General features: G+C 47.8%; 2 protein-coding genes across 5 annotated transcripts in view; both read left to right on the top strand.

The window, feature by feature from the left end:
• The first annotated feature begins 18,012 nt into the window (after nucleotides 1-18,012).
• tcf20 (transcription factor 20) lies at nucleotides 18,013-49,084 on the top strand. Of its 4 annotated transcripts, XR_010907812.1 has the most exons (7): nucleotides 18,013-18,339; nucleotides 37,185-44,641; nucleotides 44,727-44,820; nucleotides 44,910-44,959; nucleotides 48,108-48,448; nucleotides 48,530-48,628; nucleotides 48,760-49,084. XR_010907812.1 is itself a non-coding variant. In XM_067453630.1 (5 exons), exons 2-5 carry the CDS (start codon nucleotides 37,961-37,963, stop codon nucleotides 48,162-48,164), a joined length of 6,882 nt encoding a protein of 2,293 aa, XP_067309731.1. In that variant the 5' UTR covers nucleotides 18,013-18,339; nucleotides 37,185-37,960; the 3' UTR covers nucleotides 48,165-49,084. The 4 variants fall into 4 exon arrangements, 1 of the variants encoding a protein (XP_067309731.1); XR_010907811.1 differs by having other exon boundaries at nucleotides 48,530-49,084; XR_010907809.1 differs by having other exon boundaries at nucleotides 48,108-48,628.
• Nucleotides 49,085-65,756: 16,672 nt separating this feature from the next.
• Nucleotides 65,757-72,089, top strand: part of LOC137049690 (germ cell-specific gene 1 protein-like) — a 10,985-nt gene continuing 4,652 nt past the window's right edge. Inside the window, exons 1-2 of the mRNA XM_067428303.1 lie at nucleotides 65,757-66,085; nucleotides 66,247-66,533. Of these exons, the coding sequence (XP_067284404.1) occupies nucleotides 66,051-66,085; nucleotides 66,247-66,533 (322 nt within the window). The 5' untranslated portion in view covers nucleotides 65,757-66,050. The remainder of the gene's footprint in view (nucleotides 66,086-66,246; nucleotides 66,534-72,089) is intronic.

Genomic DNA, 72,089 nt, shown 5'->3' with positions numbered 1-72,089 from the left:
TCATCTTGATTGTAATTTTGCCACCCTCCCCTCCCTTAAACTTGCAGTAACCTACTGGCCCTGACGCCCCGAATGCGACCTCTGTCCTCTCTCTTCCTATTTCTCAATCTCCCCCTGTCCACTCTTTCTCTCTTTTTCTCTCAATGTTGAGTGCTTACAATGTTTTGTTCACTATGTTTCGTCTATGTTTTGTTTGCGTGTATGTACTGTTTGTTTGTGTTCATTATGACTGTAGGCTGAACTTCAATTGTGATCCTTGTGCTCTGAATACTAAACAAGAAATGCGGACGCCACTCCAGAACCAGAGTCATACCTCTTCATTCACGGTACTACCCTACCCTGCATCCTGTATAACTCACACACATACCATATCACACACCTATTCATCTCCCTCCTTATCCCCCTCTCTTCGTTGAGTCATATACACAGCTGCGCACACCCTCACACACACACTGCCCATATCGCCATCATACATTTTCATAACTCCTCAATCACAATATGGCACCACTTACGTTTCTGACTTGGAACATTCGTGGGGTTGGATCTCAGGCAAAGAGGATCAAAGTCTTTAAACATTTGGATAATTTAAAAGCTGACATATGTCTCCTACAAGAAACTCACCTATCAGAATCAGACTACGCCCGCATCAAATCAACAGAATTCAGTCACCTATTTTCAGCACATTACAACACAAAACAAAGGGGAGTTTGTATTTTGATAAGAAAAAGTATCTCAATCACTCATAACACCACCATCACTGACCCAGAAGGACGTTTTATCATCATAAACATCTCAATCAACAGCACCCCTGTTACAATTGCAAATGTTTATGGCCCCAATACAGATCTTTCAGAACCTTTTTTCCTCCATCTCAACTCTATCCGACGGCCATATCATAATCGCAGGTGACTTCAATACCGTTTTAGACCCCACAATAGACAGATCTGATCACTCAAAAAACAAACGAATATGGCAATCCACAAAAACAATAAAACAGTTCATGAGCGATGTTGGCCTTGGCGATGGTTGGCGGCTAAAGCACCCGAACTCCAAAGACTACACTTTTTTTTCTCCAGTCCACCACTCTTATTCCCGTATTGATTATTTTCTAACCAGCAAATCTATCATGCCGAATATTTCTGATTCAACAATACATCCTATAGTCATTAGTGACCATGCTCCAGTTACAATCAAATGGAACATAATTAACCTACAGAAACCCATTAGCAGATGGCGTTTCAACACATCTCTCTTGCAAGACCCAAAATTCATCAGTTTTATTAGGAGAGAGTGGGCTTTCTTTCTAGAAGTGAACGATTCCCCTGGAACCTCTCCATCCCTTCTGTGGGAAACAGGAAAAGCAGTGATTAGAGGAAGAATTATTTCATATTCGGCATATAATAAAAAGAAGGAAAAAGAACAGGAAGTAGAACTAAATAACAAAATCAAACAATTGGAAGAAATCAATGCAAACAACCCAACAGAAGAAACGTGGTCGGAACTAAGAAAACTAGGGCTGCACGTTTTCAAGTTCTTCATTAACCGTTAACCGAGGCCCTTAGCGGTTAATACTCGGTTAACAATAACCATAACCCTGTGCGTCAGGGTTATTTTTAGTTTATTAATATGACGACCACCATCTCCGTAGTGAACGCGCCTATAGAGAGAAATGCACATCATGAGTAGCCTATTTCTTTTAGTTTTAAATTGTTAAAAGACATTTCAAGCTTTCTTAAGATCTATTTCATGTCTGCGAGGCGTACGCTGAGTTTCGTTAAATTAGGATGAGATGCGCGCACCAGTTCACGAGCAATGCACGTGGCCGCGAATACAGTAAGCACTGCATCGCAATACTTGCATTTTGCCCCGTCACTCTCATTTTTAAAGTGCTCCCACGCTTTCTTTGCCCGCTTAGAAAGCTGGTCATGACTTCTTCTTGTGGATATTACAAATGTAGCACAAATATATTACAACTAAATTCAAAGCATGACGCCACTTAACCGAGCAAAATGTTTCACTCGGTTACGCAATTTTTAACGGTTAATTGGTTAACCATGGACACCCCTAAAGAAAACATAAATTCAAACTCAATGAAATTCTCAACAAACGCACTCAGTGTATCATCCATCGTTTGAGGCAAGAAAACTTCCACCATAGCAATATATCAGGTAAATACTTAGCAAATCAAATTCAACGGAACAAAGAAAAAGCAACAATCTCAGTCATAAAAAACGCAGCAGGGAAGCCAACCAGCTCACCAGAAGAGATAAATCAGGTTTCTTACAATTTTTACAATAAACTATATTCTTCAAAAAATAACCCCAATCAGGAATCCATCGACTCATTTCTAAATAGCATCAAATTACCACAACTCAGTGAAAATCAAACAAATAATTTAGAGTCACCAATAACTCAACAAGAACTGTATGTTGCTCTTAAACATATGCCTAATGATAAAGCACCAGGTCCGGATGGCTTCCCTGCTGAGTTCTACAAACAATTCTGGCCCATCTTAGCTCCACTTTTCATCAGAATGTTTAATGAATCAAAACAAAAAGGAAGACTTCCAGCTAGTTCCACCACAGCATCAATTTCACTCCTCCTTAAGCCCAATAAGGACCCAACAATGCCATCCAGCAACCGGCCAATCTCTCTTCTCAATGTTGACAATAAAATAATCGCCAAAACATAAGCCCGTAGACTAGAAGAGGTATCTCCATCCATTATCCACCCAGACCAAACTGGCTTCATTAAAGGCAGAATTTCATCTTCCAACACCTGCAGACTGTTTAATGTTATGTACCACTCCTCAACTCTTCAAAAAAATACTATTATAGCAACTCTTGACGCAGAAAAAGCTTTTGACAGGGTAAACTGGAATTTCCTGTTTTCCACTATGAGGCGGTTTGGTTTCGGGGAATCGTTCATTAAATGGGTTAAACTTCTTTACAATTCACCTTCAGCCACAGTGATCACCAATGGACTAACATCACAAAGTTTCACTCTATACCGGGGAACTAGACAGGGATGCCCACTCTCCCCTTCTTGATTTACCATCTTCATTGAACCTCTAGCAGCCGCCATCCGTCAGAACCCCCGCATCAAGGGAGTTCAGACTCCAACTATGGATCATAAAATCAGTCTCTACGCCAACGCAACCCGATCACACATAAATGCGTATAAATAGTACGAGTGTGCAATGTCGTGGAATGTATACGCCAAAACTCATTTTGCTGTGTATATGATACGCTGTTTTTCATAAAATGCTATTTATACGCATTTTTGTGAGAATACCCTGGCCGACGACATCCTTCTCTTTCTTCAAGACCCCAGAGCATCAGTACAAGAAACAATTAAACTCATTGACACATTCTCTAATATTTCTGAATACTCAATCAATTGGAATAAGTCTGCAATTCTCCCCTTACACCCGAACAGCTGGGAAGTGACAGCACACTCTTCACCGATCCCACTCTGCACTAATTATATTACATATTTAAGGATAAAGGTCTCTGCCAGGCTGTCCCACTACTTAATTCAATAGTTGATGACCTGCAGCGCTGGATTAACCTCCCACTATCCATCATGGGCAGGATATCAAAATGACAATATTACCCAAAATAAATGATTTATTCTCAATGATTCCCACTCAGCCCACCTCAATCTGGTTTAAGACTCTCGACTCAACAAATACTCAATTCTACTGGAAAAATAAGACACCAAGAATCAAACTGACCACTCTACAAAAACCTAAAGCACTCGGAGGACTAGAGGCTCCACACTTCCAGCACTATGCACTGGCCAACCAGCTTCAATACATCTACAAATGGTTACATCCCACTCCCTCAGACCACACCTGGTTAGACTTAGAACAAACCATCTGCAAGGGTATTCAGATCTCAGACCTCCCATTCTGCAGTCAGTCAATCAAAAAACATCCTTCCTTCAAAGCACCAACAGTATCGTCCAGTCTGACAGCCTGGTGGCAATTCTATCACATTACTGGTTCACCTGTAGCACCATCAATTCGCACCCCAAGAAGCATGGTCCAGAAGCATGGCATCGAGAGTAAACACTTCTTAGAATACCTACAAATTAAATTATCTATTCAAGCAAAAATTAATATTCAAACCGCTAACCTGGACATCCCTCCGCCAATCTTGGAGCTGATCAACATTCCCTCACCCAAAAAAATTCTCTCCAAAATGTACAAAATTATATTTCATTCTGAAAAAACATTAACCCTGCCACAAATGGGAATCAGACTTGTCCATTACTCCCGGTGCCGACTTCTGGACCCAAATCTGTAAAAACATCTACCTAATAAAAAAAAAGATAGTAATCTACAACTAATACAATACAAGGAACTTCACAGATTTCACTTCACTGCACAGAAATTGTCTAAAATGGGGTTTGGTTCTGATTTATGTTCTCACTGCATGCAAAATAACCAAGACACACACATTCATGCTGTCTGGCAATGCCCTCCAGTCAGCCGTTTTTGGGGAAGTGTCACAGAATCACTCTCTTCTATCTTTGGCTGTCACATCCCAGCAACCCCTTCCCTGTGTATTCTTGGTGATACTACCACAATCAACTTAAGCACCTCGTGCAATAAAACACTGCTAGTAGCATTGACTAACGCCAAGAAAACAATACTCATGAACTGGAAATCAAGGAACAATCTACATATTACTCACTGGAAAAACTTGTTAACAGATTATATATCAATGGACACTATATCATCTCCAAAATTCATCAATACTCAAGATTCACCCTCCCTTTGGTCACCCTTCATCACCTACTTACAGTCCTGACACTCTCTCCCTGAGATCCAAACCACAACGTCAGATCCACACATTTCTTCATATTCACATGTCAATAGCCACAAACACTAGGGCAGAGGATGGTAGCTGGAACAATCATCACTGATGGTGATGATAACAATGATGGTGATAATAATAATAATAATAGTATTGTTATTATTAATTAAATATCAATATAATCTCCCCCTCCCCTCTCTCTCTCTCTCTCTCTCTCTCTCTCTACTCGTCTCTATTGTGCCTGGGCCCCATGGATGGCTCGGACGGCCCGGTCCTGTGGGGTTGCCATGTTGGTTTGGTGTCGGCCAGTCCGGCGGGGTATCTGTGGGTTCTGGGGCCCCCATGGGGCCCTCCTCCCCACTCAGGCATGCGCGCCACACCCTGGTAGCACTCAACACGCCTTACTCTCTTTTAAATGCTCTACACATTAGGCTGCACACATCATATTTCTACCAATAACAAGAACAATGTGCTGGGGGCCTGATGGCACGCAGGGCCTCCCCTCTGCTGCCCCACCATGGTATACCTTGTGCGGGGACCGGAGAGCACTGTGGCTTTGTATGGGTGCCCAGGCAGTCCTGTCCTGTCCAAAAAAGTATTGATAAATAAATACATTCAAAAAATAAATACATTAGGCTAAATAATAATAATTTGGGTTGTTGTTATTGTTGCATTTAGGCTACATGCATTTAGAAGAAGAGGAGCAAAGAAATGAAAAGTCAGCACTCTAATATTGGGGGTCGCGGTCTGAAAAGTTTGGGAACCTCTGTGTTATGCAACTAAATATACAAATAAAATGAATTTATTAGGTCTTATTTAATTCTATAACTATAATACTGATCTGCCAACATTGTAGCTCTATGATCAATTAAAATAAGCTGATTTTACTACTTTTTAGAAGTAGTAACGGGTACTTCCGGTTATGGATAGAAATGTAGTGGAGTAAAGAGTGCAATATTTGCCTCTCAAATGTACTTGAGTAAAGTCATGAGTACTCCCCAAAAACGGTACTCGAGTAAAGTACAGATCCCACAAACTGGTACTTAAGTACTGTCCTCAAGAAAATGTGCTCAGCTACCGTCCGGCTCTGGCCATTTCTAATTATCGTTTGATTATTCTACACCCCCTCAATGTCTCTGGTGGCTACGGCCCGGGTGTTTTTACAATGCCCTGCTGTTAAAAATAAAAGCAGACTGAAGAACGGGCATTTATACCTCAAACCGCCAGCAGGTCAAGTGTGCCCCAAACTCATAAACCTTGGATTGAAAAATGGGCATTTAACGCACGTTCAACTGAAATCTTCAAACGTCGGATTAATTATTATTTTGTTTTTCCCCATTTCTATAATGTATTGTTTGCTACTTATTTAAGATTCCTGAAAAACAATATGTCCGATCTATGATGCAATGAATAAGACAATTTTGAGGTACTTTAGTCATTTAATAATGGGTTATCTGACATTTTATTATAATATTACACCACCCAAATATGTATTTATATCCCTCTTATTCTCGTTGTCATGGCAGGCTGGTTTAGCCGATATTCAGTGATTAGTGTAGCTGCTTAAAATAGCACATGACTAAAAATATATATACTAAAAATAAGTGGCATAATATGTTTTTAAGCCATATCGAAACAGCAATCATGTGCATGGGTAAATCCCCCCCGCTGGCGGATCCAGTGTTAAACTATCACATCATGAACGAGTGATGGAAACACCAGCATCATCTCAGGAGAATCTCATATTAGGTGGCCTAACTACTATTTACCAACATTTACATTAATCGTTTGATTCCATGCACTTATGTGTTTACATTGTACTTACATTTTAACACTTTAAAACTTTTTAAAAAAGTGTGAATGTGAACGTCTCTCTAGCCGGGGCTGAAAGCGCAGCTAACACGTGCTAAACGTCTCTCTAGCCGGGGCTGAAAGCGCAGCTAACACGTGCTAAACGTTTCTCTAGCCGGGGCTGAAAGCGCAGCTAACACGTGCTAAACGTCTCTCTAGCCGGGGCTGAAAGCACAGCTAACACGTGCTAAACGTCTCTCTAGCCGGGGCTGAAAGCGCAGCTGACACGTGCTAAACGTCTCTCTAGCCGGGGCTGAAAGCGCAGCTAACACGTGCTAAACGTCTCTCTAGCCGGGGCTGAAAGCGCAGCTAACACGTGCTAAACGTCTCTCTAGCCGGGGCTGAAAGCGCAGCTAACACGTGCTAAACGTTTCTCTAGCCGGGGCTGAAAGCGCAGCTAACACGTGCTAAACGTCTCTCTAGCCGGGGCTGAAAGCACAGCTAACACGTGCTAAACGTCTCTCTAGCCGGGGCTAAAAGCGCAGCTAACACGTGCTAAACGTCTCTCTAGCCGGGGCTGAAAGCGCAGCTGACACGTGCTAAACGTCTCTCTAGCCGGGGCTGAAAGCACAGCTAACACGTGCTAAACGTCTCTCTAGCCGGGGCTGAAAGCACAGCTAACACGTGCTAAACGTCTCTCTAGCCGGGGCTAAAAGCGCAGCTAACACGTGCTAAACGTCTCTCTAGCCGGGGCTGAAAGCGCAGCTGACACGTGCTAAACGTCTCTCTAGCCGGGGCTGAAAGCGCAGCTAACACGTGCTAAACGTCTCTCTAGCCGGGGCTGAAAGCGCAGCTAACACGTGCTAAACGTCCCTCTAGCCAGGGCTGAAAGCGCAGCTAACACGTGCTAAACGTCCCTCTAGCCAGGGCTGAAAGCGCAGCTAACACGTGCTAAACATCTCTCTAGCCGGGGCTGAAAGCGCAGCTAACACGTGCTAAACGTCTCTCTAGCCGGGGCTGAAAGCGCAGCTGACACATGCTTAACGTCCCTCTAGCCGGGGCTGAAAGCGCAGCTGACACGTGCTAAACGTCTCTCTAGCCGGGGCTGAAAGCGCAGTTAACACGTGCTAAACGTCTCTCTAGCCGGGACTGAAAGCGCAGCTAACACGTGCTAAACGTCTCTCTAGCCGGGGCTGAAAGCGCAGCTGACACGTGCTAAACGTCTCTCTAGCCGGGGCTGAAAGCGCAGCTGACACATGCTTAACGTCCCTCTAGCCGGGGCTGAAAGCGCAGCTGACACGTGCTAAACGTCTCTCTAGCCGGGGCTGAAAGCGCAGCTAACACGTGCTAAACGTCTCTCTAGCCGGGGCTGAAAGCACAGCTGACACGTGCTAAACGTCTCTCTAGCCGGGGCTGAAAGCGCAGCTGACACGTGCTAAACGTCTCTCTAGCCGGGGCTGAAAGCGCAGCTAACACGTGCTAAACGTCTGTCTAGCCGGGACTGAAAGCACAGCTGACACGTGCTAAACGTCTCTCTAGCCGGGGCTGAAAGCACAGCTGACACGTGCTAAACGTCTCTCTAGCCGGGGCTGAAAGCGCAGCTAACACGTGCTAAACGTCTCTCTAGCCGGGGCTGAAAGCACAGCTGACACGTGCTAAACGTCTCTCTAGCCGGGGCTGAAAGCGCAGCTGACACGTGCTAAACGTCCCTCTAGCCAGGGCTGAAAGCGCAGCTAACACGTGCTAAACATCTCTCTAGCCGGGGCTGAAAGCGCAGCTAACACGTGCTAAACGTCTCTCTAGCCGGGGCTGAAAGCGCAGCTGACACGTGCTAAACGTCTCTCTAGCCGGGGCTGAAAGCGCAGCTAACACGTGCTAAACGTCTCTCTAGCCGGGGCTGAAAGCGCAGCTGACACCTGCTAAACGTCTCTCTAGCCGGGGCTGAAAGCGCAGCTGACACGTGCTAAACGTCTCTCTAGCCGGTATAAAAGCGCAGCTAACACGTGCTAAACGTCTCTCTAGCCGGGGCTGAAAGCGCAGCTAACACGTGCTAAACGTCTCTCTAGCCGGGGCTGAAAGCGCAGCTGACACGTGCTAAACGTCTCTCTAGCCAGGGCTGAAAGCGCAGCTAACACGTGCTAAACGTCCCTCTAGCCGGGGCTGAAAGCGCAGCTAACACGTGCTAAACGTCTCTCTAGCCGGGGCTGAAAGCGCAGCTAACACGTGCTAAACGTCTCTCTAGCCGGGGCTGAAAGCGCAGCTGACACGTGCTAAACGTCTCTCTAGCCGGGTATAAAAGCGCAGCTAACACGTGCTAAACGTCTCTCTAGCCGGGGCTGAAAGCACAGCTGACACGTGCTAAACGTCTCTCTAGCCGGGGCTGAAAGCGCAGCTAACACGTGCTAAACGTCCCTCTAGCCGGGGCTAAAAGCGCAGCTAACACGTGCTAAACGTCTCTCTAGCCGGGGCTGAAAGCGCAGCTGACACGTGCTAAACGTCTCTCTAGCCGGGGCTAAAAGCGCAGCTAACACGTGCTAAACGTCTCTCTAGCCGGGGCTGAAAGCGCAGCTAACACGTGCTAAACGTCCCTCTAGCCGGGGCTGAAAGCGCAGCTAACACGTGCTAAACGTCTCTCTAGCCGGGGCTGAAAGCGCAGCTGACACGTGCTAAACGTCTCTCTAGCCGGGGCTAAAAGCGCAGCTAACACGTGCTAAACGTCTCTCTAGCCGGGGCTAAAAGCGCAGCTAACACGTGCTAAACGTCTCTCTAGCCGGGGCTGAAAGCACAGCTGACACGTGCTAAACGTCTCTCTAGCCGGGGCTGAAAGCACAGCTGACACGTGCTAAACGTCTCTCTAGCCGGGGCTGAAAGCGCAGCTAACACGTGCTAAACGTCTCTCTAGCCGGGGCTGAAAGCGCAGCTGACACGTGCTAAACGTCCCTCTAGCCAGGGCTGAAAGCGCAGCTAACACGTGCTAAACGTCCCTCTAGCCGGGGCTGAAAGCGCAGCTGACACGTGCTAAACGTCTCTCTAGCCGGGGCTGAAAGCGCAGCTGACACGTGCTAAACGTCCCTCTAGCCGGGGCTGAAAGCGCAGCTAACACGTGCTAAACGTCTCTCTAGCCGGGGCTGAAAGCGCAGCTGACACGTGCTAAACGTCCCTCTAGCCGGGGCTGAAAGCACAGCTGACACGTGCTAAACGTCTCTCTAGCCGGGGCTGAAAGCGCAGCTGACACGTGCTAAACGTCCCTCTAGCCAGGGCTGAAAGCGCAGCTAACACGTGCTAAACGTCCCTCTAGCCGGGGCTAAAAGCGCAGCTAACACGTGCTAAACGTCTCTCTAGCCGGGGCTGAAAGCGCAGCTAACACGTGCTAAACGTCTCTCTAGCCGGGGCTGAAAGCGCAGCTAACACGTGCTAAACGTCCCTCTAGCCGGGGCTGAAAGCGCAGCTAACACGTGCTAAACGTCTCTCTAGCCGGGGCTGAAAGCGCAGCTGACACGTGCTAAACGTCTCTCTAGCCGGGGCTGAAAGCGCAGCTAACACGTGCTAAACGTCTCTCTAGCCGGGGCTGAAAGCGCAGCTAACACGTGCTAAACGTTTCTCTAGCCGGGGCTGAAAGCGCAGCTAACACGTGCTAAACGTCTCTCTAGCCGGGGCTAAAAGCGCAGCTAACACGTGCTAAACGTCTCTCTAGCCGGGGCTAAAAGCGCAGCTAACACGTGCTAAACGTCTCTCTAGCCGGGGCTGAAAGCACAGCTGACACGTGCTAAACGTCTCTCTAGCCGGGGCTGAAAGCACAGCTGACACGTGCTAAACGTCTCTCTAGCCGGGGCTAAAAGCGCAGCTGACACGTGCTAAACGTCTCTCTAGCCGGGGCTAAAAGCGCAGCTGACACGTGCTAAACGTCTCTCTAGCCGGGGCTGAAAGCACAGCTAACACGTGCTAAACGTCCCTTTAGCCGGGGCTAAAAGCGCAGCTAACACGTGCTAAACGTCTCTCTAGCCGGGGCTGAAAGCGCAGCTGACACGTGCTAAACGTCCCTCTAGCCGGGGCTGAAAGCACAGCTAACACGTGCTAAACGTCTCTCTAGCCGGGGCTGAAAGCGCAGCTGACACGTGCTAAACGTCTCTCTAGCCGGGGTTAAAAGCGCAGCTGACACGTGCTAAACGTCTCTCTAGCCGGGGCTGAAAGCGCAGCTAACACGTGCTAAACGTCTCTCTAGCCGGGGCTGAAAGCGCAGCTAACACGTGCTAAACGTCTCTCTAGCCGGGGCTGAAAGCGCAGCTAACACGTGCTAAACGTCTCTCTAGCCGGGGCTAAAAGCGCAGCTGACACGTGCTAAACGTCTCTCTAGCCGGGGCTGAAAGCGCAGCTGACACGTGCTAAACGTCTCTCTAGCCGGGGCTAAAAGCGCAGCTGACACGTGCTAAACGTCTCTCTAGCCGGGGCTGAAAGCACAGCTAACACGTGCTAAACGTCTCTCTAGCCGGGGCTGAAAGCACAGCTAACACGTGCTAAACGTCTCTCTAGCCGGGGCTGAAAGCTCAGCTAACACGTGCTAAACGTCTCTCTAGCCGGGGCTGAAAGCGCAGCTAACACGTGCTAAACGTCTCTCTAGCCGGGGCTGAAAGCGCAGCTAACACGTGCTAAACGTCTCTCTAGCCGGGGCTGAAAGCGCAGCTAACACGTGCTAAACGTCTCTCTAGCCGGGGCTGAAAGCGCAGCTGACACGTGCTAAACGTCTCTCTAGCCGGGGCTAAAAGCGCAGCTGACACATGCTAAACGTCTCTCTAGCCGGGGCTGAAAGCACAGCTAACACGTGCTAAACGTCTCTCTAGCCGGGGCTGAAAGCGCAGCTAACACGTGCTAAACGTCTCTCTAGCCGGGGCTGAAAGCGCAGCTGACACGTGCTAAACGTCTCTCTAGCCGGGGCTGAAAGCGCAGCTAACACGTGCTAAACGTCTCTCTAGCCGGGGCTGAAAGCGCAGCTGACACGTGCTAAACGTCTCTCTAGCCAGGGCTAAAAGCGCAGCTGACACATGCTAAACGTCTCTCTAGCCGGGGCTGAAAGCACAGCTAACACGTGCTAAACGTCTCTCTAGCCGGGGCTGAAAGCACAGCTAACACGTGCTAAACGTCCCTCTAGCCGGGGCTGAAAGCGCAGCTAACACGTGCTAAACGTCTCTCTAGCCGGGGCTAAAAGCGCAGCTAACACGTGCTAAACGTCTCTCTAGCCGGGGCTGAAAGCGCAGCTAACACGTGCTAAACGTCCCTCTAGCCGGGGCTGAAAGCGCAGCTAACACGTGCTAAACGTCTCTCTAGCCGGGGCTGAAAGCGCAGCTAACACGTGCTAAACGTCCCTCTAGCCGGGGCTGAAAGCACAGCTGACACGTGCTAAACGTCTCTCTAGCCGGGGCTAAAAGCGCAGCTGACACGTGCTAAACGTCTCTCTAGCCGGGGCTGAAAGCGCAGCTAACACGTGCTAAACGTCTCTCTAGCCGGGGCTAAAAGCGCAGCTAACACGTGCTAAACGTCTCTCTAGCCGGGGCTGAAAGCGCAGCTGACACGTGCTAAACGTCTCTCTAGCCGGGGCTAAAAGCGCAGCTAACACGTGCTAAACGTCCCTCTAGCCGGGGCTGAAAGCACAGCTGACACGTGCTAAACGTCCCTCTAGCCGGGGCTGAAAGCACAGCTGACACGTGCTAAACGTCCCTCTAGCCGGGGCTGAAAGCGCAGCTGACACGTGCTAAACGTCCCTCTAGCCGGGGCTGAAAGCACAGCTGACACGTGCTAAACGTCCCTCTAGCCGGGGCTGAAAGCGCAGCTGACACGTGCTAAACGTCTCTCTAGCCGGGGCTGAAAGCGCAGCTAACACGTGCTAAACGTCTCTCTAGCCGGGGCTGAAAGCGCAGCTAACACGTGCTAAACGTCTCTCTAGCCGGGGCTGAAAGCGCAGCTAACACGTGCTAAACGTCTCTCTAGCCGGGGCTGAAAGCGCAGCTAACACGTGCTAAACGTCTCTCTAGCCGGGGCTGAAAGCGCAGCTAACACGTGCTAAACGTCTCTCTAGCCGGGGCTGAAAGCGCAGCTAACACGTGCTAAACGTCTCTCTAGCCGGGGCTGAAAGCGCAGCTAACACGTGCTAAACGTCCCTCTAGCCGGGGCTGAAAGCACAGCTGACACGTGCTAAACGTCTCTCTAGCCGGGGCTGAAAGCGCAGCTAACACGTGCTAAACGTCTCTCTAGCCGGGGCTGAAAGCGCAGCTAACACGTGCTAAACGTCTCTCTAGCCGGGGCTGAAAGCGCAGCTAACACGTGCTAAACGTCTCTCTAGCCGGGGCTAAAAGCGCAGCTAACACGTGCTAAACGTCTCTCTAGCCGGGGCTGAAAGCGCAGCTAACACGTGCTAAACGTCTCTCTAGCCGGGGCTGAAAGCACAGCTAACACGTGCTAAACGTCTCTCTAGCCGGGGCTGAAAGCGCAGCTAACACGTGCTAAACGTCTCTCTAGCCGGGGCTGAAAGCGCAGCTAACACGTGCTAAACGTCTCTCTAGCCGGGGCTGAAAGCGCAGCTAACACGTGCTAAACGTCTCTCTAGCCGGGGCTAAAAGCGCAGCTAACACGTGCTAAACGTCTCTCTAGCCGGGGCTGAAAGCGCAGCTGACACGTGCTAAACGTCTCTCTAGCCGGGGCTAAAAGCGCAGCTAACACGTGCTAAACGTCTCTCTAGCCGGGGCTAAAAGCGCAGCTAACACGTGCTAAACGTCTCTCTAGCCGGGGCTGAAAGCGCAGCTGACACGTGCTAAACGTCTCTCTAGCCGGGGCTGAAAGCACAGCTAACACGTGCTAAACGTCCCTCTAGCCGGGGCTGAAAGCGCAGCTAACACGTGCTAAACGTCCCTCTAGCCGGGGCTGAAAGCGCAGCTAACACGTGCTAAACGTCTCTCTAGCCGGGGCTGAAAGCGCAGCTGACACGTGCTAAACGTCTCTCTAGCCGGGGCTGAAAGCACAGCTAACACGTGCTAAACGTCCCTCTAGCCGGGGCTGAAAGCACAGCTGACACGTGCTAAACGTCCCTCTAGCCGGGGCTGAAAGCGCAGCTGACACGTGCTAAACGTCCCTCTAGCCGGGGCTGAAAGCACAGCTGACACGTGCTAAACGTCCCTCTAGCCGGGGCTGAAAGCGCAGCTGACACGTGCTAAACGTCTCTCTAGCCGGGGCTGAAAGCGCAGCTAACACGTGCTAAACGTCTCTCTAGCCGGGGCTGAAAGCGCAGCTAACACGTGCTAAACGTCTCTCTAGCCGGGGCTGAAAGCGCAGCTAACACGTGCTAAACGTCTCTCTAGCCGGGGCTGAAAGCGCAGCTAACACGTGCTAAACGTCTCTCTAGCCGGGGCTGAAAGCGCAGCTAACACGTGCTAAACGTCTCTCTAGCCGGGGCTGAAAGCGCAGCTAACACGTGCTAAACGTCTCTCTAGCCGGGGCTGAAAGCGCAGCTAACACGTGCTAAACGTCCCTCTAGCCGGGGCTGAAAGCACAGCTGACACGTGCTAAACGTCTCTCTAGCCGGGGCTGAAAGCGCAGCTAACACGTGCTAAACGTCTCTCTAGCCGGGGCTGAAAGCGCAGCTAACACGTGCTAAACGTCTCTCTAGCCGGGGCTGAAAGCGCAGCTAACACGTGCTAAACGTCTCTCTAGCCGGGGCTAAAAGCGCAGCTAACACGTGCTAAACGTCTCTCTAGCCGGGGCTGAAAGCGCAGCTAACACGTGCTAAACGTCTCTCTAGCCGGGGCTGAAAGCACAGCTAACACGTGCTAAACGTCTCTCTAGCCGGGGCTGAAAGCGCAGCTAACACGTGCTAAACGTCTCTCTAGCCGGGGCTGAAAGCGCAGCTAACACGTGCTAAACGTCTCTCTAGCCGGGGCTGAAAGCGCAGCTAACACGTGCTAAACGTCTCTCTAGCCGGGGCTAAAAGCGCAGCTAACACGTGCTAAACGTCTCTCTAGCCGGGGCTGAAAGCGCAGCTGACACGTGCTAAACGTCTCTCTAGCCGGGGCTAAAAGCGCAGCTAACACGTGCTAAACGTCTCTCTAGCCGGGGCTAAAAGCGCAGCTAACACGTGCTAAACGTCTCTCTAGCCGGGGCTGAAAGCGCAGCTGACACGTGCTAAACGTCTCTCTAGCCGGGGCTGAAAGCACAGCTAACACGTGCTAAACGTCCCTCTAGCCGGGGCTGAAAGCGCAGCTAACACGTGCTAAACGTCCCTCTAGCCGGGGCTGAAAGCGCAGCTAACACGTGCTAAACGTCTCTCTAGCCGGGGCTGAAAGCGCAGCTGACACGTGCTAAACGTCTCTCTAGCCGGGGCTGAAAGCACAGCTAACACGTGCTAAACGTCCCTCTAGCCGGGGCTGAAAGCACAGCTAACACGTGCTAAACGTCCCTCTAGCCGGGGCTGAAAGCGCAGCTAACACGTGCTAAACGTCTCTCTAGCCGGGGCTGAAAGCGCAGCTGACACGTGCTAAACGTCTCTCTAGCCGGGGCTAAAAGCGCAGCTAACACGTGCTAAACGTCTCTCTAGCCGGGGCTAAAAGCGCAGCTAACACGTGCTAAACGTCTCTCTAGCCGGGGCTGAAAGCGCAGCTAACACGTGCTAAACGTCTCTCTAGCCGGGGCTGAAAGCGCAGCTAACACGTGCTAAACGTCTCTCTAGCCGGGGCTGAAAGCGCAGCTAACACGTGCTAAACGTCTCTCTAGCCGGGGCTGAAAGCGCAGCTAACACGTGCTAAACGTCTCTCTAGCCGGGGCTAAAAGCGCAGCTAACACGTGCTAAACGTCTCTCTAGCCGGGGCTGAAAGCGCAGCTGACACGTGCTAAACGTCTCTCTAGCCGGGGCTAAAAGCGCAGCTAACACGTGCTAAACGTCTCTCTAGCCGGGGCTAAAAGCGCAGCTAACACGTGCTAAACGTCTCTCTAGCCGGGGCTGAAAGCGCAGCTGACACGTGCTAAACGTCTCTCTAGCCGGGGCTGAAAGCACAGCTAACACGTGCTAAACGTCCCTCTAGCCGGGGCTGAAAGCACAGCTAACACGTGCTAAACGTCTCTCTAGCCGGGGCTGAAAGCGCAGCTGACACGTGCTAAACGTCTCTCTAGCCGGGGCTGAAAGCGCAGCTGACACGTGCTAAACGTCTCTCTAGCCGGGGCTGAAAGCGCAGCTGACACGTGCTAAACGTCTCTCTAGCCAGGGCTGAAAGCGCAGCTAACACGTGCTAAACGTCTCTCTAGCCGGGGCTGAAAGCGCAGCTAACACGTGCTAAACGTCTCTCTAGCCGGGGCTGAAAGCACAGCTAACACGTGCTAAACGTCCCTCTAGACGGGGCTGAAAGTGTGTACCTGTCTCTCTAACACTGAGATTAATGCACACCTGTTTCTAACCCTTATATAACACACACACACACACACACACACACACACACACACACACACACACACACACACACACGTTTAGTTCTCAGTGTATTTTGAGCCCACTCGACCAGTGAAGTAATTCATCTCCACATGCAAATCAGTGAATGAGGATGCTGGAGTGAGCGGTTGCCACAGCAACACACGCTCACATCTCTGTGTGAATGTGTGTGTGTGTGTGTGTGTGTGTGTGTGTGTGTGTGTGTGTGTGTGTGTGTGGGTGAGTGACACCAGATATGAACCCCCGAAACGCGCCGAGATGCCAATACTGGTCCCCTCAGGCGCGGTTGCCAGGCAACCAGAGCACGCGGTAAGTAAGCAATAACTGTACAACACTGACCTCTGCAGGACCACCAGAGAACTACAGGACACACACACACACACACGCGCGCGCGATTAACTGTGTGTGTGTGTTAGACCGTCTCAAGGATAAAGCGATGCCTGGATGTGTATTTTATCAGAGTATAGTGTATCCAGAACAGGTAATACACACCATCTTCATATCACAGCGGTGAGCGCTGGTTTCCTCGCAGATTAGTCTCTACTTTAATCTCAGTCAGAGGGGAAGCGGAAGCCGTCTGGAGAGCACTGAACACCGTGTTTCTAAACCCAATCTTAAGACTCACTATTAGGCAAGCTTTATGTGAATGTATGTGCGTCCAGACTCTGGGGAGCATCATTAGCCGTTTAATATCAACTATCGTTACCGTGGTGATATCTGACTGGACTGCGGCGCGCGTCACCGCGTCAGTGGAGTAGGGGTTAACGCGTTCGACTGGAGGATCTGACGCAAGCCGACCCGAGTTCGAGCCCGTGTTTTGCAGAACTCTCACTAATCACAGATCCCATCGGGAAGGCGTTTGTTTTCACTAAAGTGAAGAAAATATTCTATATTAAGCGCCCTAGCGAGTGTGTAGGTGTCCCAATAATGTTTAATTGTTCAAACAAATATAATAATTTACCCTTTACACTTATTTAAAAAGCATCTAATATTCACTCATTGCAAAGAAATAGATATTTTTACAGAGTAAATAAAATATATTTTCTCCGTCACACTGTTTTATTGGGTTTGTAAGGTGTCAACTATAAATAAAATGTATAATATTAATAAAGTTGTGTGATGGATGAGGAGAAACGCATGAAAGCGACAGTGCTCGTGTGTGTGTGTGTGTGCGTGTGTGTGTGTGTGTGTGTGGTGTCGCTGCGCCCCCGTGTGGCGAGCGGAGGAACTGCAGAAGCGCGGGAATAAACCTCCTCACTTCCGGCTGATCTCAGTCCGTGCAGATCACCTCAAATAATCCCGTTCTCTAGCACATCATCACTGGGGTTCTGGTGTGTGTGTGTGTGTGTGTGTGTGTGTGTGTGTGTGTGTGTGTGTGTGTGTGTGATTGCCGATAAAAGAGCCACACTAGGCCGCTGTGATTCAGTTGCTATGGCAACCGTGATGGAAATAGCTGCGCGTCTCCACAGGAACGGCAGTGCGCGTTATTGTTGAGTGGATGCGCGCGCCTTATAATAAATCCAATGGTTACTTTGATCGACGCGGACGCGCCATTTGTTCAGCCAATCAGAGCGAGCACGGAGAATATGTAGTGTTTATTCTAAATTATGTTAATCAGAATTACTTAATCTCTTCTATGGGGGCGGGGCCACCTGGCACTGACATGAGATCCACCAATAGAAAACCACAGCCAGCCAATCAATTCCCCACTGACACAATCAGGCCCCGCCCACATTTGTTCTTGTTCGTGAGGCGATTAATTAACGAACGCGACTTCTGATTATTAATCGCTCATATAGTGTAAGTGAGTGAAATCTGAACGATATATTAGTATAACAAACACACGCTCCCCATCTTAAACTCTTAATAATAATAATAATAATAATAATAATAATAATAATAATAATAGTGTTAGTTCCTCCCCTGTCCGGTTCTCGTGAGTAATCTACGGCGGCGCAGATGTTCGAGGCGCGTCGAGTGCGATGATGTGATTTCTGTAGCGTTGTCGCGTCAGACGCGTGTGCGTGATGGATGCGGTGCGCGCGTGAGGGGGGCGGGAGCGCGTGGACCGCTCGAGCTCCTCTCGTTCGTTTCCTGACGTGAGAAAGACAAAAGGGGGAAAAACGCCAGAAGAAAAGCGCGTTCGTGTCGGAGGAGCGTCGAGGCCCGGTCGGTTCCGTGAGGCGGTGGAGCCGCGGGTCGGAGCAGCGGAGCAGCGGGAGCGCGGGACTCGAGCCCGGGGACATCAGACGGGCCTGTCCGGTAAAAACATCGCGTTATCAGACATCTGTGCTGGGTCTCTCTCTCTCTGTGTGTGTGTGAGTGTGTGTTTCAGCATCAGTCCGGCTGTGTGTGTGTGTGAGTCTGTGAGCCGTTCGTCGCGGCAGCAGAAGCGCCTTTATTCCCCGCGATGCGCGCGTCGATGTGTGTCGCGCTCGCTCATCTGACGCGTTGATAAATCGGCGGATTGCCGCGTTTTTTCGGTGTTTCTGCGCGAATCTGAGCCATGCTAAAGCGCTAATGCTAATGTGCCCTGAGAACCAGTGCTAGAGGAGCGAGCCCGGGTTTGGGTTCTAGAGTGTTCCGACACAACCATAGACCTGTCATTAATAACGACTGATCATCACAGCTAATGAACACACACACACACACACACACACACACACACAGTGGTAGTGTCACTGTCACTGCTAACTCCTGAACGTCATCATCATCATCATCATCATCATCATCGTTGTTGTTGTTGTTGTTATTATTTCAGCCTCGAAAAATCTCAGCTAACGACAGATATCAAATTAAACTAGAGGCACTGCTGAAACTGAACACACACACACACACACACACACACACACACACACACACACACACCTCGTCACCTTTATTTATTAAGCGCTTTATTTCATACAGATGATCAGCACACACTGATTCAACCCTAAACACACACACACACTGATTTAGATCATCTCAAGGCATATTTGGTCAACGGAACACACACACACACACACACACACACACACACTGCTGCTTAATCTACCCATCACACACACAGACTGCCCCTAAACCTACCCAACACACAAATACACACACATACAGACAGACACACACACACACACACATACACATACAGACAGACACACAGACACACACACTGCCCCTAAACCTACCCATCACACACACACACACACACACACACACACATACAGACAGACACACACACTGCCCCTAAACCTACCCAACACACACACACACACTGCCCCTAAACCTACCCAACACACACACACACACACACACACACACACACACACACACACACTGCCCCTAAACCTACCCAACACACACACACACACACTGCCCCTAAACCTACCCATCTCTCACACACACACACTGCCCCTAAACCTACTCATCTCTCTCACACACACACACACACACTGCCCCTAAACCTACTCATCTCACACACACACACACTGCCCCTAAACCTACCCATCACACACACACACACTGCCCCTAAACCTACTCATCTCACACACACACACACACACACACACACTGCCCCTAAACCTACCCGTCACACACACACACACACACACACACACACACTGCCCCTAAACCTACCCGTCACACATACACACACACACACTGCCCCTAAACCTACTCATCTCACACACACACTGCCCCTAAACCTACTCATCTCACACACACACACACACACACACACTGCCCCTAAACCTACTCATCTCACACACACACTGCCCCTAAACCTACTCATCTCACACACACACTGCCCCTAAACCTACTCATCTCACACACACACTGCCCCTAAACCTACTCATCACACACACACTGCCCCTAAACCTACTCATCTCACACACACACTGCCCCTAAACCTACCCATCACACACACACACACACTGCCCCTAAACCTACTCATCTCACACACACACTGCCCCTAAACCTACTCATCACACACACACACTGCCCCTAAACCTACTCATCTCACACACACACTGCCCCTAAACCTACTCATCTCACACACACACTGCCCCTAAACCTACTCATCACACACACACTGCCCCTAAACCTACTCATCTCACACACACACTGCCCCTAAACCTACCCATCACACACACACACACACTGCCCCTAAACCTACTCATCTCACACACACACTGCCCCTAAACCTACTCATCACACACACACTGCCCCTAAACCTACTCATCACACACACACACACTGCCCCTAAACCTACTCATCTCACACACACACACACACACTGCCCCTAAACCTACTCATCACACACACACTGCCCCTAAACCTACTCATCTCACACACACACACACACACTGCCCCTAAACCTACCCATCTCACACACACACACTGCCCCTAAACCTACTCATCTCACACACACACTGCCCCTAAACCTACTCATCACACACACACTGCCCCTAAACCTACTCATCTCACACACACACTGCCCCTAAACCTACCCATCACACACACACTGCCCCTAAACCTACTCATCACACACACACTGCCCCTAAACCTACTCATCACACACACACTGCCCCTAAACCTACTCATCTCACACACACACACACACACACACACACACACACACACACACACTGCCCCTAAACCTACTCATCTCACACACACACTGCCCCTAAACCTACTCATCTCACACACACACTGCCCCTAAACCTACTCATCTCACACACACACTGCCCCTAAACCTACTCATCTCACACACACACTGCCCCTAAACCTACTCATCTCACACACACACACACTGCCCCTAAACCTACCCATCACACACACACACACACACACACACACTGCCCCTAAACCTACCCATCACACACACACACACACACACACACACACACACACTGCCCCTAAACCTACTCATCTCACACACACACTGCCCCTAAACCTACCCATCACACATACACACACACTGCCCCTAAACCTACTCATCACACACACACTGCCCCTAAACCTACTCATCACACACACACTGCCCCTAAACCTACTCATCACACACACACTGCCCCTAAACCTACTCATCACACACACACACACACTGCCCCTAAACCTACTCATCACACACACACTGCCCCTAAACCTACTCATCACACACACACTGCCCCTAAACCTACTCATCACACACACACTGCCCCTAAACCTACTCATCACACACACACTGCCCCTAAACCTACTCATCACACACACACACACACTGCCCCTAAACCTACTCATCTCACACACACACTGCCCCTAAACCTACCCATCACACATACACACACACACACACACACACACACACACACACACACACACTGCCCCTAAACCTACCCATCACACACACACACACACACACACACACTGCCCCTAAACCTACCCATCACACATACACACACACTGCCCCTAAACCTACTCATCACACACACACACACACTGCCCCTAAACCTACTCATCTCACACACACACTGCCCCTAAACCTACCCATCACACACACACACACACGCACACACACACACACACACACACACACACACACACACACACATACACTGCCCCTAAACCTACCCATCACACACACACACACACACACACACTGCCCCTAAACCTACCCATCACACACACACACACACACACACACACACTCCCCCTAAACCTACCCATCACACACACATTGTCGTTGTGTGTGAGACAATAGATGCGTGTTGACATGAATAATGATCGCATTACATACACGGGACCCTCATTAAAGAGGGCTAATTAAACACACACACACACACACACACACACACACAGACTCACACATCGACAGACACAGACACACACATCGACAGACACACACACAGACTCTCACATCGACAGACACACACACAGACTCTCACATCGACAGACACACACACAGACTCTCACATCGACAGACACAGACACACACATCGACAGACACACACACAGACTCTCACATCGACAGACACACACACAGACTCTCACATCGACAGGCACACACACAGACTTACACATCGACAGACACACACACAGACTCTCACATCGACAGACACAGACACACACATCGACAGACACACACACAGACTCTCACACACACACATCGACAGACACAGACTCACACATCGACAGACACACACACAGACTCTCACACACACACATCGACAGACACAGACTCACACATCGACAGACACACAGACACACACATCGACAGACACACACACAGACTCTCACACACACACATAGACAGACACACACACACAGACTCACACACGCACATCAACAGATACTCACTCCCCCAACACACACACACACACACGCATCGACAGACACTCTCACACTCACACAGACTCACACATCGACAGACACACACACAGACTCACACATCGACAGACACACAGACACACACATCGACAGACACACACACAGACTCTCACACACACACATCGACAGACACACACACACAGACTCACACACGCACATCAACAGATACTCACTCCCCCAACACACACACACACACACGCATCGACAGACACTCTCACACACACACACAGACTCACACATCGACAGACACACAGACACACACATCGACAGACACACACACAGACTCTCACACACACACATCGACAGACACACACACACAGACTCTCACACACACACATCGACAGACACAGACTCACACATCGACAGACACACAGACACACACATCGACAGACACACACACAGACTCTCACACACACACATCGACAGACACACACACACAGACTCACACACGCACATCAACAGATACTCACTCCCCCAACACACACACACACACACACACACACGCATCGACAGATACTCACCCCCCAACACACCCACACACACGCACATCAACAGATACTCACCCCCCAACACACACACACAGACACTCTCACACACACACAGACACGCTCTCACAACACACACACGCTCTCACAACACACACACACACAGACACGCTCCCACAACACACACACGCTCTCACAACACACACATATACACACACAGACACGCTCCCACAACACACACACGCTCTCACAACACACACATATACACACACAGACACGCTCCCACAACACACACACGCTCTCACAACACACACATATACACACACAGACACGCTCCCACAACACACACACGCTCTCACAACACACACATATACACACACATACACACAAACACGCTCTCACAACACACACACAAACACGCTCCCACAACACACACACAAACACGCTCTCACAACACACACATATACACACACAGACACGCTCCCACAACACACACACGCTCTCACAACACACACATATACACACACAGACACGCTCCCACAACACACACACGCTCTCACAACACACACATATACACACACAGACACGCTCCCACAACACACACACGCTCTCACAACACACACATATACACACACAGACACTCTCACACTCACACAGACTCACACACACACACATCGACAGACACAGACTCACACATCGACAGACACACACACACAGACTCACACACACACATCAACAGATACTCACCCCCCAACACACCCACACACACGCACATCAACAGATACTCACCCCCCAACACACACACACACACACACGCACATCAACAGATACTCACCCCCCAACACACCCACACACACGCACATCAACAGATACTCACCCCCCAACACACCCACACACACGCACATCAACAGATACTCACCCCCCAACACACCCACACACACGCACATCAACAGATACTCACCCCCCAACACACACACACACACACACATCAACAGATACTCACCCCCCAACACACCCACACACACGCACATCAACAGATACTCACCCCCCAACACACACACACAGACACTCTCACACACACACAGACACGCTCTCACAACACACAGACACTCTCACACACACACAGACACGCTCTCACAACACACACACGCTCTCACAACACTCACACACACACAGACACGCTCTCACAACACACACACGCTCTCACAACACACACACACACACAGACACGCTCTCACAACACACACACGCTCTCACAACACACACACACACACAGACACGCTCCCACAACACACACACGCTCTCACAACACACACATATACACACACAGACACGCTCCCACAACACACACACGCTCTCACAACACACACATATACACACACAGACACGCTCCCACAACACACACACGCTCTCACAACACACACATATACACACACATACACACAGACACGCTCTCACAACACACACACAGACACGCTCTCACAACACACACACAGACACGCTCTCACAACACACAGACACGCTCTCACAACACACACACAGACACGCTCTCACAACACACACACACAGACACGCTCTCACAACACACACACACAGACACGCTCTAACAACACACACACACAGACACGCTCTCACAACACACACACGCTCTCACAACACACACATATACACACACAGACACGCTCCCACAACACACACACGCTCTCACAACACACACATATACACACACAGACACGCTCCCACAACACACACACGCTCTCACAACACACACATATACACACACAGACACGCTCCCACAACACACACACGCTCTCACAACACACACATATACACACACATACACACAAACACGCTCTCACAACACACACACAAACACGCTCCCACAACACACACACAAACACGCTCTCACAACACACACATATACACACACAGACACGCTCCCACAACACACACACGCTCTCACAACACACACATATACACACACAGACACGCTCCCACAACACACAGACACGCTCCCACAACACACACACGCTCTCACAACACACACATATACACACACAGACACTCTCACACTCACACAGACTCACACACACACATATACACACACAGACACGCTCCCACAACACACACACGCTCTCACAACACACACATATACACACACAGACACTCTCACACTCACACAGACTCACACACACACATCGACAGACACAGACTCACACATCGACAGACACACACACACAGACTCACACACACACATCAACAGATACTCACCCCCCCAACACACACACACACACACGCATCGACAGATACTCACCCCCCCAACACACCCACACACACGCACATCAACAGATACTCACCCCCCAACACACACACACAGACACTCTCACACACACACAGACACGCTCTCACAACACACACACGCTCTCACAACACTCACACACACACAGACACGCTCTCACAACACACACACGCTCTCACAACACACACACACACACAGACACGCTCTCACAACACACACACGCTCTCACAACACACACACACACACAGACACGCTCCCACAACACACACACGCTCTCACAACACACACATATACACACACAGACACGCTCCCACAACACACACACGCTCTCACAACACACACACGCTCTCACAACACACACACACACACAGACACGCTCTCACAACACACACACGCTCTCACAACACACACACACACACAGACACGCTCCCACAACACACACACGCTCTCACAACACACACATATACACACACAGACACGCTCCCACAACACACACACGCTCTCACAACACACACACACACACAGACACGCTCCCACAACACACACACGCTCTCACAACACACACATATACACACACAGACACGCTCCCACAACACACACACGCTCTCACAACACACACATATACACACACAGACACGCTCCCACAACACACACACGCTCTCACAACACACACATATACACACACATATACACAGACACGCTCTCACAACACACAGACACGCTCTCACAACACACACACAGACACGCTCTCACAACACACACACACACAGACACGCTCTCACAACACACACACAGACACGCTCTCACAACACACACACACAGACACGCTCTCACACACACACACAGACACGCTCCCACAACACACAGACACGCTCCCACAACACACAGACACGCTCTTACAACACACACACACAGACACGCTCTTACAACACACACACACAGACATGCTCTTACAACACACACACACAGACACGCTCCCACAACACACACACACAGACACGCTCCCACAACACACACACACAGACACGCTCTCACAACACACACACACACAGACACGCTCCCACAACACACAGACACGCTCCCACAACACACAGACACGCTCTAACAACACACACACACAGACACGCTCCCACAACACACAGACACGCTCTCACAACACACACACACAGACACGCTCTCACAACACACACACACAGACACGCTCCCACAACACACACACACAGACATGCTCCCACAACACACAGACACGCTCTCACAACACACACACAGACACGCTCTCACAACACACAGACACGCTCTAACAACACACACACACAAACACGCTCCCACAACACACACACACAGACACGCTCCCACAACACACAGACACGCTCTCACAACACACACACAGACACGCTCTTACAACACACACACAGACACGCTCTTACAACACACACACAGACACGCTCTTACAACACACACACAGACATGCACTTACAACACACACACACAGACACGCTCCCACAACACACACACACAGACACGCTCCCACAACACACACACAGACATGCACTTACAACACACACACACAGACACGCTCCCACAACACACACACACAGACACGCTCTTACAACACACACACACAGACACGCTCTTACAACACACACACAGACATGCACTTACAACACACACACAGACATGCACTTACAACACACACACACAGACACGCTCTTACAACACACACACAGACATGCACTTACAACACACACACAGACATGCACTTACAACACACACACAGACATGCACTTACAACACACACACACAGACACGCTCCCACAACACACACACACAGACACGCTCCCACAACACACACACACAGACACGCTCCCACAACACACAGACACGCTCTAACAACACACACACACAGACACGCTCTCACAACACACACACAGACACGCTCCCACAACACACACACACACACACACAGACACGCTCTAACAACACACAGACACGCTCTTACAACACACACACAGACATGCACTTACAACACACACACACAGACACGCTCCCACAACACACAGACACGCTCTTACAACACACACACACAGACACGCTCTCACAACACACACACACACAGACACGCTCCCACAACACACAGACACGCTCCCACAACACACAGACACGCTCTTACAACACACACACACAGACACGCTCCCACAACACACACACACAGACACGCTCCCACAACACACACACACAGACACGCTCTCACAACACACACACACAGACACGCTCCCACAACACACACACACAGACACGCTCCCACAACACACACACACACAGACACGCTCCCACAACACACACACACAGACACGCTCCCACAACACACAGACACGCTCTAACAACACACACACACAGACACGCTCCCACAACACACAGACACGCTCTCACAACACACACACACAGACACGCTCTCACAACACACACACACAGACACGCTCCCACAACACACACACACAGACATGCTCCCACAACACACAGACACGCTCCCACAACACACACACACAGACACGCTCCCACAACACACAGACACGCTCTTACAACACACACACAGACATGCACTTACAACACACACACACAGACACGCTCCCACAACACACAGACACGCTCTTACAACACACACACAGACATGCACTTACAACACACACACACAGACACGCTCCCACAACACACACACACACAGACACGCTCCCACAACACACACACACAGACACGCTCCCACAACACACAGACACGCTCTTACAACACACACACACAGACACGCTCTAACAACACACACACACAGACACGCTCTCACAACACACACACAGACACGCTCCCACAACACACACACACACACACACACACAGACACGCTCTAACAACACACAGACACGCTCTTACAACACACACACAGACATGCACTTACAACACACACACACAGACACGCTCCCACAACACACAGACACGCTCTTACAACACACACACAGACATGCACTTACAACACACACACACAGACACGCTCCCACAACACACAGACACGCTCCCACAACACACACACAGACACGCTCTCACAACACACACACACAGACACGCTCCCACAACACACACACACAGACACGCTCTCACAACACACACACAGACACGCTCTTACAACACACACACACAGACACGCTCTAACAACACACACACACAGACACGCTCTCACAACACACACACAGACACGCTCCCACAACACACACACACACACACACAGACACGCTCTAAAAACACACAGACACGCTCTTACAACACACAGACACGCTCTTACAACACACACACACAGACACGCTCTCACAACACACACACACAGACACGCTCTTACAACACACACACACAGACATGCTCCCACAACACACACACACAGACACGCTCTCACAACACACACACACGCTCTAACAACACACACACACAGACACGCTCTTACAACACACAACACACAGACACGCTCTTACAACACACAACACACAGACACGCTCTCACAACACACACACACAGACACGCTCTTACAACACACACACACAGGCACGCTCTTACAACACACAACACACAGACACGCTCTTACAACACACACACACAGACACGCTCTTACAACCCACAACACACAGACACGCTCTTACAACACACACACACACAGACATGCTCCCACAACACACACACACAGACACGCTCTCACAACACACACATATATATATATATCAATCAATCAATCAATCAACTTTATTTATATAGCGCTTTTACAATCACGATTGTGTCAAAGCAGCTTCACAGTGTCAAACAGGGTAATATTGCGACAAAATTAGATTTGGCTGTACAGTCGTTCTGGAGTAAACAGTGATGTTATCAGCTTATTTTAATTTATCATATAGCGACAATGTTGGCAGATCAGTATTATAGTTTATAGAATTAAATAAGACCTAATTCATATATTTTATTTGTATAATAAGTTGAATAACTTTAATCATATTTTTAGTGTCCCCAACTGAGCAAGCCAAGCCAAAGGCGACAGTGGCAAGGAACCAAAACTCCATCGGGGCATGATGGAGAAAAATAAACCTTGGGAGAAACCAGACTCAGTCGGGGTGCCAGTTCTCCTCTGGCCTATTAACACACCGTGTAAGATTATTATTCTGGCAACCTTACAGGTCGGAAATCATATTAGATCGGATTATTCAAAATTTTCAGGGTATCACGGAAGAGACAGATTTATTTAGGATGGGGCGTCGATTACACAAGAGTATGAATATATGAAAGATCGGAATTATTGCGCCGAAGACGGGTTTTGAGCATGTCGTGCCAGTGAGGCAAATTCGGAGGAGACACCATTTGACACGGCTCAGCAGACACTCCAGGATGAGCTGGTCATGTCCAGGCAGGTCCACCATCCGATCCGGACAGGGCCCAGATCCGGGATAAACCTCGGGATAAACAGAGAGACAACATTAGCGTAGATGTCACTCTTTTTATGATGTAACGAGTACATCAGGTGTTATGGGAAGTGTTCCCGGTTCCGGCTGACCTAGTTAATGCAGCCTAACAATCAGTCAATTGATTTGAATAATGAAAGTTAAAAATGTTCTGTGTGTATGCCATAGTAAAGAGATGTGTTTTTAGTCTAGATTTAAACTGACAGAGTGTGTCTGCTTCCCGAACAATGCTAGGAAGACTATTCCACAGTTTAGGAGCTAAATAGGAAAATGATCGACCGCCTGCAGTTGATTTAGATATTCTAGGTATGATCAACTGGCCAGAGTTTAGAGACCGCAATCGACGTGATGGGGTATAATGCGTTAAGAGCTCGCTTAAGTACCGGGGAGCTAAACTATTTAGTGCTTTGTAAGTAATAAGCAAGATTTTAAAATGTATGCGATGTTTAATAGGGAGCCAGTGCAGTGTTGACAGAACTGGACTAATATGATCATACTTCCTGGTTCTAGTAAGAACTCGAGCTGCTGCATTTTGGACTAGCTGGAGTTTGTTTATTAAGCGAGCAGGGCAACCACCCAGTAGAGCATTACAATAATCTATCTATCTATCTATCTATCTATCTATCTATCTATCTATCTATCTATCTATCTATCTATCTATCTATCTATCTATCTATCTATCTATCTATCTATCTATCTATCATGGACCAGCTGGAGTTTGTTTATTAAGCGAGCAGGGCAACCACCCAGTAGAGCATTACAATAATCTAGCCTTGAGCTCATGAACGCATGTAGTAACTGTTCAGCATTTGGCATTGAAAGCATGTGCCGTAATTTAGATATATTTTTAAGATGATAGAATGCGGTTTTACAGATGCTAGAAACGTGGCTTTCAAATGAAAGATTGGTATCAAAGAGCACACCCAGGTTCCTCACTGACGACGAGGGCTTGACAGAGCAGTCATCAAGTGTTAGACAGTATTCTCGGTTACTACTTGTGGAGCTTTTCTGTCCAATAATTAAAAATTCAGTTTTATCTGAATTAAGTTGCAGGAAATTACTATTCATCCAATTTTTTATATCAGCTCTGCATTCTGTTAATCTTGTGAATTGGTAGGTTTCATCAGGGCGTGAGGAAATATAGAGCTGAGTATCGTCAGCATAAGAATGAACACTAACGCCATGTTTCCTAATGATATCTCCCAGTGGAGCAGATATAGGGTGAAGAGCAGCGGTCCTAACACTGAGCCTTGCGGTACCCCATACTGAACTTGTGATTGGTGTGACATCTCTTCATTTACTGCTACAAACTGATAACGGTCAGATAAGTACGATTTAAACCATGCCAAAGCAGTTCCACTAACGCCAACATAATTTTCGATTCTATTCAGAAGAATATTGTGATCAATAGTATTGAATGCAGCGCTAAGATCGAGTAACACTAATAGAGAGATACAACCACGATCAGATGATAAGAGTAAATCATTTGTAACTCTAATTAGAGCAGTCTCAGTGCTATGATACGGTCTAAATCCTGACTGGAAATCCTCACATATACCATTTCTTTCTAAAAAAGAACATAAATATATATATATATATATACACACACACACAGACAGTATCAAACACACACACAGACCGTCTCCAAAATACACAGACACGCTCTCACAACACACACATATATATACACTAGAGCTGCATCTAACGATTATTTTTCCGGTTAGTCGACTAATCGAACGATTGTTTTCCCGATTAGTCGACTAATCTAACGGTTATTTTCCCGATTAGTCGACTAATCTAACAATTATTTTTCCGGTTAGTCGACTAATCTAACGGTTATTTTCCCGGTTAGCCGACTAATCTAACGCTTATTTTCCCGGTTAGTCGACTAATCGAACGATTATTTTCCCGGTTAGTCGACTAATCGAACGATTATTTTTCCGGTTAGTCGACTAATCTAACGGTTATTTTCCCGATTAGTCGACTAATCTAACGGTTATTTTCCCGGTTAGTCGACTAATCTAGCAGTTATTTTCCCGTTTAGTCGACTAATCTAGCAGTTATTTTCCCGATTAGTCGACTAATCTAACGGTTATTTTCCCGGTTAGCCGACTAATCTAACGGTTATTTTTCCCGATTAGTCGACTAATCTAACGGTTAATTTCCCGGTTAGTCGACTAATCTAACGGTTATTTTTCCGGTTAGTCGACTAATCTAACGGTTATTTTCCCGGTTAGTCGACTAATCTAACGGTTATTTTCCCGGTTAGTCGACTAATCTAACGGTTATTTTTCCGGTTAGTCGACTAATCTAACGGTTATTTTTCCAGATTAGTTGACTAATCTAACGGTTATTTTCCCGGTTAGTCGACTAATCTAACGGTTATTTTCCCGGTTAGTCGACTAATCTAACGGTTATTTTTCCGGTTAGTCGACTAATCTAACGATTATTTTTCCGGTTAGTCGACTAATCGAACGATTATTTTCCCGGTTGGTCGACTAATCGAACGATTGTTTTCCCGATTAGTCGACTAATCTAACGATTATTTTCCCGATTGGCCGACTAATCTAACGGTTATTTTCCCGGTTAGTCAACTAATCTAACGATTATTTTCCCGGTTAGTCGACTAATCTAACGGTTATTTTCCCGGTTAGTCGACTAATCTAACGGTTATTTTTCCGGTTAGTCGACTAATCTAACGATTATTTTCCCGGTTGGCCGACTAATCTAACGATTATTTTTCCGGTTAGCCGACTAGTCTAACGATTATTTTCCCGATTAGTCGACTAATCTAACGATTGTTTTCCCGGTTGGTCGACTAATCTAATGATTATTTTCCCGGTTGGTCGACTAATCTAAGGAATTTTTTCCGGTTAGTCGACTAATCTAACGATTATTTTCCGGTTGGTCGACTAATCTAACGATTATTTTCCCGGTTGGTCGACTAATCTAGCGGTTATTTTCCGGCTATTCGACTAATCTAACGATTATTTTTCCGGTTAGTCGACTAATCTAACGATTATTTTTCCGGCTAGTCGACTAATCTAGCGGTTATTTTCCCGATTAGTCGCCTAATCTAGCGTTTTTTTTTTTTTTCTTCCCCTGGCTAGTCGACTAAGCTAACGATTATTTTCCCGGTTGGTCGACTAATCTAACGATTATTTTTCCGGTTAGTCGACTAATCTAACGATTATTTTTCCGGTTAGTCGACTAATCTAGCGGTTATTTTCCCGATTAGTCGGCTAATCTAGCGTTTTTTTTTTTTCCTGGCTAGTCGACTAAACGAACGATTATTTTCCCGATTAGTCGACTAATTAACCGATTATTTTCCCGGTTAGTCGACTAATCTAGCGCTTATTTCCCCGGTTAGTCGACTAATCTAGCGGTTATTTTTCCGGTTAGTCGACTAATCTAACGGTTATTTTCCCGGTTAGTCGACTAATCTAGCGGTTATTTTCCCGATTAGTCGACTAATCTAACGATTATTTTCCCGGTTAGTCGACTAATCTAACGATTATTTTCCCGATTAGTCGACTAATCTAGCGGTTATTTTCCCGGTTAGTCGACTAATCTAACGCTTATTTTTCCGGTTAGTCGACTAATCTAACGCTTATTTTTCCGGTTAGTCGACTAATCTAGCGGTTATTTTCCCGATTAGTCGGCTAATCTAGCGTTTTTTTTTTTCTGGCTAGTCGACTAATCGAACGATTATTTTCCCGATTAGTCGACTAATCTAACGGTTATTTTCCCGGTTAGTCAACTAATCTAGCGGTTATTTTCCCGATTAGTCGACTAATCTAACGATTATTTTCCGGGTTAGTCGACTAATCTAGCGGTTATTTTCCCGATTAGTCGACTAATCTAACGATTATTTTCCCGGTTAGTCGACTAATCTAACGATTATTTTCCCGGTTGGTCGACTACTCTAGCGGTTATTTTTCCGGTTGGTCGACTAATCTAACGGTTTTTCCTGGTTAGTCGACTAATCGAACGATTATTTTTCCGGTTGGTCGACTAATCTAGCGGTTATTTTTCCGGTTAGTCGACTAATCTAACGATTATTTTCCCGGTTAGTCGACTAATCTAGCGGTTATTTTCCGATTAGTCGACTAATCTAACGGTTTTTCCTGGTTAGTCGACTAATCGAACGATTATTTTTCCGGTTGGTCGACTAATCTAGCGGTTATTTTTCCGGTTAGTCGACTAATCTAACGATTATTTTCCCGGTTAGTCGACTAATCTAGCGGTTATTTTCCCGATTAGTCGACTAATCTAACGGTTTTTCCTGGTTAGTCGACTAATCTAACGGTTATTTTCCCGGTTAGTCGACTAATCTAGCGGTTATTTTTCCGGTTGGTCGACTAATCTAGCGGTTATTTTCCCGGTTAGTCGACTAATCTAACGGTTATTTTCCCGGTTAGTCGACTAATCTAGCGGTTATTTTTCCGATTAGTCGACTAATCTAACGGTTTTTCCTGGTTAGTCGACTAATCGAACGCTTATTTTTCCGGTTGGTCGACTACTCTAGCGGTTATTTTTCCGATTAGTCGACTAATCTAACGGTTTTTCCTGGTTAGTCGACTAATCGAACGATTATTTTTCCGGTTGGTCGACTAATCTAGCGGTTATTTTTCCGGTTAGTCGACTAATCTAACGATTATTTTCCCGGTTAGTCGACTAATCTAGCGGTTATTTTCCGATTAGTCGACTAATCTAACGGTTTTTCCTGGTTAGTCGACTAATCGAACGATTATTTTTCCGGTTGGTCGACTAATCTAGCGGTTATTTTTCCGGTTAGTCGACTAATCTAACGATTATTTTCCCGGTTAGTCGACTAATCTAGCGGTTATTTTTCCGATTAGTCGACTAATCTAACGGTTTTTCCTGGTTAGTCGACTAATCGAACGCTTATTTTTCCGGTTGGTCGACTACTCTAGCGGTTATTTTTCCGATTAGTCGACTAATCGAACGATTATTTTTCCGGTTGGTCGACTAATCTAGCGGTTATTTTTCCGGTTAGTCGACTAATCTAACGATTATTTTCCCGGTTAGTCGACTAATCTAGCGGTTATTTTTCCGATTAGTCGACTAATCTAACGGTTTTTCCTGGTTAGTCGACTAATCGAACGCTTATTTTTCCGGTTGGTCGACTAATCTAACGGTTATTTTCCCGGTTAGTCGACTAATCGAACGCTTATTTTCCCCGATTAGTCGACTAATCGAACGATTATTTTTCGGGTGGTCGACTAATCGAATGATTGTTTTTCCGGTTGGTCGACTAATCTAACGGTTATTTTTCCGGTTGGTCGACTAATCGAACGATTATTTTTATTACAGTAAATAATTAATCTAATGTTCTTCTTTGTAATTAGCTCATGAATCCTTTGGATAACTTTACAAAAAAAATATAAGTACAACTTCTAATATAATGTTTCAACCTTTATTCATTTTCAGTCAATGTGGTTGAAGTTTTTACAGTATAAAATAATAAAGAGGCAACGAAAATTATTTTACGATGGTAAATATGAGTTTATGATCGCGTTTATAATTAACCCACAGTAGCCATACATTTACAGGTGTCTGAGACGTCATGAAATGTTCTTTAGCATCTCTCTCTCTCTCACACACACACACACACACACACACACACACACACACACACACACACACACACACACACACACACACACACACACACACACTGCTGCTGCTTAACCTACCCATCACACACACACACTGCCCCTAAACCTACCCAACACACACACACGCATACAGACACACACACACTGCCCCTAAACCTACCCATCACACACACACACACACACACACTGCCCCTAAACCTACTCAACACACACACACACACACACACACACACACTGCCCCTAAACCTACCCATCACACACACACACACACACTGCCCCTAAACCTACCCAACACACACACACGCATACAGACGCACACACACTGCCCCTAAACCTACCCATCACACACACACACACACACACACACACACACACACACTGCCCCTAAACCTACCCATCACACACACACACACACACACACTGCTGCTGCTTAACCTACCCATCACACACACACACTGCCCCTAAACCTACCCAACACACACACACGCATACAGACACACACACACTGCCCCTAAACCTACCCATCACACACACACACACACACACACACTGCCCCTAAACCTACTCCACACACACACACTCACTGCCCCTAAACCTACCCATCACACACACACACACACACACACACACACTGCCCCTAAACCTACCCAACACACACACACGCATACAGACGCACACACACTGCCCCTAAACCTACCCATCACACACACACACACACACTGCCCCTAAACCTACCCATCACACACACACACACACACACACTCACACTCATACACTCTCTCTTTCACACACACACACACACTCTCTCTCTCACACTCATGCACTCTCTCTCTCTCTCTCTCTCTCTCTCTCTCTCTCTCTCTCTCTCTCTCTCTCTCTCTCTCTCTCTCTCTCACACACACACACACACACACACACACACACACACACACACACACACACACACACACACACACACACACACACACACACACACACACACTGCCCCTAAACCTACCCAACACACACACACGCATACAGACGCACACACACTGCCCCTAAACCTACCCATCACACACACACACACACACACACTGCCCCTAAACCTACCCATCACACACACACACACACACACACTGCCCCTAAACCTACCCAACACACACACATGCATACAGACACACACACACTGCCCCTAAACCTACCCATCACACACACACACACAGCCCCTAAACCTACCCATCACACACACACACACACACACACACACACACACACACACACTCACACTCATACACTCTCTCTTTCACACACACACACTCTCTCTCTCACACTCATGCACTCTCTCTCTCTCTCTCTCTCTCACACACACACACTCTCTCTCTCTCACAATCATACACTCTCTCTCACATACAAACACACACACACACACACACACACACTCTCTCTCTCTCTCTCTCTCTCTCACTCTCACTCACACTCACACACACTCTCTCACACTGATTCTCTCTCTCTCACACACACACACTCACACTCTCTCTCTCACACACACACACACACACACACACACACACACACACACATCAGACAAATATTTATTTATTTCACTAGACAGAAAATGATGGATGTGTAGCGGGGACATCTGGTTGGCCGGTGTGCAGTCCTGCCGCACACATGCGGTGTGTTTGCAGCAACTGCTCATAATTTAACCTTTCTGAATCATAAGCCATCACTTCAAACTCAGCGTCTCAAACGTGTGTGTTGGAGTTCCAGTGTTTCAGATGTTTAGTTGTGCTTGTGGATTGACTCTAGAATAAGTGTGTTGGGTTGGGTTTTGAAGTCTGTTGTAAGTTAATATGTGCTCCTCTTTCTGTTTTCAGACCGTCTCCAGCTTCCTCTTCTTCAGAGACTCTCACATGGAAAGCGTCGGATGAACACGCACTGGATGGCATGTGACGGACCGCGGAAAAGCTCAAACCTGGACCAGCTAGAGTAGAAAACATTAACTGACACGCCTCGGCCGAGCAGAGAACCAAACCGTGGAGCGGATCTAACATGGGACAGGACACGTGTTTGGATGTAGCAGGAAAATATCTTTTGGCAGAGACCTTGAAACATTGCTTGAGAGAATCCCTGGTACACAGGAAATATGAAAAGAAATCATGATCTGGAAGTGTTCCTCTTTCTCAAGCTATCTTCAGTGAATACATGTGCCAACTGGAGTGATATCTTCTGCTTCTCCGTCGCAAACCCGCTAATGAACTACTGTAGTGCGACTGCATGGCTGCTACCCACATCCCTTCCCAAACGGCACAGCGGTGCATCACACTACACGAGCAACACATTCTCGCAGTCGCATCTTATTGAGCTGTAACTTTTTTTGGTGGACTATTTTTACCTCTTGGCTAATTTTGTGACTTTACCTTGTCTTTTTCCAGAGCTATTTGGATCTAGTGCCAAAACGCAGTGGCGATTGTGACTCTTTGTGTTTTTTGTGAATGAATGCGTTTCCCATGTTCACATTGTTTACCATTCACTCAAGCCAGTTTTGATTAGCAAATGCAACGCTAGTACTAAACATTCCAGTTTGCACTTTGGATCCTTTTTTTTAAAGAAAGGTTGCTGATAGCAGCGGTAAAACACACACACAAAAACAATGCAGAATTTCCCGAACAGCCCAGTCCCGATTCATCCAGGATTCAGCCGGGGGGCAAATGTGGTCAGTTCCCCGTATCAGGCCCACCCTTCGGACCTTCAGATATCCCCCAGAACCTCAGAGGACTATGTGTCCATGCAGCAAGCCCAGCAGAGCCTGCAGAACCACGGGCAGAACCTGCATCTGCGAGGCCAAACGCATCTTCTGCATGCTCCTGCGGTACACGGCTACGCCTCCAGAAGAGCCCCAACAGAGCTGACCCAGGGCGGAGGAAACTCCTACCGAAAGGACTCCGCGGATTATTATTTTTCAGTGAGTGGCCGAGAAAGAAGCAGAAGAGGCGGAGCAGCGTACGGCGCGGGGTTTCGGTACACAAACATGGATGTGCCTCTTCAGTACCAACACTTATCTGGGTCAGGGTCGTCCTCTGGGATGATTTCTGCCTACTCTATGGATTACGGATCTAGCGGTGGCTCTGCGGTTGGGACTGGAAGTAGCGGATCGTTTTCCCCTTCCCAGCAATACAGTATGCCTCATGCTACTACAGTACAATCAGGTGCGCAAATGCATCAACGCCAGCATGGTCAGAAGTATTCCTCTCATCAAGGCTTACACCAAGCTCAGCATCACCGGACATACCCGCTTTCTGGGAGCAGAATCCCCCCTCAGTTCGGACACTTTGCCCCCGTAAACCCAACTTCAGGCTCTTCTATGTATAACTCCCCGCCGCAGAGATACGACGTTATCAGCGGCGGCAGTGCGGATGCCAAAATAAACAACTCGCCCACTCCGTCTAACCCGAATGCTCACGCTTCAAACAGCTGTGAGAACCTGGGACAGAGCTACTCCTCATCATCCGCTCATCCTCCATATTCGCCCCAATCCCTTCTCAAGCACGCTCCCCATTCCCAGCGTATCCCTCAACACACCGGAGCCGGATATGACCCTTCCCTTAAGATGCACACCAAACTGCCCCATTCATCCGTGTCCTCTAGCCCCGCTCTGCCCTCGCAACCCGCCCAAGACCTCACTAAATCTCCCATGCATTCCCAAAATCAGCAGGCTCAGCAGAACTTCAGCCCGATATCGAACCCCTCCCCTGCTCCATCTGCTGTGCAGTCTCCGAGCTGCAGCTCATCTTCGTCTCCGCTGATGGGGAATTCAGAGGGCAATAGTGTGGCTACTCATCTGCAGACATCCACACACCTGTCTGTTTCTCGGCATGGACGCCTTCTGCAGGCCGTACCTCAGCTTAGCCCCACTCCTAATTCTAACAGCAGCATCAGTAGTTGTGGTAGCGGTGTTGGAACTAAAGTGGCTGGTTTGAACCACAGTGCAGGGGTTTCTGCCACGAGTCAGACCCGAATGGGATTAGGTCCAAGGGAAGATGGCTCCCTGTACCCTCATGAAAAACTCTTACAGGACCCTGGTTTAAATAGTCTAAATGCTCTGACCTCACAAGTGGAAAATCTACCTAATACAGTGCAGCACATGCTGCTAACAGACACCGTGCTGCCTCAGAGGAAGAGCAGAGATGGTACACAACACCTTCAGTCTCAGTCATTACTGGGCAACCAAAACAAATCTGGAAGTTCCAGTGCCTCAGCAAATGAAGAGAGTTCTGAGACCTTGGAAACGAAAGGGCGATTAGAGCGCCAGAGAATTAGGCAAGCGAGTGGAACAAGCAATGAATCCGAGCCACAGATGCCGTCAGAACAGGCATTGGATCTCCAGGTCAACACTAGGGTCATTTCAACAGCTTCAAAACAAGCGTCTACTAGAGAGTCTCAAACAAAGACACCAGAAACCCTGACGCCTTCTTCCTCGTCACCACCATCAGTTCATCCTTCTGCAGAACACAGCCCAAAACAACAGGTATATCCCCCTGCTCCTCCTTCTCCGGTTCGCTTAGCACGACAGAACTCTGCTAGTGATAATGCCATGAAGGGAAGACGGATCAAAATGATAAAAGATGAAGAAAGTGAAGTTGAAAGTGCAGATCCTCCCTGCGATCGAGAAAGTTCTGAGAATAGGCTGTCAGTCTCTCCCACACGGGAAGAAGCAGAGACGGGTGCACTACAATTTGAAAATCCAAGTAAAAATGTGAATGTTTCAGAGCAGCATAATGTTGGGGTTATTGTGTCTGCTCGTTCTGAACTGAGTATTGACTCGAGCAAGCACACAGGAGCCAAATCTACTCGTTATGGTGTTTCTCATTACCCTAACAAACACGGCAATCCCGAGGAGCGACGTGATGTCTTAAGAGAGACGAGAAATCACAACGGAGAGGGAGAGCTGTGTATGGAAACATATGTGTCACAATATGATGTGTCCCCTAAACAAGAATTTGGCCAAAACATCCCTGCTACTCAAACTCACCCAGTGTCGTTTAAATACAATAATCCTGAGGTACATTATAATTCCACCAAGAGCAAGGGAAAGTTGGGACTAGGGAGTGGCATGGGTGCAAATAGAAGCCAGAATTATCATCAGCTGCAGGCCAGCTTTGGATCTATTGCCAGGAAGGAGATTTTTGCTTTGGAGGGGGGGCGAGGTATCGTCTCAAGAAGTCAGGATAGCAGTTCTCAGTTTCAGCAATCGTTCCCAAGTCTTTTGCAAGAAGTTCTCCAAGGTCATCACTTAGATCGACGCTATGGACGTCCTGACCAGACATCCAGTGTGCATCAACAAACACAAGACACATCCCAGCACCGTTATCAAACTAGACTGCCTTACAGTATGGTTGAAAATTTGAGTTCACATGCAATGAGCTCTCAGACAGTTATGGGTGGACTTAGTGTCCAGTTCAATCAAATGGCCTCTGGCAAACCACCAAGTTCAAGCCAAAATCAGAGACCAGATAATGAGGTTGTTTTAGGGCCTCATCATCCCTCTTGGGATTCTGAAGCACATAAGCCCGGCATGACTCATGGGATTTCCTTAGAAAAAGGCAAAACCAGTCTGTCTCCAAGCCAGTCCACCCACACGCCCCAGTCTTTAGATCTCACAACCGGAGCACCTCCGAAGCACATTAATTTGGCTGACTATTCTTTGCAGCACAGAAAACCCTCCAGATATGGTACCTCTCCTTCTGCCGTGGAACAGCTGCTTTTACAGGAAGCTGAGCCATTGGCATGCGGTGTAGGGCCTATCAGTCACACTCAAGCTCAGACATCCACGTCCTCAGGAAGACGCTCCGTAATCTGCGACGTGTCTCCTTCTCGACGAACCACACCAGAAAGAGAGAGGGGACAATCTGGGACCACTGGACCCTCAGTCATTCAGCAGCCGTTTTCTTCTTCTGGCTCGAACGATCAAGAATGCTGCAAGGAGGAAATAAAAGCAAAGAAAGCACAAAACAAGGAGGAATTGTCAAAGATTGAAACTGCAGGTCAGAACACAGATGGTTACAGCAGCACGCCACCCAGTAAGGAGTCTAATAATCCCCTTCATGCCCCTGTAGATGTTGATTCTGAATTAGAAAAGACCAGCAGTGCCAAAGGCAACAATGAAGCCACCAGCAACGTGCCATATCTTTCGCAAATGTCCTTAAATCCTTTGTCCTCACCTCCGAGACATCAGTCATTTCCACATGCAGTTGATGGTTTTAGATCATATGGCTTCAGTGACGCCATGGACGGACAAAAAATGATCTCCCATCCTATGCCTCATCGACCATTCCACACAGTATCGGCATATTCTAAAACCACACCCTCTACTAACAAGTTACAAGTGTTTCCGCAGAGCTTACCTCCTCAAGACAGACCTGACTGGACTCCTGACAGGCAAAGGCTTAGAGGTATGGACAGGCACGTTCTTCAGAAACTCTCTGAGCAGAAGTGTAAATCCCAATCTGCAAGTGATATTCTGCCTAGTCAGCATCACATATCTCGGCAGCACTCTTATCCCAGTTCACACTTTGACATGAAAATATGGGATGCTTATCCTGAAAGAGAAGGAGCTGGACAACCACTGACTTCAGTCCCTCGTGAGCATGTCACAAATGCTGGCCCTAAACATGGAGCAGAGGACATCTTAGATAAGAGTGCAGAAGAGACTGCCAAATCTTTCCACACAGTGACTCCAGCTGGTGCTATTAGCCCTGCTGGGCATGCCAGTAAAGCTATCCAAGGGATTCAGCAGGGGCAGAGACTAACCAAAACTGGAGTGTCAGCTGAAACCAACCCTTTAATCATGAGAAGGAGAGTTAGATCTTTTATTTCTCCTATTCCAGCTAAGAGACATCATCAGGATGTTCCAGGTCAGCGGCCAGGATCAGCTTATCACTCCCCACTATCTCAGTCCCACTCTGATTCTAGACACGCAACCAACAATTGTTCTAGCGGCACTGATACTCAGCCAAAATTGCCATCTCCTAAGACCCAGCATTCCATATCCAGTGCAAACTCACCTCCTCAGTCCAAAGCAAAGTTCCTTCTCCCAAGAAAGGGCCGTGGTCTAAAACTTGAGGCGATCGTGCAGAAAATTACTCCAAGCGTGAAAAAAAATGACTTTAATAATAGTCACGTGGAATCTGACTTCTTGGAAGTACCTCATTACACCTCTGACTTACCAGACCCTGAGGGTGGCCCGTCGTTTGCTAGTGTTCCTCAAGGAGATGAGGCCTGCTTATCTTACCTAGAGGATTCTCACACTTTAGAGGATCTTATGCCATACAGAGCAGTTGAAGATGCGTTCTCTTGTGATTCGCAGTCTCTCAAACCAGGTGCAACAGCTTCTAGCTGTAGCACCCTCAGAAGTCTGCCAAAAGATTTTGACTTTGGATTGGGTGCTGCTGGATCTTCAGGGTCCTTGGTGGGTGAAAATGATAAGGATGATTTTACTTTGTTAGGACCCCTTCCACCTGCTCCTCCATTGCCTTGTCCTGTACAGGGATCCCCTCCTCCATCTTCATCTGCATTGTCTGACATACAGCAGTTCACAAACACTTATCAAGAGCTGGAAACCCGGCGAAGTGAGCAGTCAGCTGCCAACCTGCTTAGACAGAAACTCCAAGAGACTGGCATGGGCTTTGAGGATTACCCAGGTGGGGATTACTATGGGTCCCCCACGTGCCATAATCAGAGCCCCGGGCACCATCTTCTGTCCAGAGCTTCTCAGCACCACATGACTTCTCTTGAGTCTAAACACTCAGAAAGCAATGTGCCTAAAGGCTATTTCCCGTCAGGAAAGAAGAAAGGTCGCCCAGTAGGCAGTGTGAATAAGCAGAAACGCGCCCAAGCACAAACTCCGAATGCTACAACAAGCATACCTTCAGCTCCTATTCCCTCACCTACAGCTGTATCTCAGTCACTCCCAGTCGCAGAAACTGCAGATGAAGTGCCCCGAGTATCAACACCACCTGACCAGAACCCTAGTCCACCATTGGTCCCTCCTGCTCAAACCCAGGTGGTGAAGGTGGATGTAGAGAGTGAAGAGAACCAGCCAGAGTTAGATCTGAAGCCTGCTAAACATAAACAGAAAAAGGGGAAGGAGGTCAGTGAGACTCCTGGCTCAAGTGCCATTCAGAGTAGGAGAAGGAGAGGAATGGCTTCCAAAGAGGAGCTGGACCCTCAAACTAGCAGTAGGGGAAGCATGAGCCTGTGTGGAATATTCCCAGATGCTAGGAATAACGTTTTTGCTCCTTACGTACATGTGGAGAAAAAGGTGGCAGAGATTGGGGCGGTCTGTACAATTATTAATGCAGAGGATGAAAAATCAAAAGGTGCAGGCAAAACTGGTCACTCGGGGGTTGATGGCCCGGTAAATTCACCAATGTCAACGCAGCTTGTGAGGAAAGAAAAGGAAAATGAAAATTGGGTTTCAGAGCAAGTTGATTCTGCCTTGCAATCGGGGAAGACCCTTCCTACATCTGGATATGTTCTACAAGGGCCCGTGGTTTCAGAGACTGGACAGACTGGTCGCCTCGTATGCTGTCTTTGCCAGAAATGGGCCAACTACAAACATCTCGGTGATCTCTATGGTCCTTTTTACCCGGCTGAATATGCAGCCAAGCTCCCTAAGAATCAACCTCAAGTCCGGCAAACTATGTCCCACCATGGGGCAGCTACCACAGGTATGACATCCGTTCCGACAGACTCTGCTCCCCAGGATACAACGCCACAAAACTCACAGAATGTCAAGTCATCTACGGAAAGCGATTGCGCTGCAAGTCAGGCGATACACCCAACATCCCCAGCCACCACTATTGCCATGGTCTCTCCCAGCATGGGGGAAGAAATGGCTTTCCACATGGCTAAGACCTTAATGGGAACTGCTCCCACCTGGGATCCGGCTGCAGAAGTTGCAAGTGGGCTGGGTACATCAAATTTGCTGGAGAGTGAAATCAGACCGAAGCAAATGCATGTCGAAAGTTCACAGCCAAGGCCCCAGCACAGAAAACTGACATCCCATCCACGCTTCAAAAGGAGACATAAGTCCAGTGAAGACTTACCTCGAACCGTCCCCATCAACAGCAAAGCGTCTCTGCCCTTCCAGCCCCCTCCACCCAGCCTGGACTCTCTGGACCCCATGGCCCAAATATCCCAGCTCCCACTAGTGGTTCTGGACCCCGAGGAGCTTTGGGTGCATGAGGGATGCATCGCCTGGACCAGTGGAGTATACCTGGTCAATGGCAGACTCTATGGCCTTCAGGAGGCTCTAGATGGAGCTCGAGACACCGTGAGTACAGCGCTCTGCAGCTTGCTCTAATATGGCCTTCTTTATGATGTCTATAGTTCCTCTTCTCCTGTGCTTGATCCCACAGAGCTGCTCCCATTGTGAGATGGTGGGCTCCACCCTGGGCTGCTACAGCAAAGGCTGCACCCTGAGCTACCACTACCTGTGTGCCATGGAAGCAGGTGAGACTTGTTTTTATTCAAGCTAAATGCACACTTTGTGATCGGATAATGGACTGAATCGTTTCTTTTTTTGTACCCTCAATCTAAAGATTGCTCTCTAAATGAAGACAACTTTTCTCTGAGGTGTCCAAAGCACAAGGTAAGAGAACCAACCTTCACAATTAATATGGAAATGTGGTCAATAGAGGCCTTAAATTAGGAATTCGATCGCACTATTTAAGAATTTGCTCCCGTGACTTTATTTGTTCCCTCATTTTATTAATTTGTTCCCTTGTTTTTGTTAAATTTGGCCACAACTTAAGAATTCACTCCCACAACTTAATTTGTGGCCATTATTTACTCAAATAATTGAGAATTCATTCCCTAGTTTTACTAAATCATGATTAAGAATTTGCTCCCATGACTTTATTTGTTCCCTCATTTTATTAATTTGTTCCCCTGTTTTAGTTCAATTTGGCCATTCCAACTTAATTTGTGGCCATGATTTATTCCTAATAATTGAGAATTAATTTCCTAGTTTTAGTTAAATTATAGCCAAGATTTACTAATTAATTCCCTCGTTTTACTAGACTGGATGCCAGCTGAACTTAGCCTCGCCCACAACATTTTTAGGTCGGGAAGTTCGATCTGGACTCGATCCGTAGAGGAGTTATTATGCCTGAACAGAACTGTACAGACCAATCACATTGTCGGGGCGATGATTGACAGATTATCACCAGAAACGTAATCAGACACGTCATCAAAGAGCGCTTGGGTTGAATTAGTTTAGAACAATGATGGCTGTGTTGAAGAACTGAGATGTGTAGATTCCGCCATCGCATGTCTGTTATAGAAGATATCGACAGCGCATTCATTTTAAAAGAGGACAGAGGACCGCGATCAAGGCATTTGTCGATGGAAAAGATGTTTTGCTGTAGATGTCTTCACGGACCTAGGACCCGTACGGGTTCGGGTCTATATTATTAACGGTCAGCTGGGTCCGGGTCGTGTCCCAATCTATTACTTCGGGTCCCAGGTCTGTTTAACATTGAGTGTAATACCCAAGTCGATCGGACTCGGAGAACACCTGGTCGTGATCAGAGTCAGCACGGCTTGTGTGTTTTGTGCAACTTGCAAATTTTAAAATTAGGATAAGAAAAGTATGAGCTGGGAAATAAGGTTTAGAAAAATAAAAAACACAATCTCTCTCTCTCTCTCTTTCGCTCACACTCTCACAGCCGTTTAGAAAGCGGCCAGATTTAATGCAAGCGCACTGTAATAATGGAGCCTACTCAACAATATATGTAAAATTAGCAACAAAATCTCAGGTGAACTATCACAATTTTTTTCTGTGACGCTCAAATTGCGTGTAAAAGCTCATTTCAGGTTGCTCCAGCTAACGTGCGAGTGCAGTCTCAAGCACGTCGTGTTTCTATGGCAACCCGAGCTTCCGCCGTGACTGTAATGACTTTAAAAATAATATGAACGAACTGTTCGTCTTGTTCAATCTTAAAGTTTTGGGGGTCAGACTCGGCTCACAAAGATAATGGCAAATAAATAATGCTGACGTCAGCGGCTATGGCCCCCAACGAGCAATCGATAGTCCAAAAAGGGCAACTTATGCGAGTTAACTCGAGTCAAAATGCAAATCTGATGTATAAATCTGTCACCGTGACATAAAGTGGACTTTTAAAGCTGAAATGATGAGAGAATTTAGCATGCTTGGAACAACAAGAGAGGATTATTATACATCACAATCAGGTACAAGGAAGGAAGACAACGGCCATCATGTAGATCGGCTGAGACAAAAAGTTAAATTTTTTCGCAACTTGTTTATTGTCTTTTTAAGAGCAGTTTATTGTGGAATATGAGACAATCGGGTCCGTGTCTTCCCGCCGGGTTTGGTTCCAGCTTTCAAATAATAAGCCCCGTTTCCACCAAAATTACCCGGAACAATTTGTACCAGGAACTTTTTTACAGGAACTTTTCTCCCCCTAGACCTGCAGCTGTCTGCGTTTCGGCCACGATCTAAAGTACTGTGACGATTAGGCAGATTAGATCCAGACCACCCAAAGTTCCTGGTTCCTGCGGTCTAAACACACCGAGGACCACCCAAAGTTCCTGGTTCCTGCGGTCTAAACACACCGAGTACCACCCAAAGTTCCTGGTTCCTGCGGTCTAAACACACCGAGTACCACCCAAAGTTCCTGGTTCCTGCGGTCTAAACACACCGAGTACCACCCAAAGTTCCTGGTTCCTGCGGTCTAAACACACCGAGTACCACCCAAAGTTCCTGGTTCCTGCGGTCTAAACACACCGAGAACCACCCAAAGTTCCTGGTTCCTGCGGTCTAAACACACCGAGAACCACCCAAAGTTCCTGGTTCCTGCGGTCTAAACACACCGAGTACCACCCAAAGTTCCTTGGTAAAGTTCCTGCGGTCTAAACACACCGAGTACCACCCAAAGTTCCTGGTTCCTGGGTAAAGTTCCTGCGGTGGAAACGTGGCTATAGTTTCCATTTGGCTTACACTCATCTTCTACTAGTTCCAGGCCGCATGTGTGCAGTTGAGTTCTGTAGTGTTGACAGCTATGCTATCCGCTATCTGATTGGCCTTAGGTCTATCCACTAGAGGTCTTTCCTGGTTCGGTTGCGCCCCATAATCACAGCCGAATGGAGCAGATATCAGACTCATATTCTGACTAGAGCTGAGTATGACCACGTCAGCCTATCGTTTTACTAAATCATGGCCACAAATTACAAATGTGCTCCCATGACTTAATTTGTTCCCTCATTTTATTAAAACTTGGCCATGATTTACTAATTCGCTCCCATACCTTATTATATCATTTGATCCCTTCATTTAGTAAATTGTTGCCACGATTTAAGAATTTATTCCCACAACTTAATTTGTGGCCATGATTTACTCAAATAATTGAGAAGTTTTAGCTAAATTTTGCCTTTGATTAACTCATTTGTTACCTAGTTCTAGTAAATCATGGCCAGAACTATAGAAATAATTCCTACAACTGAATTTGTGGCCGTGATTTACTCAAATAGTTTTCCTAAATTAAGAGTTTGCTCCCAGGACTTAATTCTTTCCATCATTTTATTAATTTGTTTCCCTGTTTTAGTTAAATTTAGTCACGACTTAAGAAGTTATTCCCACAACTTAATGTGTGGCCATGATTTACTTAAATCAGGGAATAAATGAAGTTTAATTAAGGCCAAGATTTGCTTATTTGTTCCCTCATTTTATTAAAATGTGTCCACAATTACCACCAAAAGCATGTGTTCTGTCTCAACAGAGCAACAGAATCTCCAAGCCTGGAGCCGTGCATCTGGAGCAGTCGGAGCGAGGATGAACACACACACACACACACACACACACACACACACACACACACACGGATCAGACATGAGTGGACTCGCCCTGTGCTGTGATTGGCTGAGCCCTGATCTGATCCTGTGCTGTGATTGGCTTTCCCAGCAGAACGCCTTCCCGCCTCCAGATGGGAGTTACCATGGTTACCCATGGATACCTTTGGAATGTAAAGACTGTTCTGTGCAGAATAACACTAATAACTGGCCTGAGGAGCTTTATCAGCCATCGGGAGCCGGAGGACGGGACCATGTGGACACAGCCAGTGTATTTACACCAGTTATATGTAGTATTTTATATCATAACTCATATTATCTTTATTTTAAACATCACTATTGTTTTAATCAGTATTTTAGACCGAATGATGGAGTGACATCACGTGGAGCGGAAGTCCCGTTGCCACAGAGACATTGTTGTCATGGAGACGCACATATATTGCCTTCGAAGGTGTGCCTGTGTGTGTGTGTGAGAGAGAGGGAGAGAGAGAGAGAGAGAGAGTGAGAGTTTTGCTGTGTGTGTTTGCCTGTTCGTGTCAGTTTTTGCTCCTTTGATAAGTGTTCTTATTTTCCACCTCCAAGGGTTTAGTGCTGTATATGCGACGCAGGTTATTGAGCCGGAGCTGCATTAGGGAAGCGGATCGAGATCGGTTCCTCTGGATCTGAGATCGGTTCCTCTGGATCTGAGATCGGTTCCTCTGGATCTGAGATCGGTTCCTCTGGATCTGAGATCGGTTCCTCTGGTCTGAGCTCCATTCCTCCGTCATCCTGCCGATCTGATCTCCATCTCCAGAGTAATGTCTGCCAGGCTTTAAACACGCAGGACCAGACTCACCATATGAACACAACATGTACTAGAAACTGTCAATGCTTCTGACTCATGAATACAGTTATACAATGGAGAACCGCGGAGTGTGTGTGTCTCTGTTCTGTGTGTCTCTGTTCTGTGTGTGTGTGTGTGTGTGTGTGTGTGTGTGTGTGTGTGTGTGTGTGTGTGTGTGTGTGTGTGTGTGTGTGTGTGTGTGTGTGTGTGCGCGCTAACCAGCTCAATCACCACGCCTTGACGCGACTCTCTCAGTGCCCTTAAAGGGATCCCCTGGTGTTGAGACCTGTATGGCTTAATATAACATTAATGATGTCTCTTACTGAAATATGTAGTAGAAAACCCATGAAAGATATACGTTATTTAAAAAATCGATTTTATATTTGGACCATGGGCGGCGCCATCTTGTTTGCGTTCTAGGTTGATGACATAGAGTGGTTGCACTCCTCAATCAGCTGGCGTTACTCGTAGCTATTTTACCACAACGCAACTCGAACATTGTTTCAGAGTTAAACAAAACCAATGAATTGCTTTGTAATTGTACTTAAAACACACTCAAACACACATGTGCACACAAACTCACCTACACGAGTCACAAACAGATTGGCGGGTGCGCACACACACCTGAGAGACTGCGCTGTCTCAATCGAGATGTTGGGCTGCTCAGTCTCCACGACGGGCTGAATCCGAAATCGACCCCCTATACCCTGAAATAGGGCATTATTTGAAGGGACGGCCATTTGTAGTGTTGTCCGACACCAGTGGACATGTTCAAGTGCAGTCATTCAGTCTCACGTTCCACCGCAATAACGAGTGTACAGCCGATTTACAAACAGCTGTCCGACTTCACGCACTCGATCGTCTTCATTAACTCCTTCAAGTTGTTTTAGTGAACTAAAGTAGGGAATGTTATTTGTTTTAAAAATGAAAGTTTAAAGATTGAGGTTAATTCACTGAGCTTGTGCTCAAACTTTAATGCACAAACCAATCCATCATCACCACCAAAACATCCTGCCTCTCTTCCTCACGTTCCCCATCCCATCGCCATCACCAAAACATCCTGCCTCTCTTCCTCACGTTACCCTATCCCATCGCCATCACCAAAACATCCTGCCTCTCTTCCTCACGTTCCCCATCCCATCGCCATCACCAAAACATCCTGCCTCTCTTCCTCACGTTACCCTATCCCATCATCATCACCAAAACATCCTGCCTCTCTTCCTTACGTTCCCCATCCCATCGCCATCACCAAAACATCCTGCCTCTCTTCCTCACGTTCCCCATCCCATCGCCATCACCAAAACATCCTGCCTCTCTTCCTCACGTTACCCCATCCCATCGTCATCACCAAAACATCCTGCCTCTCTTCCTCACGTTACCCCATCCCATCGCCATCACCAAAACATCCTGCCTCTCTTCCTCACGTTACCCCATCCCATCGCCATCACCAAAACATCCTGCCTCTCTTCCTCACGCTCCCTATCCCATCGCCATCACCAAAACATCCTGCCTCTCTTCCTCACGTTACCCTATCCCATCGCCATCACCAAAACATCCTGCCTCTCTTCCTCACGTTCCCCATCCCATCGCCATCACCAAAACATCCTGCCTCTCTTCCTCACGTTACCCTATCCCATCATCATCACCAAAACATCCTGCCTCTCTTCCTTACGTTCCCCATCCCATCGCCATCACCAAAACATCCTGCCTCTCTTCCTCACGTTCCCCATCCCATCGCCATCACCAAAACATCCTGCCTCTCTTCCTCACGTTACCCCATCCCATCGTCATCACCAAAACATCCTGCCTCTCTTCCTCACGTTACCCCATCCCATCGCCATCACCAAAACATCCTGCCTCTCTTCCTCACGTTACCCCATCCCATCGCCATCACCAAAACATCCTGCCTCTCTTCCTCACGCTCCCTATCCCATCGCCATCACCAAAACATCCTGCCTCTCTTCCTCACGTTACCCATCCCATCGCCATCACCAAAACATCCTGCCTCTCTTCCTCACGTTACCCTATCCCATCGCCATCACCAAAACATCCTGCCTCTCTTCCTCACGTCCCCCTATCCCATCGCCATCACCAAAACATCCTGCCTCTCTTCCTCACGTTACCCATCCCATCGCCATCACCAAAACATCCTGCCTCTCTTCCTCACGTCCCCCTATCCCATCGCCATCACCAAAACATCCTGCCTCTCTTCCTCACGTTACCCATCCCATCGCCATCACCAAAACATCCTGCCTCTCTTCCTCACGTTACCCATCCCATCGCCATCACCAAAACATCCTGCCTCTCTTCCTCACGTTACCCTATCCCATCGCCATCACCAAAACATCCTGCCTCTCTTCCTCACGTCCCCCTATCCCATCGCCATCACCAAAACATCCTGCCTCTCTTCCTCACGCTCCCTATCCCATCGTCATCACCAAAACATCCTGCCTCTCTTCCTCACGCTCCCTATCCCATCGTCATCACCAAAACATCCTGCCTCTCTTCCTCACGTTACCCCATCCCATCGCCATCACCAAAACATCCTGCCTCTCTTCCTCACGTTACCCCATCCCATCGCCATCACCAAAACATCCTGCCTCTCTTCCTCACGCTCCCTATCCCATCGCCATCACCAAAACATCCTGCCTCTCTTCCTCACGTTACCCATCCCATCGCCATCACCAAAACATCCTGCCTCTCTTCCTCACGTCCCCCTATCCCATCGCCATCACCAAAACATCCTGCCTCTCTTCCTCACGTTACCCATCCCATCGCCATCACCAAAACATCCTGCCTCTCTTCCTCACGTCCCCCTATCCCATCGCCATCACCAAAACATCCTGCCTCTCTTCCTCACGCTCCCTATCCCATCGTCATCACCAAAACATCCTGCCTCTCTTCCTCACGCTCCCTATCCCATCGTCATCACCAAAACATCCTGCCTCTCTTCCTCACGTTACCCTATCCCATCGTCATCACCAAAACATCCTGCCTCTCTTCCTCACGTTACCCTATCCCATCGCCATCACCAAAACATCCTGCCTCTCTTCCTCACGTTACCCTATCCCATCGTCATCACCAGAACATCCTGCCTCTCTTCCTCACGTTACCCCATCCCATCGTCATCACCAAAACATCCTGCCTCTCTTCCTCACGCTCCCTATCCCATCGTCATCACCAAAACATCCTGCCTCTCTTCCTCACGCTCCCTATCCCATCGTCATCACCAAAACATCCTGCCTCTCTTCCTCACGTTACCTATCCCATCGTCATCACCAAAACATCCTGCCTCTCTTCCTCACGTTACCCTATCCCATCGTCATCACCAAAACATCCTGCCTCTCTTCCTCACGTTCCCTATCCCATCGTCATCACCAAAACATCCTGCCTCTCTTCCTCACGTTCCCTATCCCATCGCCATCACCAAAACATCCTGCCTCTCTTCCTCACGTCCCCCTATCCCATCGCCATCACCAAAACATCCTGCCTCTCTTCCTCACGCTCCCTATCCCATCGCCATCACCAGAACATCCTGCCTCTCTTCCTCACGTTACCCCATCCCATCGTCATCACCAAAACATCCTGCCTCTCTTCCTCACGCTCCCTATCCCATCGTCATCACCAAAACATCCTGCCTCTCTTCCTCACGCTCCCTATCCCATCGTCATCACCAAAACATCCTGCCTCTCTTCCTCACGTTACCCTATCCCATCGCCATCACCAAAACATCCTGCCTCTCTTCCTCACATTACCCCATCCCATCGTCATCACCAAAACATCCTGCCTCTCTTCCTCACGTTACCTTATCCCATCATCATCACCAAAACATCCTGCCTCTCTTCCTCACGCTCCCTATCCCATCGCCATCACCAAAACATCCTGCCTCTCTTCCTCACGTTACCCTATCCCATCGCCATCACCAAAACATCCTGCCTCTCTTCCTCCTCACGTTACCCATCCCATCGCCATCACCAAAACATCCTGCCTCTCTTCCTCCTCACGTTACGCTATCCCATCACCATCACCAAAACATCCTGCCTCTCTTCCTCACGTTACCCATCCCATCGCCATCACCAAAACATCCTGCCTCTCTTCCTCACGCTCCCTATCCCATCATCATCACCAAAACATCCTGCCTCTCTTCCTCACGCTCCCTATCCCATCGCCATCACCAAAACATCCTGCCTCTCTTCCTCACGTTACCCTATCCCATCGCCATCACCAAAACATCCTGCCTCTCTTCCTCACGTTCCCCATCCCATCATCATCACCAAAACATCCTGCCTCTCTTCCTCACGTTCCCCATCCCATCGCCATCACCAAAACATCCTGCCTCTCTTCCTCACGTTACCCATCCCATCGCCATCACCAAAACATCCTGCCTCTCTTCCTCACGCTCCCTATCCCATCGTCCTATAGATATTTCCCTCTGCTGGATACATTAGGCATTACAGTTAATCTACTGCATATCAACAGTCTATCTATGATATCAACACAGGAAATAGTGATTGAGGGTTATGTATGCGCGCACGCAGTGCGTGTGTGTGTGTGTGTGTGTGTGTGTGTGTGTGTGTGTGTGTGTGTGTGTGTGTGTTCGCGCCGATCTGTTGGGGTGTGTGTGAGTCTGTGAGAGAGAGAGAGTTTGTGTGCACATGTATGTTTGAGTGTGTTTTAAGTACAATTACAAAGCAATTCATTGGTTTTGTTTAACTCTGAAACAATGTTCGAGTTGCGTTGTGGTAAAATAGCTACGAGTAACGCCAGCTGATTGAGGAGTGCAACCACTCTACGTCATCAACCTAGAACGCAAACAAGATGGCGCCGCCCATGGTCCAAATATAAAATCGATTTTTTTAAATAACGTAGATCTTTCATGGGTTTTCTACTACATAATTCAGTAAGAGACATCATTTATGTTATATTAAGCCATACAGGTCTCAACACCAGGGGATCCCTTTAAAGGGGCGATCGCCCAGCAGCGCGACACGTCTTTATAACACTAATATTGAGCACCCCCATATTGCCAAAATGGTATGATCCTCGCTTCATAACACCCGCGAAAATTCGACCGTGAGATCAGTGGTCGAATCCGGTCCTGCATATCGATGCATCGAAATCTTCGACTATTAGGGGTCACCCCTAAAATAAGCATTTGCGCATTACTTACCTGACTTATTGAATACATGACAAACATTGTGTTTTTGATATTAAAGATACACAAAAGAGCTCAATTCACTTTTTTTTATTAAATGTTGTAGTTCTGTTTTAGTTAGCATATCAGGTTAAGCTAACAATAAGCGTCAAATAAGTTTAAATTTGGTAATGAATGTTTTCGTGAACTATTATAACCCTGATACTTTATTGAATAATGTGTTAAATACTGTTCTTAGTCTTTCCTCCTGACTGTCAATGAAATGGGAATCAAACTAAACACAGTTTATTGTGTAACCATAAGCATATATATATATATATATATATACAGTCTTGTTCAAAATAATAGCAGTACAATGTGACTAACCAGAATAATCAAGGTTTTTAGTATATTTTTTATTGCTACGTGGCAAACAAGTTACCAGTAGGTTCAGTAGATTGTCAGAAAACAAACGAGACCCAGCATTCATGATATGCACGCTCTTAAGGCTGTGCAATTGGGCAATTAGTTGAAAGGGGTGTGTTCAAAAAAATAGCAGTGTCTACCTTTGACTGTACAAACTCAAAACTATTTTGTACAAACATTTTTTTTTTTCTGGGATTTAGCAATCCTGTGAATCACTAAACTAATATTTAGTTGTATGACCACAGTTTTTTAAAACTGCTTGACATCTGTGTGGCATGGAGTCAACCAACTTGTGGCACCTCTCAGCTGTTATTCCACTCCATGATTCTTTAACAACATTCCACAATTCATTCACATTTCTTGGTTTTGCTTCAGAAACAGCATTTTTGATATCACCCCACAAGTTCTCAATTGGATTAAGGTCTGGAGATTGGGCTGGCCACTCCATAACATTAATTTTGTTGGTTTGGAACCAAGACTTTGCCCGTTTACTAGTGTGTTTTGGTCATTGTCTTGTTGAAACAACCGTTTCAAGGGCATGTCCTCTTCAGCATAGGGCAACATGACCTCTACAAGTATTTTAACATATGCAAACTGATCCATGATCCCTGGTATGCGATAAATAGGCCCAACACCATAGTAGGAGAAACATGCCCATATCATGATGCTTGCACCTCCATGCTTCACTGTCTTCACTGTGTACTGTGGCTTGAATTCAGAGTTTGGGGGTCGTCTCACAAACTGCCTGTGGCCCTTGGACCCAAAAAGAACAATTTTACTCTCATCAGTCCACAAAATGTTCCTCCATTTCTCTTTAGGCCAGTTGATGTGTTCTTTGGCAAACTGTAACCTCTTCTGCACATGCCTTTTTTTTAACAGAGGGACTTTGCGGGGGATTCTTGAAAATAGATTAGCTTCACACAGACGTCTTCTAACTGTCACAGTACTTACAGGTAACTCCAGACTGTCTTTGATCATCCTGGAGGTGATCATTGGCTGAGCCTTTGCCATTCTGGTTATTCTTCTATCCATTTTGATGGTTGTCTTCCGTTTTCTTCCACGTCTCTCTGGTTTTGCTCTCCATTTTAAGGCATTGGAGATCATTTTAGATGAACAGCCTATCATTTTTTGCACCTCTTTATAGGTTTTCCCCTCTCTAATCAACTTTTTAATCAAAGTACGCTGTTCTTCTGAACAATGTCTTGAACGACCCATTTTCCTCAGCTTTCAAATGCATGTTCAACAAGTGTTGGCTTCATCCTTAAATAGGGGCCACCTGATTCACACCTGTTTCTTCACAAAATTGATGACCTCAGTGATTGAATGCCACACTGCTATTTTTTTGAACACACCCCTTTCAACTAATTCAACTAATTGCCCAATTGCACAGCCTTAAGAGCGTGCATATCATGAATGCTGGGTCTCATTTGTTTTCTGAGAATCTACTGAACCTACTGGTAACTTGTTTGCCACGTAGCAATAAAAAATATACTAAAAACCTTGATTATTCTGGTTAGTCACATTGTACTGCTATTATTTTGAACAAGACTGTATATATATATAATGCGTGACTTTAATTATAAACGAGCTGTAAATACATCAGGACTCTTATTTTGAAATCCTGTACTATTGCAGTATAGATGAATAATAAAGTAGCCAATGTCTAAACCATATTCCTATATAAACACGGTAACGTGAACACTGATGAATCCTCAGCATTAGATCATAAGCAGGAGCTGTCATAAATGTGTTATTCACTGATTGAGCCGCTCTGAAGTGTTTTCAGCTCCGTGTTTTCAGCTCCATGTTTTCAGCTCCTTGTTTTCCCGCCGTTAGATAAGCACGTGTGCTGATCCGTTACACAGGACATCAGTTCTGACAGATCTCTAATCGACCCTCCCTCCCATTTTCCTCTCAGTTTTATTCGTTGATGAAAATGGCAGTAGATTTTCTTCAGGTTTTGTGCATCAATGACCCTGTGGCCGGCTCTCCACTGATCTTTCCTTGCAGAACTTTTGATAGAGACTGACCACTGCAGAATGTTTTGCCTGATCGGTGTGTGTGTAATACTCATGTGCTCTAGTGCCATTCTGTGTTTGCCAGTCCCAATCCTAACGGCTGTCGGAATCATTTAAACATGTTTGGACCTGTCCAGCATGAGCCGTCACAATACCCTCTCTGTGTTCTCTGCCGTTTCTTTATCTGTGTTCTTCTGGATGGTTTGTGTCATCAGCCAGTGTTGTCCTTTTCCTGCACTCCTAAAGTCATTAGTCACATGATGATTTAGCTTGAGGGGATTGGCTCAGAAGTCTGAGTGACTGTTCAGAATAGCACACTCCTACACACACACACACACACACACACACACTGCTCGTGCTGTTGCTGCAGTGTCACGCATACACAGGAAGTGCTGTAATGTCAGTAAGAACTTGGTATTTAAAATGCTAAACTATGATGATAAATTGGCAGCACTTCCGTGCTGAGTGTGCCGAGGTCTAATCTTAATGCTCTACTGGGTGGTTGCCCTGCTCGCTTAATAAACAAACTCCAGCTGGTCCAAAACGCAGCAGCTCGAGTTCTTACTAGAACCAGTGTAACTGCTCTGTTCTCTGCGTTGTGTTGTTGGAAAGAAGGAACCGGAATCTGTGTTCCCGTGACGTCGTCGGCTGTGTTCTCGTGACGTCGTCGGCTGTGTTCTCGTGACGTCGTCGGCTGTGTTCTCGTGACGTCGTCGGCTGTGTTCTCGTGACGTTGTCGGCTGTGTTCTCGTGACCTCGTCGGCTGTGTTCTCGTGACCTCGTCGGCTGTGTTCTCGTGACGTCGTCGGCTGTGTTCTCGTGACGTCGTCGGCTGTGTTCTCGTGACGTTGTCGGCTGTGTTCTCGTGACCTCGTCGGCTGTGTTCTCGTGACGTCGTCGGCTGTGTTCTCGTGACGTCGTCGGCTGTGTTCTCGTGTCGTCGTCGGCTGTGTTCCCGTGACGTCATCAGCTGTGTTCCCGTGACGTCGTCGACTGTGTTCTCGTGACGTCGTCGGCTGTGTACTCGTGACGTCGTCAGCTTTGTTCTCGTGACGTCGTCGGCTGTGTTCCCGTGTCGTCGTCAGCTGTGTTCCCGTGACGTCGTCGGCTGTGTTCTCTGTGTTCTCGTGACGTTGTCGGCTGTGTTCTCGTGACCTCGTCGGCTGTGTTCTCGTGACGTCGTCGGCTGTGTTCTCGTGACGTCGTCGGCTGTGTTTCCGCGACGTCGTCAGCTGTGTTCTCGTGACCTCGTCGGCTGTGTTCTCGTGACCTCGTCGGCTGTGTTCTCGTGACGTCGTCGGCTGTGTTCTCGTGACGTCGTCGGCTGTGTTCTCGTGTCGTCGTCGGCTGTGTTCCCGTGACGTCATCAGCTGTGTTCCCGTGACGTCGTCGACTGTGTTCTCGTGACGTCGTCGGCTGTGTACTCGTGACGTCGTCAGCTTTGTTCTCGTGACGTCGTCGGCTGTGTTCCCGTGTCGTCGTCAGCTGTGTTCCCGTGACGTCGTCGACTATGTTCTCGTGACGTCGTCGGCTGTGTACTCGTGACGTCGTCAGCTGTGTTCTCGTGACGTCGTCGGCTGTGTTCCCGTGTCGTCGTCAGCTGTGTTCCCGTGACGTCGTCGGCTGTGTTCCCGTGACGTCGTCATCTGTGTTCTCGTGACGTCGTCGGCTGTGTACTCGTGACGTCGTCGGCTTTGTTCTCGTGACGTCGTCGGCTGTGTTCCCGTGTCGTCGTCAGCTGTGTTCCCGTGACGTCGTCATCTGTGTTCTCGTGACGTCGTCATCTGTGTTCCCGTGACGTCGTCATCTGTGTTCCCGTGAGTTCCCGTGACGTCGTCATCTGTGTTCTCGTGACGTCGTCATCTGTGTTCTCGTGAGTTCTCGTGACGTCGTCAGCTGTGTTCTCGTGACGTCGTGATCTGTGCTCTCGTGACGTCGTCGGCTGTGTTACCGTGACGTCGTCGGCTGTGTTCCCGTGACGTCCTCGGTTGTGTTCCCGTGACGTCGTCGGCTGTGTTCCCGTGTCGTCGTCGGCTGTGTTCTCGTGTCGTCGGCTGTGTTCCCGTGACGTCGTCATCTGTGTTCTCGTGACGTCGTCGGCTGTGTTCCCGTGACGTCGTCATCTGTGTTCTCGTGTCGTCGTCGGCTGTGTTCTCGTGACGTCGTCGGCTGTGTTCTCGTGACGTCGTCGGCTGTGTTCCCGTGACGTCGTCGGCTGTGTTCCCGTGTCGTCGGCTGTGTTCCCGTGTCGTCGTCAGCTGTGTTCCCGTGTCGTCCTCGGCTGTGTTCCCGTGACGTCGTCAGCTGTGTTCCCGTGTCGTCCTCGGCTGTGTTCCCGTGACGTCGTCAGCTGTGTTCCCGTGTCGTCCTCGGCTGTGTTCCCGTGTCGTCGGCTGTGTTCCCGTGACGTCGTCGGCTGTGTTCCCGTGTCGTCCTCGGCTGTGTTCCCGTGTCGTCGGCTGTGTTCCCGTGTCGTCATCTGTGTTCTCGTGACGTCGTCGGCTGTGTTCCCGTGACGTCGTCATCTGTGTTCTCGTGACGTCGTCGGCTGTGTTCTCGTGACGTCGTCATCTGTGTTCTCGTGACGTCGTCGGCTGTGTTCCCGTGTCGTCCTCGGCTGTGTTCCCGTGTCGTCGGCTGTGTTCCCGTGACGTCGGCTGTGTTCTCGTGTCGTCGTCGGCTGTGTTCCCGTGACGTCGGCTGTGTTCTCGTGTCGTCATCTGTGTTCTCGTGACGTCGTCGGCTGTGTTCCCGTGTCGTCGTCGGCTGTGTTCCCGTGACGTCGTCATGTGTTCCCGTGTCGTCGGCGCCTGAGTTCTCGTGACGTCGTCGGCTGTGTTCTCGTGACGTCGTCATCTGTGTTCTCGTGACGTCTTCAGCTGTGTTCTTGTGACGTCGTCATCTGTGTTCTCGTGACGTCGTCAGCTGTGTTCCCGTGACGTCGTCATCTGTGTTCTCGTGAGTTCTCGTGACGTCGTCAGCTGTGTTCTCGTGACGTCGTCGGCTGTGTTCTCGTGACGTCGTCAGCTGTGTTCCTGTGTCGTCGGCTGTGTTCTAGTGTCGTCGTCGGCTGTGTTCTCGTGTCGTCGTCGGCTGTGTTCCCGTGTCGTCGGCTGTGTTCCCGTGACGACGTCATCTGTGTTCTCGTGACGTCGTCGGCTGTGTTCCCGTGTCGTCGTCGGCTGTGTTCTCGTGTCGTCGTCGGCTGTGTTCCCGTGACGTCGTCATATGTGTTCCCGTGTCGTCGGCGCCTGTGTTCTCGTGACGTCGTCGGCTGTGTTCTTGTGACGTCGTCATCTGTGTTCTCGTGACGTCGTCGGCTGTGTACTCGTGACGTCGTCGGCTGTGTTCTCGTGACGTCGTCGGCTGTGTTCCCGTGTCGTCGTCGGCTGTGTTCCCGTGACGTCGTCGGCTGTGTTCCCGTGACGTCGTCATCTGTGTTCTCGTGACGTCGTCGGCTGTGTACTCGTGACGTCGTCGGCTTTGTTCTCGTGACGTCGTCGGCTGTGTTCCCGTGTCGTCGTCAGCTGTGTTCCCGTGACGTCGTCATCTGTGTTCTCGTGACGTCGTCATCTGTGTTCCCGTGACGTCGTCATCTGTGTTCCCGTGAGTTCCCGTGACGTCGTCATCTGTGTTCTCGTGACGTCGTCATCTGTGTTCTCGTGAGTTCTCGTGACGTCGTCAGCTGTGTTCTCGTGACGTCGTGATCTGTGCTCTCGTGACGTCGTCGGCTGTGTTACCGTGACGTCGTCGGCTGTGTTCCCGTGACGTCCTCGGTTGTGTTCCCGTGACGTCGTCGGCTGTGTTCCCGTGTCGTCGTCGGCTGTGTTCTCGTGTCGTCGGCTGTGTTCCCGTGACGTCGTCATCTGTGTTCTCGTGACGTCGTCGGCTGTGTTCCCGTGACGTCGTCATCTGTGTTCTCGTGTCGTCGTCGGCTGTGTTCTCGTGACGTCGTCGGCTGTGTTCTCGTGACGTCGTCGGCTGTGTTCCCGTGACGTCGTCGGCTGTGTTCCCGTGTCGTCGGCTGTGTTCCCGTGTCGTCGTCAGCTGTGTTCCCGTGTCGTCCTCGGCTGTGTTCCCGTGACGTCGTCAGCTGTGTTCCCGTGTCGTCCTCGGCTGTGTTCCCGTGACGTCGTCAGCTGTGTTCCCGTGTCGTCCTCGGCTGTGTTCCCGTGTCGTCGGCTGTGTTCCCGTGACGTCATCTGTGTTCAACTGACGTCGTCGGCTGTGTTCCCGTGACGTCGTCATCTGTGTTCTCGTGACGTCGTCGGCTGTGTTCTCGTGACGTCGTCATCTGTGTTCTCGTGACGTCGTCGGCTGTGTTCCCGTGTCGTCCTCGGCTGTGTTCCCGTGTCGTCGGCTGTGTTCCCGTGACGTCGGCTGTGTTCTCGTGTCGTCGTCGGCTGTGTTCCCGTGACGTCGGCTGTGTTCTCGTGTCGTCATCTGTGTTCTCGTGACGTCGTCGGCTGTGTTCCCGTGTCGTCGTCGGCTGTGTTCCCGTGACGTCGTCATGTGTTCCCGTGTCGTCGGCGCCTGAGTTCTCGTGACGTCGTCGGCTGTGTTCTCGTGACGTCGTCATCTGTGTTCTCGTGACGTCTTCAGCTGTGTTCTTGTGACGTCGTCATCTGTGTTCTCGTGACGTCGTCAGCTGTGTTCCCGTGACGTCGTCATCTGTGTTCTCGTGAGTTCTCGTGACGTCGTCAGCTGTGTTCTCGTGACGTCGTCGGCTGTGTTCTCGTGACGTCGTCAGCTGTGTTCCTGTGTCGTCGGCTGTGTTCTAGTGTCGTCGTCGGCTGTGTTCTCGTGTCGTCGTCGGCTGTGTTCCCGTGTCGTCGGCTGTGTTCCCGTGACGACGTCATCTGTGTTCTCGTGACGTCGTCGGCTGTGTTCCCGTGTCGTCGTCGGCTGTGTTCTCGTGTCGTCGTCGGCTGTGTTCCCGTGACGTCGTCATATGTGTTCCCGTGTCGTCGGCGCCTGTGTTCTCGTGACGTCGTCGGCTGTGTTCTTGTGACGTCGTCATCTGTGTTCTCGTGACGTCGTCATCTGTGTTCTCGTGAGTTCTCGTGACGTCGTCAGCTGTGTTCTCGTGACGTCGTCGGCTGTGTTCTCGTGACGTCGTCGGCTGTGTTCTCGTGACGTCGTCGGCTGTGCTCTCGTGACGTCGTCGGCTGTGTTCCCGTGACGTCGGCGGCTGTGTTCCCGTGACGTTCCTTGGTTGTGTTCCCGTGACGTCCTCGGCTGTGTTCCCGTGACGTCGTCAGCTGTGTTCCCGTGACGTCGTCGGCTGTGTTCTCGTGACGTCGTCGGCTGTGTTCCCGTGACGTCGTCGGCTGTGTTCCCGTGACGTCGTCAGCTGTCTTCCCGTGTCGTCGTCGGCTGTGTTCCCGTGACGTCGTCGGCTGTGTTCCCGTGACGTCGTCGGCTGTGTTCCCGTGACGTCGTCGGCTGTGTTCCCGTGACGTCGTCGGCTGTGTTCCCGTGACGTCGTCGGCTGTGTTCCCGTGACGTCGTCGGCTGTGTTCCCGTGTCGTCGGCGGCTGTGTTCCCGTGACGTCCTCGGCTGTGTTCCCGTGACGTCGTCGGCTGTGTTCTCGTGACGTCGTCGGCTGTGTTCCCGTGACGTCGTCGGCTGTGTTCCCGTGACGTCGTCGGCTGTGTTCTCGTGTCGTCTATCTATCTATCTATCTATCTATCTATCTATCTATCTATCTATCTATCTATCTATCTATCTATCTATCATGGACCAGCTGGAGTTTGTTTATTAAGCGAGCAGGGCAACCACCCAGTAGAGCATTACAATAATCTATCTATCTATCTATCTATCTATCTATCTATCTATCTATCTATCTATCTATCTATCTATCTATCTATCTATCTATCTATCTATCTATCTATCTATCTATCATGGACCAGCTGGAGTTTGTTTATTAAGCGAGCAGGGCAACCACCCAGTAGAGCATTACAATAATCTATCTATCTATCTATCTATCTATCTATCTATCTATCTATCTATCTATCTATCTATCTATCTATCTATCTATCTATCTATCTATCTATCTATCTATCTATCTATCATGGACCAGCTGGAGTTTGTTTATTAAGCGAGCAGGGCAACCACCCAGTAGAGCATTACAATAATCTATCTATCTATCTATCTATCTATCTATCTATCTATCTATCTATCTATCTATCTATCTATCTATCTATCTATCATGGACCAGCTGGAGTTTGTTTATTAAGCGAGCAGGGCAACCACCCAGTAGAGCATTACAATAATCTATCTATCTATCTATCTATCTATCTATCTATCTATCTATCTATCTATCTATCTATCTATCTATCTATCTATCTATCATGGACCAGCTGGAGTTTGTTTATTAAGCGAGCAGGGCAACCACCCAGTAGAGCATTACAATAATCTAGCCTTGAGCTCATGAACGCATGTACTAACTGTTCAGCATTTGGCATTGAAAGCATGTGCCGTAATTTAGATATATTTTTAAGATGATAGAATGCGGTTTTACAGATGCTAGAAACGTGGCTTTCAAATGAAAGATTGGTATCAAAGAGCACACCCAGGTTCCTCACTGACGACGAGGGCTTGACAGAGCAGTCATCAAGTGTTAGACAGTATTCTCGGTTACTACTTGTGGAGCTTTTCTGTCCAATAATTAAAAATTCAGTTTTATCTGAATTAAGTTGCAGGAAATTACTATTCATCCAGTGTTTTATATCAGCTCTGGATTCCGTTAATCTTGTGAATTGGTAGGTTTCGTCAGGGCGTGAGGAAATATAGAGCTGAGTATCGTCCGCATAACAATGAAAACTAACGCCATGCTTCCTAATGATATCTCCCAGTGGAGCAGATACAGGGTGAAGAGCAGCGGTCCTAACACTGAGCCTTGCGGTACACACACACTCTCGTGACTGTGGCTTTCTCTCTCCATCAGTGTGTTCTCTTCAGAATGAGCCCCTGCCGACGCTTTATATGGAAACATGACCCATAATAATCACACACAGGACTCTGACTGTGGCAAGGGGGCGTGGCCTAGCGAGGTCTGAGGAGCTTAGGTAAGAGTAGGTCAGCGCAAATGATGAACACCTGCCTCTGGTGGCATGATCGGTGTGGAATATAAGCCTGCAGGAGAGAGAGAGAGAGAGAGAGAGAGAGAGAGAGAAAGGGTGTGTGTGTGTGTGTGAGAGAGAGAGAGAGGGGGTGTGTGTGTGTGAGAGAGAGAGTGTGTGTGTGAGAGAGAGTGAGAGTGTGTGTGTGTGATAGAGAGTGTGTGTGAGAGAGAGTGAGAGTGTGTGTGAGAGAGAGAGTGTGTGTGTGAGAGAGAGAGAGAGTGTGTGAGAGAGAGAGAGTGTGTGTGAGAGAGAAATGCTACGTTCTCTGGGACTCTGGGCAATACACACCGACGACTGAGCTTTGAGAAGAAGTTTTTATGTGTGTGTGTTTATTTGCACACTGTTGGGTTACTGAAAGAAAAATAAAGGAGAAGTCCCGAAACGCCGACCCCTCGTCTCCCTCCTCACTTTGGACATTACTACACTGACCTCTGATGAAGAACCGAGTGTGTCCCACAGACGCTTAGAGATATAATCTATTAGAGACATGGGCAGTAATGCAGTCAGGGCATATTAATAACGTGTGTGTGTGTGTGTGTGTGTGTGTGTGTGTGTGTGTGTGTGAGATTGAAGTTCATTGTGTCAATGTGAGTCTGATCTGGAACAGATTGACAGATTAGAGCTCAGGTTAATCCTGTGTGTGTGTGTGTGTGTGTGTGTGTGTGGCTCATTCGGAGCGGCTGGATGTCATATTTCATTCAGTGTGTGTGATCCACAGGAAGAGGATCCTCTGCCGGCTTTGATCAGGTGCGTCTGGTTTACAGTGTCCACTAACTCACTCTTGCTTTTCATTCTCACCTTTCATTCTTGTTCATCTTTTTTCTTTTATTTGTTCATTTTGGTTGTTCTTCCATTCGTTCATTCTTTCATGTCATTTGATTCTTTAATAGTTGTATTGTTCCATCCATCATCTATCTATTTGTCATTCCATCCATCCACCCATCCATCCACCCACCCATCATTCCATCCATCCACCCATCATTCCATCCATCCATCATTCCATCTACCCATCATTCCATCCATCCATCATTCCATCCACCCATCATTCCATCCACCCATCCATCCACCCATCATTCCATCCATCCATCATTCCATCCCCCCATCCATCCACCCATCATTCCATCCATCCACCCATCATTCTATCCACCCATCCATCTACCCATCATTCCATCCATCCATCCACCCATCATTCTATCCACCCATCCATCTACCCATCATTCCATCCATCCACCCATCATTCCATCCACCCATCATTCCATCCATCCACCCATCATTCTATCCACCGATCCATCCACCCATCATTCCATCCATCCATCATTCCATCCATCCATCCATCATTCCATCCATCCACCCATCATTCCATCCACCCATCCATCCACCCATCATTCTATCCACCGATCCATCTACCCATCATTCTATCCACCGATCCATCTACCCATCTATCCACCCATCATTCCATCTATCCACCCATCATTCCATCCATCCACCCATCATTCCATCCACCCATCCATCATTTCATCCACCCATCCATCCATCCATCCACCCACCCATCCATCCATCCATCCATCCATCTATCTATCTATCTATCTATCTATCTATCTATCTATCTATCTATCTATCATCCTTTCATCCGTCATTCCATCCACCTGATCGAGCACTATAGTCATCTGAGTCTGGTTTCTCTAAGGTTTATTTTTCTCCATCATGCCCTGATGGAGTTTTGGTTCCTTTGGTCGCCTTTGGCTTGGCTTGCTCAGTTGGGGACACTAACATTATGATCAGAGTTATTCAACTAAATATACAAATAACATTAATTAATTAGGTCTTCTTTAATTCTATAAACTATAATCCTGATCTGCCAACATTGTCTCTCTCTGATAAATTAAAATAAGCTGATAACATCACTGTTTACTCCAGAACGACTGTACAGCCAAATCTAATTCTGCTGCAGTATTGTCCTGTTTAACACTGAAGCTGCTCTGACACAATCGCCATTGGAGAAGAGCGATATAAGTAAAGATGATCGATTGATTGATTGATTGATTGATTGATTGATTGATTGTACCAACAAACATCAGCTCTGTTTCTGAGCCGCTCAGTTTCAGGAATATTCTGATGTCCTCTCACACTTACTCAGTTAATAGTTAACGCTGTGGACATCAGAGCTAGTGTAGGTTTGTGTATCATCCGAGTAGCAGGGATTTCTGGAAGCACTGAACCCTGAGGAACTCCCTGAGGAACAGACATCTACAGTGAGGAAAATAAGGATTTGAACACCCTGCTATTGGGCAAGTTCTCCCACTTTGGAAATCATGGAGGAGTCTGAAATGGTCATCGTAGGTGCATGTCCACTGTGAGGGACACTCCAGAAATCACAGTGTATGATTTTTTAACTATTGATCTGTATGTATACATATATTTGTGATTTCCCAGGCTAACATACTGAGCATGAGTATTTTCACTGGTGGACTGATGACTATCCACTTGAACATGTGATGTGCTTATGAATGGAGAGCTGATGTATGTGTGTGTGTGTGCAGCATGTCGGTGCTGTCGCTCCTGCGCTCTCCACGCCTCTCCTTCCTCCAGACTCTGCTGGCTCTGCTGCTGTCTCTGCTCTCGCTCTCCTCCTCTCACTGGTGTGTGGGCCGGCAGAAGGTGCCGAAGCCTCTGTGTTCGTCCAGCCGCCGCCTCAGGTGTACTCCTGTGAATGGCCTGACCGACGCCTCCTTCTCCTGGGAGACGGGGGACGACCGCTTCATCTTCCCCACCTTCCACGCGGGACTCTGGACCGCCTGCGAGGAGAACATCTTCACCGACGCCTGGGGTGAGGGACCAGTCCAGTTCACACCACAAACATCTGCTAAAAACACAAACCTTCTTCCTTTGTGTTTACAACGTACAGGCGACAGCGTTGCCAAAGCAATCACTAAAAGCGTAAGGGGGGGGACGGGATTAAAAGCGCTGTATTCTGCTTCAGGACCAGTAGATGGCCATTTCAGTCTGTAAAGAACTACCCCACACCACATCACTGTTTTCAGATGTTGGTGTGTTCAGGCTCCTAAAACGCTGTTGTGTAAATGAATTGGACAGCATTGGACATTTAAAGGGGTGGTCAAACTGTTTCTTTCGAAGGCTTGATTGTGTTTGTGGGCGGCACTGTAACGTGTTCATGTGTGACACTACAATTATGATCCAACTTATTCAACTGAATCTACAAATAACATGAATTAATGAGGTCTTTTTTAATTCTATGAACTATAATACTGATCTGCCAACATTGTCTCTCTCTGATAAATTAAAATAAGCTGATAACATCACTGTTTACTCCAGAACGACTGTACAGCCAAATCTAATTCTGCTGCAGTATTGTCCTGTTTAACACTGAAGCTGCTCTGACACAATCGCCATTTAAAAATAAAGTTGATTGATTGATTGATTCATGCTTCGTTTAAAAATAAATATATTATTTGTCATATATTTTCCCCTAATTCTACACTGCTCTGTCCATCCTTTAAAAACGGTCTGATGGTGTCCGGGTTCTATAAAGCCAGTCCCTCAAATATATGCAATGGGTTCTGATTGGTCAGCTGGTCCAGCTTTGTTCTGATTGGCTAATCGCCTCGTGCGTTATGTTTCAGAAACCCCTCCCCTTTACCGGCCGTAAAGTCTGTGGATCTATAGTGAGCGTTACTGAATGCCACCTTTTAGAACGATTGTAGCCGAATATCTGTTTCAAGAACTATTAACCCAAAACCAGCACTAAACATTGGCTTTACTATAGCAGCCGAACCAAACACTAAACATGGGCTTTACTATAGCAGCCGAATCAAACACTAAACATGGGCTTTACTATAGCGGCCGAACCAAACACTAAACATGGGCTTTACTATAGCGGCCGAATCAAACACTAAACATGGGCTTTACTATAGCGGCCGAATCAAACACTAAACATGGGCTTTACTATAGCGGCCGAATCAAACACTAAACATGGGCTTTACTATAGCGGCCGAATCAAACACTAAACATGGGCTTTACTATAGCGGCCGAACCGAACACTAAACATGGGCTTTACTATAGCGGCCGAACCGAACACTAAACATGGGCTTTACTATAGCGGCCGAATCAAACACTAAACATGGGCTTTACTATAGCAGCCGAATAAAACACTAAACATGGGCTTTACTATAGCGGCCGAATCAAACACTAAACATGGGCTTTACTATAGCGGCCGAATCAAACACTAAACATGGGCTTTACTATAGCGGCCGAATCAAACACTAAACATGGGCTTTACTATAGCGGCCGAATCAAACACTAAACATGGGCTTTACTATAGCGGCCGAATCAAACACTAAACATGGGCTTTACTATAGCGGCCGAATCAAACACTAAACATGGGCTTTACTATAGCGGCCGAATCAAACACTAAACATGGGCTTTACTATAGCGGCCGAACCGAACACTAAACATGGGCTTTACTATAGCGGCCGAATCGAACACTAAACATGGGCTTTACTATAGCGGCCGAACCGAACACTAAACATGGGCTTTACTATAGCAGCCGAATCAAACACTAAACATGGGCTTTACTATAGCGGCCGAACCGAACACTAAACATGGGCTTTACTATAGCGGCCGAACCGAACAGTAAACATGGGCTTTACTATAGCAGCCGAATCAAACACTAAACATGGGCTTTACTATAGCGGCCGAATCAAACACTAAACATGGGCTTTACTATAGCGGCCGAATCAAACACTAAACATGGGCTTTACTATAGCGGCCGAATCAAACACTAAACATGGGCTTTACTATAGCAGCCGAACCAAACACTAAACATGGGCTTTACTATAGCGGCCGAATCAAACACTAAACATGGGCTTTACTATAGCGGCCGAATCAAACACTAAACATGGGCTTTACTATAGCGGCCGAATCGAACACTAAACATGGGCTTTACTATAGCGGCCGAATCAAACACTAAACATGGGCTTTACTATAGCGGCCGAATCGAACACTAAACATTGGCTTTACTATAGCGGCCGAACCGAACACTAAACATGGGCTTTACTATAGCAGCCGAACCAAACACTAAACATGGGCTTTACTATAGCGGCCGAATCAAACACTAAACATGGGCTTTACTATAGCGGCCGAACCAAACACTAAACATGGGCTTTACTATAGCAGCCGAACCAAACACTAAACATGGGCTTTACTATAGCGGCCGAATCAAACACTAAACATGGGCTTTACTATAGCAGCCGAATCAAACACTAAACATGGGCTTTACTATAGCGGCCGAATCGAACACTAAACATGGGCTTTACTATAGCGGCCGAATCGAACACTAAACATGGCCTTTACTATAGCAGCCGAATCAAACACTAAACATGGGCTTTACTATAGCGGCCGAATCAAACACTAAACATGGGCTTTACTATAGCGGCCGAATCAAACACTAAACATGGGCTTTACTATAGCGGCCGAATCAAACACTAAACATGGGCTTTACTATAGCGGCCGAATCAAACACTAAACATGGGCTTTACTATAGCGGCCGAATCAAACACTAAACATGGGCTTTACTATAGCGGCCGAATCAAACACTAAACATGGGCTTTACTATAGCGGCCGAATCAAACACTAAACATGGGCTTTACTATAGCGGCCGAATCAAACACTAAACATGGGCTTTACTATAGCGGCCGAATCGAACACTAAACATGGGCTTTACTATAGCGGCCGAATCAAACACTAAACATGGGCTTTACTATAGCGGCCGAATCAAACACTAAACATGGGCTTTACTATAGCAGCCGAACCAAACACTAAACATGGGCTTTACTATAGCGGCCGAATCGAACACTAAACATGGGCTTTACTATAGCGGCCGAACCGAACACTAAACATGGGCTTTACTATAGCAGCCGAATCAAACACTAAACATGGGCTTTACTATAGCAGCCGAATCAAACACTAAACATGGGCTTTACTATAGCGGCCGAATCGAACACTAAACATGGGCTTTACTATAGCAGCCGAATCGAACACTAAACATGGGCTTTACTATAGCAGCCGAATCGAACACTAAACATGGGCTTTACTATAGCAGCCGAATCAAACACTAAACATGGGCTTTACTATAGCGGCCGAATCGAACACTAAACATGGGCTTTACTATAGCAGCCGAATCAAACACTAAACATGGGCTTTACTATAGCGGCCGAATCAAACACTAAACATGGGCTTTACTATAGCGGCCGAACCAAACACTAAACATGGGCTTTACTATAGCGGCCGAATCGAACACTAAACATGGGCTTTACTATAGCGGCCGAACCAAACACTAAACATGGGCTTTACTATAGCAGCCGAATCAAACACTAAACATGGGCTTTACTATAGCAGCCGAATCAAACACTAAACATGGGCTTTACTATAGCAGCCGAATCGAACACTAAACATGGGCTTTACTATAGCAGCCGAATCAAACACTAAACATGGGCTTTACTATAGCAGCCGAACCGAACACTAAACATGGGCTTTACTATAGCGGCCGAACCGAACACTAAACATGGGCTTTACTATAGCAGCCGAATCAAACACTAAACATGGGCTTTACTATCGCAGCCGAATCAAACACTAAACATGGGCTTTACTATAGCGGCCGAATCGAACACTAAACATGGGCTTTACTATAGCAGCCGAACCGAACACTAAACATGGGCTTTACTATAGCAGCCGAATCAAACACTAAACATGGGCTTTACTATCGCAGCCGAATCAAACACTAAACATGGGCTTTACTATAGCGGCCGAACCAAACACTAAACATGGGCTTTACTATAGCAGCCGAACCAAACACTAAACATGGGCTTTACTATAGCAGCCGAATCAAACACTAAACATGGGCTTTACTATAGCAGCCGAATCAAACACTAAACATGGGCTTTACTATAGCAGCCGAATCAAACACTAAACATGGGCTTTACTATAGCAGCCGAATCAAACACTAAACATGGGCTTTACTATAGCGGCCGAATCAAACACTAAACATGGGCTTTACTATAGCGGCCGAACCGAACACTAAACATGGGCTTTACTATAGCGGCCGAATCAAACACTAAACATGGGCTTTACTATAGCAGCCGAATCAAACACTAAACATGGGCTTTACTATAGCAGCCGAATCAAACACTAAACATGGGCTTTACTATAGCAGCCGAATCAAACACTAAACATGGGCTTTACTATAGCAGCCGAATCAAACACTAAACATGGGCTTTACTATAGCAGCCGAATCAAACACTAAACATGGGCTTTACTATAGCGGCCGAATCAAACACTAAACATGGGCTTTACTATAGCGGCCGAACCGAACACTAAACATGGGCTTTACTATAGCGGCCGAATCAAACACTAAACATGGGCTTTACTATAGCAGCCGAATCAAACACTAAACATGGGCTTTACTATAGCAGCCGAATCAAACACTAAACATGGGCTTTACTATAGCAGCCGAATCAAACACTAAACATGGGCTTTACTATAGCAGCCGAATCAAACACTAAACATGGGCTTTACTATAGCGGCCGAATCGAACACTAAACATGGGCTTTACTATAGCAGCCGAATCAAACACTAAACATGGGCTTTACTATAGCGGCCGAATCAAACACTAAACATGGGCTTTACTATAGCAGCCGAATCAAACACTAAACATGGGCTTTACTATAGCGGCCGAATCAAACACTAAACATGGGCTTTACTATAGCAGCCGAATCAAACACTAAACATGGGCTTTACTATAGCGGCCGAATCAAACACTAAACATGGGCTTTACTATAGCAGCCGAATCAAACACTAAACATGGGCTTTACTATAGCGGCCGAATCGAACACTAAACATGGTCTTTACTATAGCGGCCGAATCAATATTCTCGGAGGAGGGGTTTATGTAAATATTGGGGTTAGTGATGTCAGCAACCCTGGAGGAATGCCTGTAGTCCTGCCGGCCGTCTGCTGTAGTCCTGAGAAACTGATTTCTTTAATAGCAAAGCAAATATCTCCCTTTGCTTTAAACTTTGAGTGCTGTAACTTTGCAGATGTTGTTTATGCTCAAACACTACACACTAGCTAAAGTTAGAAAAGTGCTCTCGTGTTTTACCGCCCCTTTAATGTTCATCTAAAGTAATGTTCAGAGAAAGTTCAGAATAAAGTACTGCCTTTAAAGTTTCCTGAGCGTTACTGTTGAACGCTCTGTTTATTTCGTAACTGAGAGAAGCTTTGGGAACCGTTTCCTGTCTGCTGGGTTGATCTGGAGAAATCATCTGCCACGCTTAGATGTTTTAATGAAGGATGTTGGTGTGTGTGTGTGT

Source organism: Pseudorasbora parva, chromosome 2 (genome assembly GCF_024679245.1).
Source record: "Pseudorasbora parva isolate DD20220531a chromosome 2, ASM2467924v1, whole genome shotgun sequence".
Taxonomy (NCBI): Eukaryota; Metazoa; Chordata; class Actinopteri; order Cypriniformes; family Gobionidae; genus Pseudorasbora; species Pseudorasbora parva.
Note: the sequence above shows the minus strand (reverse complement) of the source record. Positions and strands in the feature narration are given on the sequence as shown.

Bases quoted from the DNA above. Each gene is read 5' to 3' on its own strand.
- tcf20 (XM_067453630.1), top strand. From the start codon at position 37,961: ATGCAGAATTTCCCGAACAGCCCAGTCCCGATTCATCCAGGATTCAGC. The intron at 44,821-44,909 runs GTGAGACTTGTT...CTCAATCTAAAG, and splicing joins CCTGTGTGCCATGGAAGCAG to ATTGCTCTCTAAATGAAGAC. The intron at 44,960-48,107 runs GTAAGAGAACCA...CTGTCTCAACAG, and splicing joins TGAGGTGTCCAAAGCACAAG to AGCAACAGAATCTCCAAGCC.